Genomic DNA, 72,089 nt, shown 5'->3' with positions numbered 1-72,089 from the left:
AAACATGATTTCACTAAAAACGTTTATAGTTTAAACATGCCTGTTGTACATGTGTGCAAACACTCAGAGCCTTGAGATAGGGGTTTCACCAATGTGTTTTTTGGTGAGAAACCTTCTATTTCAAGGTTCTGTGCGTTTTCAGACAAGTACAATATGTATGTATAGTGTTTCTGATGAAATCCCTCCTTTTAATGCATTTTCTCACAGAAAACGAGTCTCTCGCCATGGGAACATGGCTTTTTTGAAAAAGCATATTCTGCTCGAGAAATCGTGTTTTAAACAATAAAAACGACTCCCGGCCTTATTTAGTTCACATTTTTACTTTTGGTAACCTAGCACGTATTCATAACGCACTAAACCTTTTTATCGCGTTAAACGCCTTTTCTCGACAAGAAAAGCACAATTTCATCAAAAACAAACAAAACAAGAAAAATGAATCTATTCAACAAGTCTGCAACACATCCTTAAGAGTTACATGATTTCACCCAATGTCAATGTGTAATTTCTCCAGTTCTGATCATTTTTTAGGTTGTTGGTAGCTTGGTCAATGCCAAAACACAGTGAAATCTTTTTATGGCTTTAAACGCGTTTTCTCCTCGAGAGAAACATGATTTCACTAAAAACGTTATAGTTAAAACATGCCTGTTGTACATGTGTGCAAACACTCAGAGCCTTGAGATAGGGGTTTCACCAATGTGTTTTTTGGTGAGAAACCTTCTATTTCAACGTTCTGTGCGTTTTCTGACACGTACAATATGTATTTTAAGTGTTTCTGAGGAAATCCCTCCTTTTAAAGCATTTTGTCACAGAAAAAGATTTTCTCGCCATGGGAAAATGGCTTTTTTGAAAAAGCATATTCTGGTCGAGAAATCGTGTTTTAAACAATAAAAACGACTCCCGGCCTTATTTAGTTCACATTTTTACTTTTGGTAACCTAGCACGTATTCATAACGCACTAAACCTTTTTATCGCGTTAAACGCCTTTTCTCGACAAGAAAAGCACAATTTCATCAAAAACAAACAAAACAAGAAAAATGAATCTATTCAACAAGTCTGCAACACATCCTTAAGAGTTACATGATTTCACCCAATGTCAATGTGTAATTTCTCCAGTTCTGATCATTTTTTAGGTTGTTGGTAGCTTGGTCAATGCCAAAACACAGTGAAATCTTTTTATGGCTTTAAACGCGTTTTCTCCTCGAGAGAAACATGATTTCACTAAAAACGTTTATAGTTTAAACATGCCTGTTGTACATGTGTGCAAACACTCAGAGCCTTGAGATAGGGGTTTCACCAATGTGTTTTTTGGTGAGAAACCTTCTATTTCAAGGTTCTGTGCGTTTTCAGACAAGTACAATATGTATGTATAGTGTTTCTGATGAAATCCCTCCTTTTAATGCATTTTCTCACAGAAAACGAGTCTCTCGCCATGGGAACATGGCTTTTTTGAAAAAGCATATTCTGCTCGAGAAATCGTGTTTTAAACAATAAAAACGACTCCCGGCCTTATTTAGTTCACATTTTTACTTTTGGTAACCTAGCACGTATTCATAACGCACTAAACCTTTTTATCGCGTTAAACGCCTTTTCTCGACAAGAAAAGCACAATTTCATCAAAAACAAACAAAACAAGAAAAATGAATCTATTCAACAAGTCTGCAACACATCCTTAAGAGTTACATGATTTCACCCAATGTCAATGTGTAATTTCTCCAGTTCTGATCATTTTTTAGGTTGTTGGTAGCTTGGTCAATGCCAAAACACAGTGAAATCTTTTTATGGCTTTAAACGCGTTTTCTCCTCGAGAGAAACATGATTTCACTAAAAACGTTATAGTTAAAACATGCCTGTTGTACATGTGTGCAAACACTCAGAGCCTTGAGAGAGGGGTTTCACCAATGTGTTTTTTGGTGAGAAACCTTCTATTTCAACGTTCTGTGCGTTTTCTGACACGTACAATATGTATTTTAAGTGTTTCTGAGGAAATCCCTCCTTTTAAAGCATTTTGTCACAGAAAATGATTTTCTCGCCATGGGAAAATGGCTTTTTTGAAAAAGCATATTCTGGTCGAGAAATCGTGTTTTAAACAATAAAAACGACTCCCGGCCTTATTTAGTTCACATTTTTACTTTTGGTAACCTAGCACGTATTCATAACGCACTAAACCTTTTTATCGCGTTAAACGCCTTTTCTCGACAAGAAAAGCACAATTTCATCAAAAACAAACAAAACAAGAAAAATGAATCTATTCAACAAGTCTGCAACACATCCTTAAGAGTTACATGATTTCACCCAATGTCAATGTGTAATTTCTCCAGTTCTGATCATTGTTTAGGTTCTTGGTAGCTTGGTCCAATTCCAAACACAGTGAATCCTTTTTATGGCTTTAAACGCATTTTCTCCTCGAGAGAAACATGATTTCACTAAAAACGTTATAGTTAAAACATGCCTGTTGTACAAGTCTGCAAACATTCAGAGCCTTAAAATAGGGGTTTCACCAATGTGTTTTTTGGTGAGAAACCTTCTATTTCAAGGTTCTGTGCGTTTTCAAACACGTACAATATGTATTTTAAGTGTTTCTGATGAAATCCCTCCTTTTAAAGCATTTTGTCACAGAAAATGATTTTCTCGCCATGGGAAAATGGCTTTTTTGAAAAAGCATATTCTGGTCGAGAAATCGTGTTTTAAACAATAAAAACGACTCCCGGCCTTATTTAGTTCACATGTTTAGTTTTGGTAACCTAGCACGTATTCATAACGCACTAAACCTTTTTATCGCGTTAAACGCCTTTTCTCGACAAGAAAAGCACAATTTCCTCAAAAACAAACAAAACAAGAAAAATTAATCTATTCAACAAGTCTGCAACACATCCTTAAGAGTTACATGATTTCACCCAATGTCAATGTGTAATTTCTCCAGTTCTGATCATTTTTTAGGTTGTTGGTAGCTTGGTCAATGCCAAAACACAGTGAAATCTTTTTATGGCTTTAAACGCGTTTTCTCCTCGAGAGAAACATGATTTCACTAAAAACGTTTATAGTTTAAACATGCCTGTTGTACATGTGTGCAAACACTCAGAGCCTTGAGATAGGGGTTTCACCAATGTGTTTTTTGGTGAGAAACCTTCTATTTCAAGGTTCTGTGCGTTTTCAGACAAGTACAATATGTATGTATAGTGTTTCTGATGAAATCCCTCCTTTTAATGCATTTTCTCACAGAAAACGAGTCTCTCGCCATGGGAACATGGCTTTTTTGAAAAAGCATATTCTGCTCGAGAAATCGTGTTTTAAACAATAAAAACGACTCCCGGCCTTATTTAGTTCACATTTTTACTTTTGGTAACCTAGCACGTATTCATAACGCACTAAACCTTTTTATCGCGTTAAACGCCTTTTCTCGACAAGAAAAGCACAATTTCATCAAAAACAAACAAAACAAGAAAAATGAATCTATTCAACAAGTCTGCAACACATCCTTAAGAGTTACATGATTTCACCCAATGTCAATGTGTAATTTCTCCAGTTCTGATCATTTTTTAGGTTGTTGGTAGCTTGGTCAATGCCAAAACACAGTGAAATCTTTTTATGGCTTTAAACGCGTTTTCTCCTCGAGAGAAACATGATTTCACTAAAAACGTTTATAGTTTAAACATGCCTGTTGTACATGTGTGCAAACACTCAGAGCCTTGAGATAGGGGTTTCACCAATGTGTTTTTTGGTGAGAAACCTTCTATTTCAAGGTTCTGTGCGTTTTCAGACAAGTACAATATGTATGTATAGTGTTTCTGATGAAATCCCTCCTTTTAATGCATTTTCTCACAGAAAACGAGTCTCTCGCCATGGGAACATGGCTTTTTTGAAAAAGCATATTCTGCTCGAGAAATCGTGTTTTAAACAATAAAAACGACTCCCGGCCTTATTTAGTTCACATTTTTACTTTTGGTAACCTAGCACGTATTCATAACGCACTAAACCTTTTTATCGCGTTAAACGCCTTTTCTCGACAAGAAAAGCACAATTTCATCAAAAACAAACAAAACAAGAAAAATGAATCTATTCAACAAGTCTGCAACACATCCTTAAGAGTTACATGATTTCACCCAATGTCAATGTGTAATTTCTCCAGTTCTGATCATTTTTTAGGTTGTTGGTAGCTTGGTCAATGCCAAAACACAGTGAAATCTTTTTATGGCTTTAAACGCGTTTTCTCCTCGAGAGAAACATGATTTCACTAAAAACGTTATAGTTAAAACATGCCTGTTGTACATGTGTGCAAACACTCAGAGCCTTGAGATAGGGGTTTCACCAATGTGTTTTTTGGTGAGAAACCTTCTATTTCAACGTTCTGTGCGTTTTCTGACACGTACAATATGTATTTTAAGTGTTTCTGAGGAAATCCCTCCTTTTAAAGCATTTTGTCACAGAAAAAGATTTTCTCGCCATGGGAAAATGGCTTTTTTGAAAAAGCATATTCTGGTCGAGAAATCGTGTTTTAAACAATAAAAACGACTCCCGGCCTTATTTAGTTCACATTTTTACTTTTGGTAACCTAGCACGTATTCATAACGCACTAAACCTTTTTATCGCGTTAAACGCCTTTTCTCGACAAGAAAAGCACAATTTCATCAAAAACAAACAAAACAAGAAAAATGAATCTATTCAACAAGTCTGCAACACATCCTTAAGAGTTACATGATTTCACCCAATGTCAATGTGTAATTTCTCCAGTTCTGATCATTTTTTAGGTTGTTGGTAGCTTGGTCAATGCCAAAACACAGTGAAATCTTTTTATGGCTTTAAACGCGTTTTCTCCTCGAGAGAAACATGATTTCACTAAAAACGTTTATAGTTTAAACATGCCTGTTGTACATGTGTGCAAACACTCAGAGCCTTGAGATAGGGGTTTCACCAATGTGTTTTTTGGTGAGAAACCTTCTATTTCAAGGTTCTGTGCGTTTTCAGACAAGTACAATATGTATGTATAGTGTTTCTGATGAAATCCCTCCTTTTAATGCATTTTCTCACAGAAAACGAGTCTCTCGCCATGGGAACATGGCTTTTTTGAAAAAGCATATTCTGCTCGAGAAATCGTGTTTTAAACAATAAAAACGACTCCCGGCCTTATTTAGTTCACATTTTTACTTTTGGTAACCTAGCACGTATTCATAACGCACTAAACCTTTTTATCGCGTTAAACGCCTTTTCTCGACAAGAAAAGCACAATTTCATCAAAAACAAACAAAACAAGAAAAATGAATCTATTCAACAAGTCTGCAACACATCCTTAAGAGTTACATGATTTCACCCAATGTCAATGTGTAATTTCTCCAGTTCTGATCATTTTTTAGGTTGTTGGTAGCTTGGTCAATGCCAAAACACAGTGAAATCTTTTTATGGCTTTAAACGCGTTTTCTCCTCGAGAGAAACATGATTTCACTAAAAACGTTATAGTTAAAACATGCCTGTTGTACATGTGTGCAAACACTCAGAGCCTTGAGAGAGGGGTTTCACCAATGTGTTTTTTGGTGAGAAACCTTCTATTTCAACGTTCTGTGCGTTTTCTGACACGTACAATATGTATTTTAAGTGTTTCTGAGGAAATCCCTCCTTTTAAAGCATTTTGTCACAGAAAATGATTTTCTCGCCATGGGAAAATGGCTTTTTTGAAAAAGCATATTCTGGTCGAGAAATCGTGTTTTAAACAATAAAAACGACTCCCGGCCTTATTTAGTTCACATTTTTACTTTTGGTAACCTAGCACGTATTCATAACGCACTAAACCTTTTTATCGCGTTAAACGCCTTTTCTCGACAAGAAAAGCACAATTTCATCAAAAACAAACAAAACAAGAAAAATGAATCTATTCAACAAGTCTGCAACACATCCTTAAGAGTTACATGATTTCACCCAATGTCAATGTGTAATTTCTCCAGTTCTGATCATTGTTTAGGTTCTTGGTAGCTTGGTCCAATTCCAAACACAGTGAATCCTTTTTATGGCTTTAAACGCATTTTCTCCTCGAGAGAAACATGATTTCACTAAAAACGTTATAGTTAAAACATGCCTGTTGTACAAGTCTGCAAACATTCAGAGCCTTAAAATAGGGGTTTCACCAATGTGTTTTTTGGTGAGAAACCTTCTATTTCAAGGTTCTGTGCGTTTTCAAACACGTACAATATGTATTTTAAGTGTTTCTGATGAAATCCCTCCTTTTAAAGCATTTTGTCACAGAAAATGATTTTCTCGCCATGGGAAAATGGCTTTTTTGAAAAAGCATATTCTGGTCGAGAAATCGTGTTTTAAACAATAAAAACGACTCCCGGCCTTATTTAGTTCACATGTTTAGTTTTGGTAACCTAGCACGTATTCATAACGCACTAAACCTTTTTATCGCGTTAAACGCCTTTTCTCGACAAGAAAAGCACAATTTCCTCTAAAACAAACAAAACAAGAAAAATTAATCTATTCAACAAGTCTGCAACACATCCTTAAGAGTTACATGATTTCACCCAATGTCAATGTGTAATTTCTCCAGTTCTGATCATTTTTTAGGTTGTTGGTAGCTTGGTCAATGCCAAAACACAGTGAAATCTTTTTATGGCTTTAAACGCGTTTTCTCCTCGAGAGAAACATGATTTCACTAAAAACGTTTATAGTTTAAACATGCCTGTTGTACATGTGTGCAAACACTCAGAGCCTTGAGATAGGGGTTTCACCAATGTGTTTTTTGGTGAGAAACCTTCTATTTCAAGGTTCTGTGCGTTTTCAGACAAGTACAATATGTATGTATAGTGTTTCTGATGAAATCCCTCCTTTTAATGCATTTTCTCACAGAAAACGAGTCTCTCGCCATGGGAACATGGCTTTTTTGAAAAAGCATATTCTGCTCGAGAAATCGTGTTTTAAACAATAAAAACGACTCCCGGCCTTATTTAGTTCACATTTTTACTTTTGGTAACCTAGCACGTATTCATAACGCACTAAACCTTTTTATCGCGTTAAACGCCTTTTCTCGACAAGAAAAGCACAATTTCATCAAAAACAAACAAAACAAGAAAAATGAATCTATTCAACAAGTCTGCAACACATCCTTAAGAGTTACATGATTTCACCCAATGTCAATGTGTAATTTCTCCAGTTCTGATCATTGTTTAGGTTCTTGGTAGCTTGGTCCAATTCCAAACACAGTGAATCCTTTTTATGGCTTTAAACGCATTTTCTCCTCGAGAGAAACATGATTTCACTAAAAACGTTATAGTTAAAACATGCCTGTTGTACAAGTCTGCAAACATTCAGAGCCTTAAAATAGGGGTTTCACCAATGTGTTTTTTGGTGAGAAACCTTCTCTTTCAACGTTCTGTGCGTTTTCTGACACGTACAATATGTATTTTAAGTGTTTCTGAGGAAATCCTTCCTTTTAAAGCATTTTGTCACAGAAAAAGATTTTCTCGCCATGGGAAAATGGCTTTTTTGAAAAAGCATATTCTGGTCGAGAAATCGTGTTTTAAACAATAAAAACGACTCCCGGCCTTATTTAGTTCACATTTTTACTTTTGGTAACCTAGCACGTATTCATAACGCACTAAACCTTTTTATCGCGTTAAACGCCTTTTCTCGACAAGAAAAGCACAATTTCATCAAAAACAAACAAAACAAGAAAAATGAATCTATTCAACAAGTCTGCAACACATCCTTAAGAGTTACATGATTTCACCCAATGTCAATGTGTAATTTCTCCAGTTCTGATCATTGTTTAGGTTGTTGGTAGCTTGGTCCAATTCCAAACACAGTGAATCCTTTTTATGGCTTTAAACGCATTTTCTCCTCGAGAGAAACATGATTTCACTAAAAACGTTATAGTTAAAACATGCCTGTTGTACAAGTCTGCAAACATTCAGAGCCTTAAAATAGGGGTTTCACCAATGTGTTTTTTGGTGAGAAACCTTCTATTTCAAGGTTCTCTGCGTTTTCAGACACGTACAATATGTATTTTAAGTGTTTCTGATGAAATCCCTCCTTTTAAAGCATTTTGTCACAGAAAATGATTTTCTCGCCATGGGAAAATGGCTTTTTTGAAAAAGCATATTCTGGTCGAGAAATCGTGTTTTAAACAATAAAAACGACTCCCGGCCTTATTTAGTTCACATTTTTAGTTTTGGTAACCTAGCACGCATTCATAACGCACTAAACCTTTTTATCGCGTTAAACGCCCTTTCTCGACAAGAAAAGCACAATTTCATCAAAAACAAACAAAACAAGAAAAATGAATCTATTCAACAAGTCTGCAACACGTCCTTAAGAGTTACATGATTTCACCCAATGTCAATGTGTAATTTCTCCAGTTCTGATCATTTTTTAGGTTGTTGGTAGCTTGGTCAATGCCAAAACACAGTGAAATCTTTTTATGGCTTTAAACGCGTTTTCTCCTCGAGAGAAACATGATTTCACTAAAAACGTTATAGTTAAAACATGCCTGTTGTACATGTGTGCAAACACTCAGAGCCTTGAGATAGGGGTTTCACCAATGTGTTTTTTGGTGAGAAACCTTCTATTTCAAGGTTCTGTGCGTTTTCAGACAAGTAAAATATGTATGTATAGTGTTTCTGATGAAATCCCTCCTTTTAATGCATTTTCTCACAGAAAACGAGTCTCTCGCCATGGGAACATGGCTTTTTTGAAAAAGCATATTCTGCTCGAGAAATCGTGTTTTAAACAATAAAAACGACTCCCGGCCTTATTTAGTTCACATTTTTACTTTTGGTAACCTAGCACGTATTCATAACGCACTAAACCTTTTTATCGCGTTAAACGCCTTTTCTCGACAAGAAAAGCACAATTTCATCAAAAACAAACAAAACAAGAAAAATGAATCTATTCAACAAGTCTGCAACACATCCTTAAGAGTTACATGATTTCACCCAATGTCAATGTGTAATTTCTCCAGTTCTGATCATTGTTTAGGTTGTTGGTAGCTTGGTCCAATTCCAAACACAGTGAATCCTTTTTATGGCTTTAAACGCATTTTCTCCTCGAGAGAAACATGATTTCACTAAAAACGTTATAGTTAAAACATGCCTGTTGTACAAGTCTGCAAACATTCAGAGCCTTAAAATAGGGGTTTCACCAATGTGTTTTTTGCTGAGAAACCTTCTATTTCAAGGTTCTCTGCGTTTTCAGACACGTACAATATGTATTTTAAGTGTTTCTGATGAAATCCCTCCTTTTAAAGCATTTTGTCACAGAAAATGATTTTCTCGCCATGGGAAAATGGCTTTTTTGAAAAAGCATATTCTGGTCGAGAAATCGTGTTTTAAACAATAAAAACGACTCCCGGCCTTATTTAGTTCACATTTTTAGTTTTGGTAACCTAGCACGCATTCATAACGCACTAAACCTTTTTATCGCGTTAAACGCCCTTTCTCGACAAGAAAAGCACAATTTCATCAAAAACAAACAAAACAAGAAAAATGAATCTATTCAACAAGTCTGCAACACGTCCTTAAGAGTTACATGATTTCACCCAATGTCAATGTGTAATTTCTCCAGTTCTGATCATTTTTTAGGTTGTTGGTAGCTTGGTCAATGCCAAAACACAGTGAAATCTTTTTATGGCTTTAAACGCGTTTTCTCCTCGAGAGAAACATGATTTCACTAAAAACGTTATAGTTAAAACATGCCTGTTGTACATGTGTGCAAACACTCAGAGCCTTGAGATAGGGGTTTCACCAATGTGTTTTTTGGTGAGAAACCTTCTATTTCAAGGTTCTGTGCGTTTTCAGACACGTACAATATGTATTTTAAGTGTTTCTGATGAAATCCCTCCTTTTAAAGCATTTTGTCACAGAAAAAGATTTTCTCGCCATGGGAAAATGGCTTTTTTGAAAAAGCATATTCTGCTCGAGAAATCGTGTTTTAAACAATAAAAACGACTCCCGGCCTTATTTAGTTCACATTTTTACTTTTGGTAACCTAGCACGTATTCATAACGCACTAAACCTTTTTATCGCGTTAAACGCCTTTTCTCGACAAGAAAAGCACAATTTCCTCAAAAACAAACAAAACAAGAAAAATGAATCTATTCAACAAGTCTGCAACACATCCTTAAGAGTTACATGATTTCACCCAATGTCAATGTGTAATTTCTCCAGTTCTGATCATTTTTTAGGTTGTTGGTAGCTTGGTCAATGCCAAAACACAGTGAAATCTTTTTATGGCTTTAAACGCGTTTTCTCCTCGAGAGAAACATGATTTCACTAAAAACGTTATAGTTAAAACATGCCTGTTGTACATGTGTGCAAACACTCAGAGCCTTGAGATAGGGGTTTCACCAATGTGTTTTTTGGTGAGAAACCTTCTATTTCAACGTTCTGTGCGTTTTCTGACACGTACAATATGTATTTTAAGTGTTTCTGAGGAAATCCCTCCTTTTAAAGCATTTTGTCACAGAAAAAGATTGTCTCGCCATGGGAAAATGGCTTTTTTGAAAAAGCATATTCTGGTCGAGAAATCGTGTTTTAAACAATAAAAACGACTCCCGGCCTTATTTAGTTCACATTTTTACTTTTGGTAACCTAGCACGTATTCATAACGCACTAAACCTTTTTATCGCGTTAAACGCCTTTTCTCGACAAGAAAAGCACAATTTCATCAAAAACAAACAAAACAAGAAAAATGAATCTATTCAACAAGTCTGCAACACATCCTTAAGAGTTACATGATTTCACCCAATGTCAATGTGTAATTTCTCCAGTTCTGATCATTGTTTAGGTTGTTGGTAGCTTGGTCCAATTCCAAACACAGTGAATCCTTTTTATGGCTTTAAACGCATTTTCTCCTCGAGAGAAACATGATTTCACTAAAAACGTTATAGTTAAAACATGCCTGTTGTACAAGTCTGCAAACATTCAGAGCCTTAAAATAGGGGTTTCACCAATGTGTTTTTTGGTGAGAAACCTTCTATTTCAAGGTTCTCTGCGTTTTCAGACACGTACAATATGTCTTTTAAGTGTTTCTGATGAAATCCCTCCTTTTAAAGCATTTTGTCACAGAAAATGATTTTCTCGCCATGGGAAAATGGCTTTTTTGAAAAAGCATATTCTGGTCGAGAAATCGTGTTTTAAACAATAAAAACGACTCCCGGCCTTATTTAGTTCACATTTTTTCTTTTCGTAACATAGCCCGTATTCATAACGCACTAAACCTTTTTATCGCGTTAAACGCCCTTTCTCGACAAGAAAAGCACAATTTCATCAAAAACAAACAAAACAAGAAAAATGAATCTATTCAACAAGTCTGCAACACGTCCTTAAGAGTTACATGATTTCACCCAATGTCAATGTGTAATTTCTCCAGTTCTGATCATTTTTTAGGTTGTTGGTAGCTTGGTCAATGCCAAAACACAGTGAAATCTTTTTATGGCTTTAAACGCGTTTTCTCCTCGAGAGAAACATGATTTCACTAAAAACGTTTATAGTTTAAACATGCCTGTTGTACATGTGTGCAAACACTCAGAGCCTTGAGATAGGGGTTTCACCAATGTGTTTTTTGGTGAGAAACCTTCTATTTCAAGGTTCTGTGCGTTTTCAGACAAGTACAATATGTATGTATAGTGTTTCTGATGAAATCCCTCCTTTTAATGTATTTTCTCACAGAAAACGAGTCTCTCGCCATGGGAACATGGCTTTTTTGAAAAAGCATATTCTGCTCGAGAAATCGTGTTTTAAACAATAAAAACGACTCCCGGCCTTATTTAGTTCACATTTTTACTTTTGGTAACCTAGCACGTATTCATAACGCACTAAACCTTTTTATCGCGTTAAACGCCTTTTCTCGACAAGAAAAGCACAATTTCATCAAAAACAAACAAAACAAGAAAAATGAATCTATTCAACAAGTCTGCAACACATCCTTAAGAGTTACATGATTTCACCCAATGTCAATGTGTAATTTCTCCAGTTCTGATCATTTTTTAGGTTGTTGGTAGCTTGGTCAATGCCAAAACACAGTGAAATCTTTTTATGGCTTTAAACGCGTTTTCTCCTCGAGAGAAACATGATTTCACTAAAAACGTTATAGTTAAAACATGCCTGTTGTACATGTGTGCAAACACTCAGAGCCTTGAGATAGGGGTTTCACCAATGTGTTTTTTGGTGAGAAACCTTCTATTTCAACGTTCTGTGCGTTTTCTGACACGTACAATATGTATTTTAAGTGTTTCTGAGGAAATCCCTCCTTTTAAAGCATTTTGTCACAGAAAAAGATTTTCTCGCCATGGGAAAATGGCTTTTTTGAAAAAGCATATTCTGGTCGAGAAATCGTGTTTTAAACAATAAAAACGACTCCCGGCCTTATTTAGTTCACATTTTTACTTTTGGTAACCTAGCACGTATTCATAACGCACTAAACCTTTTTATCGCGTTAAACGCCTTTTCTCGACAAGAAAAGCACAATTTCATCAAAAACAAACAAAACAAGAAAAATGAATCTATTCAACAAGTCTGCAACACATCCTTAAGAGTTACATGATTTCACCCAATGTCAATGTGTAATTTCTCCAGTTCTGATCATTGTTTAGGTTGTTGGTAGCTTGGTCCAATTCCAAACACAGTGAATCCTTTTTATGGCTTTAAACGCATTTTCTCCTCGAGAGAAACATGATTTCACTAAAAACGTTATAGTTAAAACATGCCTGTTGTACAAGTCTGCAAACATTCAGAGCCTTAAAATAGGGGTTTCACCAATGTGTTTTTTGGTGAGAAACCTTCTATTTCAAGGTTCTCTGCGTTTTCAGACACGTACAATATGTATTTTAAGTGTTTCTGATGAAATCCCTCCTTTTAAAGCATTTTGTCACAGAAAATGATTTTCTCGCCATGGGAAAGTGGCTTTTTTGAAAAAGCATATTCTGGTCGAGAAATCGTGTTTTAAACAATAAAAACGACTCCCGGCCTTATTTAGTTCACATTTTTAGTTTTGGTAACCTAGCACGCATTCATAACGCACTAAACCTTTTTATCGCGTTAAACGCCCTTTCTCGACAAGAAAAGCACAATTTCATCAAAAACAAACAAAACAAGAAAAATGAATCTATTCAACAAGTCTGCAACACGTCCTTAAGAGTTACATGATTTCACCCAATGTCAATGTGTAATTTCTCCAGTTCTGATCATTTTTTAGGTTGTTGGTAGCTTGGTCAATGCCAAAACACAGTGAAATCTTTTTATGGCTTTAAACGCGTTTTCTCCTCGAGAGAAACATGATTTCACTAAAAACGTTATAGTTAAAACATGCCTGTTGTACATGTGTGCAAACACTCAGAGCCTTGAGATAGGGGTTTCACCAATGTGTTTTTTGGTGAGAAACCTTCTATTTCAAGGTTCTGTGCGTTTTCAGACACGTACAATATGTATTTTAAGTGTTTCTGATGAAATCCCTCCTTTTAAAGCATTTTGTCACAGAAAATGATTTTCTCGCCATGGGAAAATGGCTTTTTTGAAAAAGCATATTCTGGTCGAGAAATCGTGTTTTAAACAATAAAAACGACTCCCGGCCTTATTTAGTTCACATTTTTAGTTTTGGTAACCTAGCACGTATTCATAACGCACTAAACCTTTTTATCGCGTTAAACGCCCTTTCTCGACAAGAAAAGCACAATTTCATCAAAAACAAACAAAACAAGAAAAATGAATCTATTCAACAAGTCTGCAACACGTCCTTAAGAGTTACATGATTTCACCCAATGTCAATGTGTAATTTCTCCAGTTCTGATCATTTTTTAGGTTGTTGGTAGCTTGGTCAATGCCAAAACACAGTGAAATCTTTTTATGGCTTTAAACGCGTTTTCTCCTCGAGAGAAACATGATTTCACTAAAAACGTTTATAGTTTAAACATGCCTGTTGTACATGTGTGCAAACACTCAGAGCCTTGAGATAGGGGTTTCACCAATGTGTTTTTTGGTGAGAAACCTTCTATTTCAAGGTTCTGTGCGTTTTCAGACAAGTACAATATGTATGTATAGTGTTTCTGATGAAATCCCTCCTTTTAATGCATTTTCTCACAGAAAACGAGTCTCTCGCCATGGGAACATGGCTTTTTTGAAAAAGCATATTCTGCTCGAGAAATCGTGTTTTAAACAATAAAAACGACTCCCGGCCTTATTTAGTTCACATTTTTACTTTTGGTAACCTAGCACGTATTCATAACGCACTAAACCTTTTTATCGCGTTAAACGCCTTTTCTCGACAAGAAAAGCACAATTTCATCAAAAACAAACAAAACAAGAAAAATGAATCTATTCAACAAGTCTGCAACACATCCTTAAGAGTTACATGATTTCACCCAATGTCAATGTGTAATTTCTCCAGTTCTGATCATTTTTTAGGTTGTTGGTAGCTTGGTCAATGCCAAAACACAGTGAAATCTTTTTATGGCTTTAAACGCGTTTTCTCCTCGAGAGAAACATGATTTCACTAAAAACGTTATAGTTAAAACATGCCTGTTGTACATGTGTGCAAACACTCAGAGCCTTGAGATAGGGGTTTCACCAATGTGTTTTTTGGTGAGAAACCTTCTATTTCAACGTTCTGTGCGTTTTCTGACACGTACAATATGTATTTTAAGTGTTTCTGAGGAAATCCCTCCTTTTAAAGCATTTTGTCACAGAAAATGATTTTCTCGCCATGGGAAAATGGCTTTTTTGAAAAAGCATATTCTGGTCGAGAAATCGTGTTTTAAACAATAAAAACGACTCCCGGCCTTATTTAGTTCACATTTTTACTTTTGGTAACCTAGCACGTATTCATAACGCACTAAACCTTTTTATCGCGTTAAACGCCTTTTCTCGACAAGAAAAGCACAATTTCATCAAAAACAAACAAAACAAGAAAAATGAATCTATTCAACAAGTCTGCAACACATCCTTAAGAGTTACATGATTTCACCCAATGTCAATGTGTAATTTCTCCAGTTCTGATCATTGTTTAGGTTGTTGGTAGCTTGGTCCAATTCCAAACACAGTGAATCCTTTTTATGGCTTTAAACGCATTTTCTCCTCGAGAGAAACATGATTTCACTAAAAACGTTATAGTTAAAACATGCCTGTTGTACAAGTCTGCAAACATTCAGAGCCTTAAAATAGGGGTTTCACCAATGTGTTTTTTGGTGAGAAACCTTCTATTTCAAGGTTCTCTGCGTTTTCAGACACGTACAATATGTATTTTAAGTGTTTCTGATGAAATCCCTCCTTTTAAAGCATTTTGTCACAGAAAATGATTTTCTCGCCATGGGAAAATGGCTTTTTTGAAAAAGCATATTCTGGTCGAGAAATCGTGTTTTACAACAATAAAAACGACTCCCGGCCTTATTTAGTTCACATTTTTAGTTTTGGTAACCTAGCACGCATTCATAACGCACTAAACCTTTTTATCGCGTTAAACGCCCTTTCTCGACAAGAAAAGCACAATTTCATCAAAAACAAACAAAACAAGAAAAATGAATCTATTCAACAAGTCTGCAACACGTCCTTAAGAGTTACATGATTTCACCCAATGTCAATGTGTAATTTCTCCAGTTCTGATCATTTTTTAGGTTGTTGGTAGCTTGGTCAATGCCAAAACACAGTGAAATCTTTTTATGGCTTTAAACGCGTTTTCTCCTCGAGAGAAACATGATTTCACTAAAAACGTTATAGTTAAAACATGCCTGTTGTACATGTGTGCAAACACTCAGAGCCTTGAGATAGGGGTTTCACCAATGTGTTTTTTGGTGAGAAACCTTCTATTTCAAGGTTCTGTGCGTTTTCAGACACGTACAATATGTATTTTAAGTGTTTCTGATGAAATCCCTCCTTTTAAAGCATTTTGTCACAGAAAATGATTTTCTCGCCATGGGAAAATGGCTTTTTTGAAAAAGCATATTCTGGTCGAGAAATCGTGTTTTAAACAATAAAAACGACTCCCGGCCTTATTTAGTTCACATTTTTAGTTTTGGTAACCTAGCACGTATTCATAACGCACTAAACCTTTTTATCGCGTTAAACGCCCTTTCTCGACAAGAAAAGCACAATTTCATCAAAAACAAACAAAACAAGAAAAATGAATCTATTCAACAAGTCTGCAACACGTCCTTAAGAGTTACATGATTTCACCCAATGTCAATGTGTAATTTCTCCAGTTCTGATCATTTTTTAGGTTGTTGGTAGCTTGGTCAATGCCAAAACACAGTGAAATCTTTTTATGGCTTTAAACGCGTTTTCTCCTCGAGAGAAACATGATTTCACTAAAAACGTTTATAGTTTAAACATGCCTGTTGTACATGTGTGCAAACACTCAGAGCCTTGAGATAGGGGTTTCACCAATGTGTTTTTTGGTGAGAAACCTTCTATTTCAAGGTTCTGTGCGTTTTCAGACAAGTACAATATGTATGTATAGTGTTTCTGATGAAATCCCTCCTTTTAATGCATTTTCTCACAGAAAACGAGTCTCTCGCCATGGGAACATGGCTTTTTTGAAAAAGCATATTCTGCTCGAGAAATCGTGTTTTAAACAATAAAAACGACTCCCGGCCTTATTTAGTTCACATTTTTACTTTTGGTAACCTAGCACGTATTCATAACGCACTAAACCTTTTTATCGCGTTAAACGCCTTTTCTCGACAAGAAAAGCACAATTTCATCAAAAACAAACAAAACAAGAAAAATGAATCTATTCAACAAGTCTGCAACACATCCTTAAGAGTTACATGATTTCACCCAATGTCAATGTGTAATTTCTCCAGTTCTGATCATTTTTTAGGTTGTTGGTAGCTTGGTCAATGCCAAAACACAGTGAAATCTTTTTATGGCTTTAAACGCGTTTTCTCCTCGAGAGAAACATGATTTCACTAAAAACGTTTATAGTTTAAACATGCCTGTTGTACATGTGTGCAAACACTCAGAGCCTTGAGATAGGGGTTTCACCAATGTGTTTTTTGGTGAGAAACCTTCTATTTCAAGGTTCTGTGCGTTTTCAGACAAGTACAATATGTATGTATAGTGTTTCTGATGAAATCCCTCCTTTTAATGCATTTTCTCACAGAAAACGAGTCTCTCGCCATGGGAACATGGCTTTTTTGAAAAAGCATATTCTGCTCGAGAAATCGTGTTTTAAACAATAAAAACGACTCCCGGCCTTATTTAGTTCACATTTTTACTTTTGGTAACCTAGCATGTATTCATAACGCACTAAACCTTTTTATCGCGTTAAACGCCTTTTCTCGACAAGAAAAGCACAATTTCATCAAAAACAAACAAAACAAGAAAAATGAATCTATTCAACAAGTCTGCAACACATCCTTAAGAGTTACATGATTTCACCCAATGTCAATGTGTAATTTCTCCAGTTCTGATCATTTTTTAGGTTGTTGGTAGCTTGGTCAATGCCAAAACACAGTGAAATCTTTTTATGGCTTTAAACGCGTTTTCTCCTCGAGAGAAACATGATTTCACTAAAAACGTTATAGTTAAAACATGCCTGTTGTACATGTGTGCAAACACTCAGAGCCTTGAGAGAGGGGTTTCACCAATGTGTTTTTTGGTGAGAAACCTTCTATTTCAACGTTCTGTGCGTTTTCTGACACGTACAATATGTATTTTAAGTGTTTCTGAGGAAATCCCTCCTTTTAAAGCATTTTGTCACAGAAAATGATTTTCTCGCCATGGGAAAATGGCTTTTTTGAAAAAGCATATTCTGGTCGAGAAATCGTGTTTTAAACAATAAAAACGACTCCCGGCCTTATTTAGTTCACATTTTTACTTTTGGTAACCTAGCACGTATTCATAACGCACTAAACCTTTTTATCGCGTTAAACGCCTTTTCTCGACAAGAAAAGCACAATTTCATCAAAAACAAACAAAACAAGAAAAATGAATCTATTCAACAAGTCTGCAACACATCCTTAAGAGTTACATGATTTCACCCAATGTCAATGTGTAATTTCTCCAGTTCTGATCATTGTTTAGGTTCTTGGTAGCTTGGTCCAATTCCAAACACAGTGAATCCTTTTTATGGCTTTAAACGCATTTTCTCCTCGAGAGAAACATGATTTCACTAAAAACGTTATAGTTAAAACATGCCTGTTGTACAAGTCTGCAAACATTCAGAGCCTTAAAATAGGGGTTTCACCAATGTGTTTTTTGGTGAGAAACCTTCTATTTCAAGGTTCTGTGCGTTTTCAAACACGTACAATATGTATTTTAAGTGTTTCTGATGAAATCCCTCCTTTTAAAGCATTTTGTCACAGAAAATGATTTTCTCGCCATGGGAAAATGGCTTTTTTGAAAAAGCATATTCTGGTCGAGAAATCGTGTTTTAAACAATAAAAACGACTCCCGGCCTTATTTAGTTCACATGTTTAGTTTTGGTAACCTAGCACGTATTCATAACGCACTAAACCTTTTTATCGCGTTAAACGCCTTTTCTCGACAAGAAAAGCACAATTTCCTCAAAAACAAACAAAACAAGAAAAATTAATCTATTCAACAAGTCTGCAACACATCCTTAAGAGTTACATGATTTCACCCAATGTCAATGTGTAATTTCTCCAGTTCTGATCATTTTTTAGGTTGTTGGTAGCTTGGTCAATGCCAAAACACAGTGAAATCTTTTTATGGCTTTAAACGCGTTTTCTCCTCGAGAGAAACATGATTTCACTAAAAACGTTTATAGTTTAAACATGCCTGTTGTACATGTGTGCAAACACTCAGAGCCTTGAGATAGGGGTTTCACCAATGTGTTTTTTGGTGAGAAACCTTCTATTTCAAGGTTCTGTGCGTTTTCAGACAAGTACAATATGTATGTATAGTGTTTCTGATGAAATCCCTCCTTTTAATGCATTTTCTCACAGAAAACGAGTCTCTCGCCATGGGAACATGGCTTTTTTGAAAAAGCATATTCTGCTCGAGAAATCGTGTTTTAAACAATAAAAACGACTCCCGGCCTTATTTAGTTCACATTTTTACTTTTGGTAACCTAGCACGTATTCATAACGCACTAAACCTTTTTATCGCGTTAAACGCCTTTTCTCGACAAGAAAAGCACAATTTCATCAAAAACAAACAAAACAAGAAAAATGAATCTATTCAACAAGTCTGCAACACATCCTTAAGAGTTACATGATTTCACCCAATGTCAATGTGTAATTTCTCCAGTTCTGATCATTTTTTAGGTTGTTGGTAGCTTGGTCAATGCCAAAACACAGTGAAATCTTTTTATGGCTTTAAACGCGTTTTCTCCTCGAGAGAAACATGATTTCACTAAAAACGTTTATAGTTTAAACATGCCTGTTGTACATGTGTGCAAACACTCAGAGCCTTGAGATAGGGGTTTCACCAATGTGTTTTTTGGTGAGAAACCTTCTATTTCAAGGTTCTGTGCGTTTTCAGACAAGTACAATATGTATGTATAGTGTTTCTGATGAAATCCCTCCTTTTAATGCATTTTCTCACAGAAAACGAGTCTCTCGCCATGGGAACATGGCTTTTTTGAAAAAGCATATTCTGCTCGAGAAATCGTGTTTTAAACAATAAAAACGACTCCCGGCCTTATTTAGTTCACATTTTTACTTTTGGTAACCTAGCACGTATTCATAACGCACTAAACCTTTTTATCGCGTTAAACGCCTTTTCTCGACAAGAAAAGCACAATTTCATCAAAAACAAACAAAACAAGAAAAATGAATCTATTCAACAAGTCTGCAACACATCCTTAAGAGTTACATGATTTCACCCAATGTCAATGTGTAATTTCTCCAGTTCTGATCATTTTTTAGGTTGTTGGTAGCTTGGTCAATGCCAAAACACAGTGAAATCTTTTTATGGCTTTAAACGCGTTTTCTCCTCGAGAGAAACATGATTTCACTAAAAACGTTATAGTTAAAACATGCCTGTTGTACATGTGTGCAAACACTCAGAGCCTTGAGATAGGGGTTTCACCAATGTGTTTTTTGGTGAGAAACCTTCTATTTCAACGTTCTGTGCGTTTTCTGACACGTACAATATGTATTTTAAGTGTTTCTGAGGAAATCCCTCCTTTTAAAGCATTTTGTCACAGAAAATGATTTTCTCGCCATGGGAAAATGGCTTTTTTGAAAAAGCATATTCTGGTCGAGAAATCGTGTTTTAAACAATAAAAACGACTCCCGGCCTTATTTAGTTCACATTTTTACTTTTGGTAACCTAGCACGCATTCATAACGCACTAAACCTTTTTATCGCGTTAAACGCCCTTTCTCGACAAGAAAAGCACAATTTCATCAAAAACAAACAAAACAAGAAAAATGAATCTATTCAACAAGTCTGCAACACGTCCTTAAGAGTTACATGATTTCACCCAATGTCAATGTGTAATTTCTCCAGTTCTGATCATTTTTTAGGTTGTTGGTAGCTTGGTCAATGCCAAAACACAGTGAAATCTTTTTATGGCTTTAAACGCGTTTTCTCCTCGAGAGAAACATGATTTCACTAAAAACGTTATAGTTAAAACATGCCTGTTGTACATGTGTGCAAACACTCAGAGCCTTGAGATAGGGGTTTCACCAATGTGTTTTTTGGTGAGAAACCTTCTATTTCAAGGTTCTGTGCGTTTTCAGACACGTACAATATGTATTTTAAGTGTTTCTGATGAAATCCCTCCTTTTAAAGCATTTTGTCACAGAAAATGATTTTCTCGCCATGGGAAAATGGCTTTTTTGAAAAAGCATATTCTGGTCGAGAAATCGTGTTTTAAACAATAAAAACGACTCCCGGCCTTATTTAGTTCACATTTTTAGTTTTGGTAACCTAGCACGTATTCATAACGCACTAAACCTTTTTATCGCGTTAAACGCCCTTTCTCGACAAGAAAAGCACAATTTCATCAAAAACAAACAAAACAAGAAAAATGAATCTATTCAACAAGTCTGCAACACGTCCTTAAGAGTTACATGATTTCACCCAATGTCAATGTGTAATTTCTCCAGTTCTGATCATTTTTTAGGTTGTTGGTAGCTTGGTCAATGCCAAAACACAGTGAAATCTTTTTATGGCTTTAAACGCGTTTTCTCCTCGAGAGAAACATGATTTCACTAAAAACGTTTATAGTATAAACATGCCTGTTGTACATGTGTGCAAACACTCAGAGCCTTGAGATAGGGGTTTCACCAATGTGTTTTTTGGTGAGAAACCTTCTATTTCAAGGTTCTGTGCGTTTTCAGACAAGTACAATATGTATGTATAGTGTTTCTGATGAAATCCCTCCTTTTAATGCATTTTCTCACAGAAAACGAGTCTCTCGCCATGGGAACATGGCTTTTTTGAAAAAGCATATTCTGCTCGAGAAATCGTGTTTTAAACAATAAAAACGACTCCCGGCCTTATTTAGTTCACATTTTTACTTTTGGTAACCTAGCACGTATTCATAACGCACTAAACCTTTTTATCGCGTTAAACGCCTTTTCTCGACAAGAAAAGCACAATTTCATCAAAAACAAACAAAACAAGAAAAATGAATCTATTCAACAAGTCTGCAACACATCCTTAAGAGTTACATGATTTCACCCAATGTCAATGTGTAATTTCTCCAGTTCTGATCATTTTTTAGGTTGTTGGTAGCTTGGTCAATGCCAAAACACAGTGAAATCTTTTTATGGCTTTAAACGCGTTTTCTCCTCGAGAGAAACATGATTTCACTAAAAACGTTTATAGTTTAAACATGCCTGTTGTACATGTGTGCAAACACTCAGAGCCTTGAGATAGGGGTTTCACCAATGTGTTTTTTGGTGAGAAACCTTCTATTTCAAGGTTCTGTGCGTTTTCAGACAAGTACAATATGTATGTATAGTGTTTCTGATGAAATCCCTCCTTTTAATGCATTTTCTCACAGAAAACGAGTCTCTCGCCATGGGAACATGGCTTTTTTGAAAAAGCATATTCTGCTCGAGAAATCGTGTTTTAAACAATAAAAACAACTCCCGGCCTTATTTAGTTCACATTTTTACTTTTGGTAACCTAGCACGTATTCATAACGCACTAAACCTTTTTATCGCGTTAAACGCCTTTTCTCGACAAGAAAAGCACAATTTCATCAAAAACAAACAAAACAAGAAAAATGAATCTATTCAACAAGTCTGCAACACATCCTTAAGAGTTACATGATTTCACCCAATGTCAATGTGTAATTTCTCCAGTTCTGATCATTTTTTAGGTTGTTGGTAGCTTGGTCAATGCCAAAACACAGTGAAATCTTTTTATGGCTTTAAACGCGTTTTCTCCTCGAGAGAAACATGATTTCACTAAAAACGTTATAGTTAAAACATGCCTGTTGTACATGTGTGCAAACACTCAGAGCCTTGAGATAGGGGTTTCACCAATGTGTTTTTTGGTGAGAAACCTTCTATTTCAACGTTCTGTGCGTTTTCTGACACGTACAATATGTATTTTAAGTGTTTCTGAGGAAATCCCTCCTTTTAAAGCATTTTGTCACAGAAAATGATTTTCTCGCCATGGGAAAATGGCTTTTTTGAAAAAGCATATTCTGGTCGAAAAATCGTGTTTTAAACAATAAAAACGACTCCCGGCCTTATTTAGTTCACATTTTTACTTTTGGTAACCTAGCACGTATTCATAACGCACTAAACCTTTTTATCGCGTTAAACGCCTTTTCTCGACAAGAAAAGCACAATTTCATCAAAAACAAACAAAACAAGAAAAATGAATCTATTCAACAAGTCTGCAACACATCCTTAAGAGTTACATGATTTCACCCAATGTCAATGTGTAATTTCTCCAGTTCTGATCATTTTTTAGGTTGTTGGTAGCTTGGTCAATGCCAAAACACAGTGAAATCTTTTTATGGCTTTAAACGCGTTTTCTCCTCGAGAGAAACATGATTTCACTAAAAACGTTTATAGTTTAAACATGCCTGTTGTACATGTGTGCAAACACTCAGAGCCTTGAGATAGGGGTTTCACCAATGTGTTTTTTGGTGAGAAACCTTCTATTTCAAGGTTCTGTGCGTTTTCAGACAAGTACAATATGTATGTATAGTGTTTCTGATGAAATCCCTCCTTTTAATGCATTTTCTCACAGAAAACGAGTCTCTCGCCATGGGAACATGGCTTTTTTGAAAAAGCATATTCTGCTCCAGAAATCGTGTTTTAAACAATAAAAACGACTCCCGGCCTTATTTAGTTCACATTTTTACTTTTGGTAACCTAGCACGTATTCATAACGCACTAAACCTTTTTATCGCGTTAAACGCCTTTTCTCGACAAGAAAAGCACAATTTCATCAAAAACAAACAAAACAAGAAAAATGAATCTATTCAACAAGTCTGCAACACATCCTTAAGAGTTACATGATTTCACCCAATGTCAATGTGTAATTTCTCCAGTTCTGATCATTTTTTAGGTTGTTGGTAGCTTGGTCAATGCCAAAACACAGTGAAATCTTTTTATGGCTTTAAACGCGTTTTCTCCTCGAGAGAAACATGATTTCACTAAAAACGTTATAGTTAAAACATGCCTGTTGTACATGTGTGCAAACACTCAGAGCCTTGAGAGAGGGGTTTCACCAATGTGTTTTTTGGTGAGAAACCTTCTATTTCAACGTTCTGTGCGTTTTCTGACACGTACAATATGTATTTTAAGTGTTTCTGAGGAAATCCCTCCTTTTAAAGCATTTTGTCACAGAAAATGATTTTCTCGCCATGGGAAAATGGCTTTTTTGAAAAAGCATATTCTGGTCGAGAAATCGTGTTTTAAACAATAAAAACGACTCCCGGCCTTATTTAGTTCACATTTTTACTTTTGGTAACCTAGCACGTATTCATAACGCACTAAACCTTTTTATCGCGTTAAACGCCTTTTCTCGACAAGAAAAGCACAATTTCATCAAAAACAAACAAAACAAGAAAAATGAATCTATTCAACAAGTCTGCAACACATCCTTAAGAGTTACATGATTTCACCCAATGTCAATGTGTAATTTCTCCAGTTCTGATCATTGTTTAGGTTCTTGGTAGCTTGGTCCAATTCCAAACACAGTGAATCCTTTTTATGGCTTTAAACGCATTTTCTCCTCGAGAGAAACATGATTTCACTAAAAACGTTATAGTTAAAACATGCCTGTTGTACATGTGTGCAAACACTCAGAGCCTTGAGATAGGGGTTTCACCAATGTGTTTTTTGGTGAGAAACCTTCTATTTCAAGGTTCTGTGCGTTTTCAGACAAGTACAATATGTATGTATAGTGTTTCTGATGAAATCCCTCCTTTTAATGCATTTTCTCACAGAAAACGAGTCTCTCGCCATGGGAACATGGCTTTTTTGAAAAAGCATATTCTGCTCGAGAAATCGTGTTTTAAACAATAAAAACGACTCCCGGCCTTATTTAGTTCACATTTTTACTTTTGGTAACCTAGCATGTATTCATAACGCACTAAACCTTTTTATCGCGTTAAACGCCTTTTCTCGACAAGAAAAGCACAATTTCATCAAAAACAAACAAAACAAGAAAAATGAATCTATTCAACAAGTCTGCAACACATCCTTAAGAGTTACATGATTTCACCCAATGTCAATGTGTAATTTCTCCAGTTCTGATCATTTTTTAGGTTGTTGGTAGCTTGGTCAATGCCAAAACACAGTGAAATCTTTTTATGGCTTTAAACGCGTTTTCTCCTCGAGAGAAACATGATTTCACTAAAAACGTTATAGTTAAAACATGCCTGTTGTACATGTGTGCAAACACTCAGAGCCTTGAGATAGGGGTTTCACCAATGTGTTTTTTGGTGAGAAACCTTCTATTTCAAGGTTCTGTGCGTTTTCAGACACGTACAATATGTATTTTAAGTGTTTCTGATGAAATCCCTCCTTTTAAAGCATTTTGTCACAGAAAATGATTTTCTCGCCATGGGAAAATGGCTTTTTTGAAAAAGCATATTCTGGTCGAGAAATCGTGTTTTAAACAATAAAAACGACTCCCGGCCTTATTTAGTTCACATTTTTAGTTTTGGTAACCTAGCACGTATTCATAACGCACTAAACCTTTTTATCGCGTTAAACGCCCTTTCTCGACAAGAAAAGCACAATTTCATCAAAAACAAACAAAACAAGAAAAATGAATCTATTCAACAAGTCTGCAACACGTCCTTAAGAGTTACATGATTTCACCCAATGTCAATGTGTAATTTCTCCAGTTCTGATCATTTTTTAGGTTGTTGGTAGCTTGGTCAATGCCAAAACACAGTGAAATCTTTTTATGGCTTTAAACGCGTTTTCTCCTCGAGAGAAACATGATTTCACTAAAAACGTTTATAGTTTAAACATGCCTGTTGTACATGTGTGCAAACACTCAGAGCCTTGAGATAGGGGTTTCACCAATGTGTTTTTTGGTGAGAAACCTTCTATTTCAAGGTTCTGTGCGTTTTCAGACAAGTACAATATGTATGTATAGTGTTTCTGATGAAATCCCTCCTTTTAATGCATTTTCTCACAGAAAACGAGTCTCTCGCCATGGGAACATGGCTTTTTTGAAAAAGCATATTCTGCTCGAGAAATCGTGTTTTAAACAATAAAAACGACTCCCGGCCTTATTTAGTTCACATTTTTACTTTTGGTAACCTAGCACGTATTCATAACGCACTAAACCTTTTTATCGCGTTAAACGCCTTTTCTCGACAAGAAAAGCACAATTTCATCAAAAACAAACAAAACAAGAAAAATGAATCTATTCAACAAGTCTGCAACACATCCTTAAGAGTTACATGATTTCACCCAATGTCAATGTGTAATTTCTCCAGTTCTGATCATTTTTTAGGTTGTTGGTAGCTTGGTCAATGCCAAAACACAGTGAAATCTTTTTATGGCTTTAAACGCGTTTTCTCCTCGAGAGAAACATGATTTCACTAAAAACGTTTATAGTTTAAACATGCCTGTTGTACATGTGTGCAAACACTCAGAGCCTTGAGATAGGGGTTTCACCAATGTGTTTTTTGGTGAGAAACCTTCTATTTCAAGGTTCTGTGCGTTTTCAGACAAGTACAATATGTATGTATAGTGTTTCTGATGAAATCCCTCCTTTTAATGCATTTTCTCACAGAAAACGAGTCTCTCGCCATGGGAACATGGCTTTTTTGAAAAAGCATATTCTGCTCGAGAAATCGTGTTTTAAACAATAAAAACGACTCCCGGCCTTATTTAGTTCACATTTTTACTTTTGGTAACCTAGCATGTATTCATAACGCACTAAACCTTTTTATCGCGTTAAACGCCTTTTCTCGACAAGAAAAGCACAATTTCATCAAAAACAAACAAAACAAGAAAAATGAATCTATTCAACAAGTCTGCAACACATCCTTAAGAGTTACATGATTTCACCCAATGTCAATGTGTAATTTCTCCAGTTCTGATCATTTTTTAGGTTGTTGGTAGCTTGGTCAATGCCAAAACACAGTGAAATCTTTTTATGGCTTTAAACGCGTTTTCTCCTCGAGAGAAACATGATTTCACTAAAAACGTTATAGTTAAAACATGCCTGTTGTACATGTGTGCAAACACTCAGAGCCTTGAGAGAGGGGTTTCACCAATGTGTTTTTTGGTGAGAAACCTTCTATTTCAACGTTCTGTGCGTTTTCTGACACGTACAATATGTATTTTAAGTGTTTCTGAGGAAATCCCTCCTTTTAAAGCATTTTGTCACAGAAAATGATTTTCTCGCCATGGGAAAATGGCTTTTTTGAAAAAGCATATTCTGGTCGAGAAATCGTGTTTTAAACAATAAAAACGACTCCCGGCCTTATTTAGTTCACATTTTTACTTTTGGTAACCTAGCACGTATTCATAACGCACTAAACCTTTTTATCGCGTTAAACGCCTTTTCTCGACAAGAAAAGCACAATTTCATCAAAAACAAACAAAACAAGAAAAATGAATCTATTCAACAAGTCTGCAACACATCCTTAAGAGTTACATGATTTCACCCAATGTCAATGTGTAATTTCTCCAGTTCTGATCATTGTTTAGGTTCTTGGTAGCTTGGTCCAATTCCAAACACAGTGAATCCTTTTTATGGCTTTAAACGCATTTTCTCCTCGAGAGAAACATGATTTCACTAAAAACGTTATAGCTAAAACATGCCTGTTGTACAAGTCTGCAAACATTCAGAGCCTTAAAATAGGGGTTTCACCAATGTGTTTTTTGGTGAGAAACCTTCTATTTCAAGGTTCTGTGCGTTTTCAAACACGTACAATATGTATTTTAAGTGTTTCTGATGAAATCCCTCCTTTTAAAGCATTTTGTCACAGAAAATGATTTTCTCGCCATGGGAAAATGGCTTTTTTGAAAAAGCATATTCTGGTCGAGAAATCGTGTTTTAAACAATAAAAACGACTCCCGGCCTTATTTAGTTCACATGTTTAGTTTTGGTAACCTAGCACGTATTCATAACGCACTAAACCTTTTTATCGCGTTAAACGCCTTTTCTCGACAAGAAAAGCACAATTTCCTCAAAAACAAACAAAACAAGAAAAATTAATCTATTCAACAAGTCTGCAACACATCCTTAAGAGTTACATGATTTCACCCAATGTCAATGTGTAATTTCTCCAGTTCTGATCATTTTTTAGGTTGTTGGTAGCTTGGTCAATGCCAAAACACAGTGAAATCTTTTTATGGCTTTAAACGCGTTTTCTCCTCGAGAGAAACATGATTTCACTAAAAACGTTTATAGTTTAAACATGCCTGTTGTACATGTGTGCAAACACTCAGAGCCTTGAGATAGGGGTTTCACCAATGTGTTTTTTGGTGAGAAACCTTCTATTTCAAGGTTCTGTGCGTTTTCAGACAAGTACAATATGTATGTATAGTGTTTCTGATGAAATCCCTCCTTTTAATGCATTTTCTCACAGAAAACGAGTCTCTCGCCATGGGAACATGGCTTTTTTGAAAAAGCATATTCTGCTCGAGAAATCGTGTTTTAAACAATAAAAACGACTCCCGGCCTTATTTAGTTCACATTTTTACTTTTGGTAACCTAGCACGTATTCATAACGCACTAAACCTTTTTATCGCGTTAAACGCCTTTTCTCGACAAGAAAAGCACAATTTCATCAAAAACAAACAAAACAAGAAAAATGAATCTATTCAACAAGTCTGCAACACATCCTTAAGAGTTACATGATTTCACCCAATGTCAATGTGTAATTTCTCCAGTTCTGATCATTTTTTAGGTTGTTGGTAGCTTGGTCAATGCCAAAACACAGTGAAATCTTTTTATGGCTTTAAACGCGTTTTCTCCTCGAGAGAAACATGATTTCACTAAAAACGTTTATAGTTTAAACATGCCTGTTGTACATGTGTGCAAACACTCAGAGCCTTGAGATAGGGGTTTCACCAATGTGTTTTTTGGTGAGAAACCTTCTATTTCAAGGTTCTGTGCGTTTTCAGACAAGTACAATATGTATGTATAGTGTTTCTGATGAAATCCCTCCTTTTAATGCATTTTCTCACAGAAAACGAGTCTCTCGCCATGGGAACATGGCTTTTTTGAAAAAGCATATTCTGCTCGAGAAATCGTGTTTTAAACAATAAAAACGACTCCCGGCCTTATTTAGTTCACATTTTTACTTTTGGTAACCTAGCACGTATTCATAACGCACTAAACCTTTTTATCGCGTTAAACGCCTTTTCTCGACAAGAAAAGCACAATTTCATCAAAAACAAACAAAACAAGAAAAATGAATCTATTCAACAAGTCTGCAACACATCCTTAAGAGTTACATGATTTCACCCAATGTCAATGTGTAATTTCTCCAGTTCTGATCATTTTTTAGGTTGTTGGTAGCTTGGTCAATGCCAAAACACAGTGAAATCTTTTTATGGCTTTAAACGCGTTTTCTCCTCGAGAGAAACATGATTTCACTAAAAACGTTATAGTTAAAACATGCCTGTTGTACATGTGTGCAAACACTCAGAGCCTTGAGATAGGGGTTTCACCAATGTGTTTTTTGGTGAGAAACCTTCTATTTCAACGTTCTGTGCGTTTTCTGACACGTACAATATGTATTTTAAGTGTTTCTGAGGAAATCCCTCCTTTTAAAGCATTTTGTCACAGAAAATGATTTTCTCGCCATGGGAAAATGGCTTTTTTGAAAAAGCATATTCTGGTCGAGAAATCGTGTTTTAAACAATAAAAACGACTCCCGGCCTTATTTAGTTCACATTTTTACTTTTGGTAACCTAGCACGCATTCATAACGCACTAAACCTTTTTATCGCGTTAAACGCCCTTTCTCGACAAGAAAAGCACAATTTCATCAAAAACAAACAAAACAAGAAAAATGAATCTATTCAACAAGTCTGCAACACGTCCTTAAGAGTTACATGATTTCACCCAATGTCAATGTGTAATTTCTCCAGTTCTGATCATTTTTTAGGTTGTTGGTAGCTTGGTCAATGCCAAAACACAGTGAAATCTTTTTATGGCTTTAAACGCGTTTTCTCCTCGAGAGAAACATGATTTCACTAAAAACGTTATAGTTAAAACATGCCTGTTGTACATGTGTGCAAACACTCAGAGCCTTGAGATAGGGGTTTCACCAATGTGTTTTTTGGTGAGAAACCTTCTATTTCAAGGTTCTGTGCGTTTTCAGACACGTACAATATGTATTTTAAGTGTTTCTGATGAAATCCCTCCTTTTAAAGCATTTTGTCACAGAAAATGATTTTCTCGCCATGGGAAAATGGCTTTTTTGAAAAAGCATATTCTGGTCGAGAAATCGTGTTTTAAACAATAAAAACGACTCCCGGCCTTATTTAGTTCACATTTTTAGTTTTGGTAACCTAGCACGTATTCATAACGCACTAAACCTTTTTATCGCGTTAAACGCCCTTTCTCGACAAGAAAAGCACAATTTCATCAAAAACAAACAAAACAAGAAAAATGAATCTATTCAACAAGTCTGCAACACGTCCTTAAGAGTTACATGATTTCACCCAATGTCAATGTGTAATTTCTCCAGTTCTGATCATTTTTTAGGTTGTTGGTAGCTTGGTCAATGCCAAAACACAGTGAAATCTTTTTATGGCTTTAAACGCGTTTTCTCCTCGAGAGAAACATGATTTCACTAAAAACGTTTATAGTTTAAACATGCCTGTTGTACATGTGTGCAAACACTCAGAGCCTTGAGATAGGGGTTTCACCAATGTGTTTTTTGGTGAGAAACCTTCTATTTCAAGGTTCTGTGCGTTTTCAGACAAGTACAATATGTATGTATAGTGTTTCTGATGAAATCCCTCCTTTTAATGCATTTTCTCACAGAAAACGAGTCTCTCGCCATGGGAACATGGCTTTTTTGAAAAAGCATATTCTGCTCGAGAAATCGTGTTTTAAACAATAAAAACGACTCCCGGCCTTATTTAGTTCACATTTTTACTTTTGGTAACCTAGCACGTATTCATAACGCACTAAACCTTTTTATCGCGTTAAACGCCTTTTCTCGACAAGAAAAGCACAATTTCATCAAAAACAAACAAAACAAGAAAAATGAATCTATTCAACAAGTCTGCAACACATCCTTAAGAGTTACATGATTTCACCCAATGTCAATGTGTAATTTCTCCAGTTCTGATCATTTTTTAGGTTGTTGGTAGCTTGGTCAATGCCAAAACACAGTGAAATCTTTTTATGGCTTTAAACGCGTTTTCTCCTCGAGAGAAACATGATTTCACTAAAAACGTTTATAGTTTAAACATGCCTGTTGTACATGTGTGCAAACACTCAGAGCCTTGAGATAGGGGTTTCACCAATGTGTTTTTTGGTGAGAAACCTTCTATTTCAAGGTTCTGTGCGTTTTCAGACAAGTACAATATGTATGTATAGTGTTTCTGATGAAATCCCTCCTTTTAATGCATTTTCTCACAGAAAACGAGTCTCTCGCCATGGGAACATGGCTTTTTTGAAAAAGCATATTCTGCTCGAGAAATCGTGTTTTAAACAATAAAAACAACTCCCGGCCTTATTTAGTTCACATTTTTACTTTTGGTAACCTAGCACGTATTCATAACGCACTAAACCTTTTTATCGCGTTAAACGCCTTTTCTCGACAAGAAAAGCACAATTTCATCAAAAACAAACAAAACAAGAAAAATGAATCTATTCAACAAGTCTGCAACACATCCTTAAGAGTTACATGATTTCACCCAATGTCAATGTGTAATTTCTCCAGTTCTGATCATTTTTTAGGTTGTTGGTAGCTTGGTCAATGCCAAAACACAGTGAAATCTTTTTATGGCTTTAAACGCGTTTTCTCCTCGAGAGAAACATGATTTCACTAAAAACGTTATAGTTAAAACATGCCTGTTGTACATGTGTGCAAACACTCAGAGCCTTGAGATAGGGGTTTCACCAATGTGTTTTTTGGTGAGAAACCTTCTATTTCAACGTTCTGTGCGTTTTCTGACACGTACAATATGTATTTTAAGTGTTTCTGAGGAAATCCCTCCTTTTAAAGCATTTTGTCACAGAAAATGATTTTCTCGCCATGGGAAAATGGCTTTTTTGAAAAAGCATATTCTGGTCGAAAAATCGTGTTTTAAACAATAAAAACGACTCCCGGCCTTATTTAGTTCACATTTTTACTTTTGGTAACCTAGCACGTATTCATAACGCACTAAACCTTTTTATCGCGTTAAACGCCTTTTCTCGACAAGAAAAGCACAATTTCATCAAAAACAAACAAAACAAGAAAAATGAATCTATTCAACAAGTCTGCAACACATCCTTAAGAGTTACATGATTTCACCCAATGTCAATGTGTAATTTCTCCAGTTCTGATCATTTTTTAGGTTGTTGGTAGCTTGGTCAATGCCAAAACACAGTGAAATCTTTTTATGGCTTTAAACGCGTTTTCTCCTCGAGAGAAACATGATTTCACTAAAAACGTTTATAGTTTAAACATGCCTGTTGTACATGTGTGCAAACACTCAGAGCCTTGAGATAGGGGTTTCACCAATGTGTTTTTTGGTGAGAAACCTTCTATTTCAAGGTTCTGTGCGTTTTCAGACAAGTACAATATGTATGTATAGTGTTTCTGATGAAATCCCTCCTTTTAATGCATTTTCTCACAGAAAACGAGTCTCTCGCCATGGGAACATGGCTTTTTTGAAAAAGCATATTCTGCTCCAGAAATCGTGTTTTAAACAATAAAAACGACTCCCGGCCTTATTTAGTTCACATTTTTACTTTTGGTAACCTAGCACGTATTCATAACGCACTAAACCTTTTTATCGCGTTAAACGCCTTTTCTCGACAAGAAAAGCACAATTTCATCAAAAACAAACAAAACAAGAAAAATGAATCTATTCAACAAGTCTGCAACACATCCTTAAGAGTTACATGATTTCACCCAATGTCAATGTGTAATTTCTCCAGTTCTGATCATTTTTTAGGTTGTTGGTAGCTTGGTCAATGCCAAAACACAGTGAAATCTTTTTATGGCTTTAAACGCGTTTTCTCCTCGAGAGAAACATGATTTCACTAAAAACGTTATAGTTAAAACATGCCTGTTGTACATGTGTGCAAACACTCAGAGCCTTGAGAGAGGGGTTTCACCAATGTGTTTTTTGGTGAGAAACCTTCTATTTCAACGTTCTGTGCGTTTTCTGACACGTACAATATGTATTTTAAGTGTTTCTGAGGAAATCCCTCCTTTTAAAGCATTTTGTCACAGAAAATGATTTTCTCGCCATGGGAAAATGGCTTTTTTGAAAAAGCATATTCTGGTCGAGAAATCGTGTTTTAAACAATAAAAACGACTCCCGGCCTTATTTAGTTCACATTTTTACTTTTGGTAACCTAGCACGTATTCATAACGCACTAAACCTTTTTATCGCGTTAAACGCCTTTTCTCGACAAGAAAAGCACAATTTCATCAAAAACAAACAAAACAAGAAAAATGAATCTATTCAACAAGTCTGCAACACATCCTTAAGAGTTACATGATTTCACCCAATGTCAATGTGTAATTTCTCCAGTTCTGATCATTGTTTAGGTTCTTGGTAGCTTGGTCCAATTCCAAACACAGTGAATCCTTTTTATGGCTTTAAACGCATTTTCTCCTCGAGAGAAACATGATTTCACTAAAAACGTTATAGTTAAAACATGCCTGTTGTACATGTGTGCAAACACTCAGAGCCTTGAGATAGGGGTTTCACCAATGTGTTTTTTGGTGAGAAACCTTCTATTTCAAGGTTCTGTGCGTTTTCAGACAAGTACAATATGTATGTATAGTGTTTCTGATGAAATCCCTCCTTTTAATGCATTTTCTCACAGAAAACGAGTCTCTCGCCATGGGAACATGGCTTTTTTGAAAAAGCATATTCTGCTCGAGAAATCGTGTTTTAAACAATAAAAACGACTCCCGGCCTTATTTAGTTCACATTTTTACTTTTGGTAACCTAGCACGTATTCATAACGCACTAAACCTTTTTATCGCGTTAAACGCCTTTTCTCGACAAGAAAAGCACAATTTCATCAAAAACAAACAAAACAAGAAAAATGAATCTATTCAACAAGTCTGCAACACATCCTTAAGAGTTACATGATTTCACCCAATGTCAATGTGTAATTTCTCCAGTTCTGATCATTTTTTAGGTTGTTGGTAGCTTGGTCAATGCCAAAACACAGTGAAATCTTTTTATGGCTTTAAACGCGTTTTCTCCTCGAGAGAAACATGATTTCACTAAAAACGTTATAGTTAAAACATGCCTGTTGTACATGTGTGCAAACACTCAGAGCCTTGAGAGAGGGGTTTCACCAATGTGTTTTTTGGTGAGAAACCTTCTATTTCAACGTTCTGTGCGTTTTCTGACACGTACAATATGTATTTTAAGTGTTTCTGAGGAAATCCCTCCTTTTAAAGCATTTTGTCACAGAAAATGATTTTCTCGCCATGGGAAAATGGCTTTTTTGAAAAAGCATATTCTGGTCGAGAAATCGTGTTTTAAACAATAAAAACGACTCCCGGCCTTATTTAGTTCACATTTTTACTTTTGGTAACCTAGCACGTATTCATAACGCACTAAACCTTTTTATCGCGTTAAACGCCTTTTCTCGACAAGAAAAGCACAATTTCATCAAAAACAAACAAAACAAGAAAAATGAATCTATTCAACAAGTCTGCAACACATCCTTAAGAGTTACATGATTTCACCCAATGTCAATGTGTAATTTCTCCAGTTCTGATCATTGTTTAGGTTCTTGGTAGCTTGGTCCAATTCCAAATACAGTGAATCCTTTTTATGGCTTTAAACGCATTTTCTCCTCGAGAGAAACATGATTTCACTAAAAACGTTATAGTTAAAACATGCCTGTTGTACAAGTCTGCAAACATTCAGAGCCTTAAAATAGGGGTTTCACCAATGTGTTTTTTGGTGAGAAACCTTCTATTTCAAGGTTCTGTGCGTTTTCAAACACGTACAATATGTATTTTAAGTGTTTCTGATGAAATCCCTCCTTTTAAAGCATTTTGTCACAGAAAATGATTTTCTCGCCATGGGAAAATGGCTTTTTTGAAAAAGCATATTCTGGTCGAGAAATCGTGTTTTAAACAATAAAAACGACTCCCGGCCTTATTTAGTTCACATGTTTAGTTTTGGTAACCTAGCACGTATTCATAACGCACTAAACCTTTTTATCGCGTTAAACGCCTTTTCTCGACAAGAAAAGCACAATTTCCTCAAAAACAAACAAAACAAGAAAAATTAATCTATTCAACAAGTCTGCAACACATCCTTAAGAGTTACATGATTTCACCCAATGTCAATGTGTAATTTCTCCAGTTCTGATCATTTTTTAGGTTGTTGGTAGCTTGGTCAATGCCAAAACACAGTGAAATCTTTTTATGGCTTTAAACGCGTTTTCTCCTCGAGAGAAACATGATTTCACTAAAAACGTTTATAGTTTAAACATGCCTGTTGTACATGTGTGCAAACACTCAGAGCCTTGAGATAGGGGTTTCACCAATGTGTTTTTTGGTGAGAAACCTTCTATTTCAAGGTTCTGTGCGTTTTCAGACAAGTACAATATGTATGTATAGTGTTTCTGATGAAATCCCTCCTTTTAATGCATTTTCTCACAGAAAACGAGTCTCTCGCCATGGGAACATGGCTTTTTTGAAAAAGCATATTCTGCTCCAGAAATCGTGTTTTAAACAATAAAAACGACTCCCGGCCTTATTTAGTTCACATTTTTACTTTTGGTAACCTAGCACGTATTCATAACGCACTAAACCTTTTTATCGCGTTAAACGCCTTTTCTCGACAAGAAAAGCACAATTTCATCAAAAACAAACAAAACAAGAAAAATGAATCTATTCAACAAGTCTGCAACACATCCTTAAGAGTTACATGATTTCACCCAATGTCAATGTGTAATTTCTCCAGTTCTGATCATTTTTTAGGTTGTTGGTAGCTTGGTCAATGCCAAAACACAGTGAAATCTTTTTATGGCTTTAAACGCGTTTTCTCCTCGAGAGAAACATGATTTCACTAAAAACGTTTATAGTTTAAACATGCCTGTTGTACATGTGTGCAAACACTCAGAGCCTTGAGATAGGGGTTTCACCAATGTGTTTTTTGGTGAGAAACCTTCTATTTCAAGGTTCTGTGCGTTTTCAGACAAGTACAATATGTATGTATAGTGTTTCTGATGAAATCCCTCCTTTTAATGCATTTTCTCACAGAAAACGAGTCTCTCGCCATGGGAACATGGCTTTTTTGAAAAAGCATATTCTGCTCGAGAAATCGTGTTTTAAACAATAAAAACGACTCCCGGCCTTATTTAGTTCACATTTTTACTTTTGGTAACCTAGCACGTATTCATAACGCACTAAACCTTTTTATCGCGTTAAACGCCTTTTCTCGACAAGAAAAGCACAATTTCATCAAAAACAAACAAAACAAGAAAAATGAATCTATTCAACAAGTCTGCAACACATCCTTAAGAGTTACATGATTTCACCCAATGTCAATGTGTAATTTCTCCAGTTCTGATCATTTTTTAGGTTGTTGGTAGCTTGGTCAATGCCAAAACACAGTGAAATCTTTTTATGGCTTTAAACGCGTTTTCTCCTCGAGAGAAACATGATTTCACTAAAAACGTTATAGTTAAAACATGCCTGTTGTACATGTGTGCAAACACTCAGAGCCTTGAGATAGGGGTTTCACCAATGTGTTTTTTGGTGAGAAACCTTCTATTTCAACGTTCTGTGCGTTTTCTGACACGTACAATATGTATTTTAAGTGTTTCTGAGGAAATCCCTCCTTTTAAAGCATTTTGTCACAGAAAATGATTTTCTCGCCATGGGAAAATGGCTTTTTTGAAAAAGCATATTCTGGTCGAGAAATCGTGTTTTAAACAATAAAAACGACTCCCGGCCTTATTTAGTTCACATTTTTACTTTTGGTAACCTAGCACGTATTCATAACGCACTAAACCTTTTTATCGCGTTAAACGCCTTTTCTCGACAAGAAAAGCACAATTTCATCAAAAACAAACAAAACAAGAAAAATGAATCTATTCAACAAGTCTGCAACACATCCTTAAGAGTTACATGATTTCACCCAATGTCAATGTGTAATTTCTCCAGTTCTGATCATTGTTTAGGTTCTTGGTAGCTTGGTCCAATTCCAAACACAGTGAATCCTTTTTATGGCTTTAAACGCATTTTCTCCTCGAGAGAAACATGATTTCACTAAAAACGTTATAGTTAAAACATGCCTGTTGTACAAGTCTGCAAACATTCAGAGCCTTAAAATAGGGGTTTCACCAATGTGTTTTTTGGTGAGAAACCTTCTATTTCAAGGTTCTGTGCGTTTTCAAACACGTACAATATGTATTTTAAGTGTTTCTGATGAAATCCCTCCTTTTAAAGCATTTTGTCACAGAAAATGATTTTCTCGCCATGGGAAAATGGCTTTTTTGAAAAAGCATATTCTGGTCGAGAAATCGTGTTTTAAACAATAAAAACGACTCCCGGCCTTATTTAGTTCACATGTTTAGTTTTGGTAACCTAGCACGTATTCATAACGCACTAAACCTTTTTATCGCGTTAAACGCCTTTTCTCGACAAGAAAAGCACAATTTCCTCAAAAACAAACAAAACAAGAAAAATTAATCTATTCAACAAGTCTGCAACACATCCTTAAGAGTTACATGATTTCACCCAATGTCAATGTGTAATTTCTCCAGTTCTGATCATTTTTTAGGTTGTTGGTAGCTTGGTCAATGCCAAAACACAGTGAAATCTTTTTATGGCTTTAAACGCGTTTTCTCCTCGAGAGAAACATGATTTCACTAAAAACGTTTATAGTTTAAACATGCCTGTTGTACATGTGTGCAAACACTCAGAGCCTTGAGATAGGGGTTTCACCAATGTGTTTTTTGGTGAGAAACCTTCTATTTCAAGGTTCTGTGCGTTTTCAGACAAGTACAATATGTATGTATAGTGTTTCTGATGAAATCCCTCCTTTTAATGCATTTTCTCACAGAAAACGAGTCTCTCGCCATGGGAACATGGCTTTTTTGAAAAAGCATATTCTGCTCGAGAAATCGTGTTTTAAACAATAAAAACGACTCCCGGCCTTATTTAGTTCACATTTTTACTTTTGGTAACCTAGCACGTATTCATAACGCACTAAACCTTTTTATCGCGTTAAACGCCTTTTCTCGACAAGAAAAGCACAATTTCATCAAAAACAAACAAAACAAGAAAAATGAATCTATTCAACAAGTCTGCAACACATCCTTAAGAGTTACATGATTTCACCCAATGTCAATGTGTAATTTCTCCAGTTCTGATCATTTTTTAGGTTGTTGGTAGCTTGGTCAATGCCAAAACACAGTGAAATCTTTTTATGGCTTTAAACGCGTTTTCTCCTCGAGAGAAACATGATTTCACTAAAAACGTTTATAGTTTAAACATGCCTGTTGTACATGTGTGCAAACACTCAGAGCCTTGAGATAGGGGTTTCACCAATGTGTTTTTTGGTGAGAAACCTTCTATTTCAAGGTTCTGTGCGTTTTCAGACAAGTACAATATGTATGTATAGTGTTTCTGATGAAATCCCTCCTTTTAATGCATTTTCTCACAGAAAACGAGTCTCTCGCCATGGGAACATGGCTTTTTTGAAAAAGCATATTCTGCTCGAGAAATCGTGTTTTAAACAATAAAAACGACTCCCGGCCTTATTTAGTTCACATTTTTACTTTTGGTAACCTAGCACGTATTCATAACGCACTAAACCTTTTTATCGCGTTAAACGCCTTTTCTCGACAAGAAAAGCACAATTTCATCAAAAACAAACAAAACAAGAAAAATGAATCTATTCAACAAGTCTGCAACACATCCTTAAGAGTTACATGATTTCACCCAATGTCAATGTGTAATTTCTCCAGTTCTGATCATTTTTTAGGTTGTTGGTAGCTTGGTCAATGCCAAAACACAGTGAAATCTTTTTATGGCTTTAAACGCGTTTTCTCCTCGAGAGAAACATGATTTCACTAAAAACGTTTATAGTTTAAACATGCCTGTTGTACATGTGTGCAAACACTCAGAGCCTTGAGATAGGGGTTTCACCAATGTGTTTTTTGGTGAGAAACCTTCTATTTCAAGGTTCTGTGCGTTTTCAGACAAGTACAATATGTATGTATAGTGTTTCTGATGAAATCCCTCCTTTTAATGCATTTTCTCACAGAAAACGAGTCTCTCGCCATGGGAACATGGCTTTTTTGAAAAAGCATATTCTGCTCGAGAAATCGTGTTTTAAACAATAAAAACGACTCCCGGCCTTATTTAGTTCACATTTTTACTTTTGGTAACCTAGCACGTATTCATAACGCACTAAACCTTTTTATCGCGTTAAACGCCTTTTCTCGACAAGAAAAGCACAATTTCATCAAAAACAAACAAAACAAGAAAAATGAATCTATTCAACAAGTCTGCAACACATCCTTAAGAGTTACATGATTTCACCCAATGTCAATGTGTAATTTCTCCAGTTCTGATCATTTTTTAGGTTGTTGGTAGCTTGGTCAATGCCAAAACACAGTGAAATCTTTTTATGGCTTTAAACGCGTTTTCTCCTCGAGAGAAACATGATTTCACTAAAAACGTTATAGTTAAAACATGCCTGTTGTACATGTGTGCAAACACTCAGAGCCTTGAGATAGGGGTTTCACCAATGTGTTTTTTGGTGAGAAACCTTCTATTTCAACGTTCTGTGCGTTTTCTGACACGTACAATATGTATTTTAAGTGTTTCTGAGGAAATCCCTCCTTTTAAAGCATTTTGTCACAGAAAAAGATTTTCTCGCCATGGGAAAATGGCTTTTTTGAAAAAGCATATTCTGGTCGAGAAATCGTGTTTTAAACAATAAAAACGACTCCCGGCCTTATTTAGTTCACATTTTTACTTTTGGTAACCTAGCACGTATTCATAACGCACTAAACCTTTTTATCGCGTTAAACGCCTTTTCTCGACAAGAAAAGCACAATTTCATCAAAAACAAACAAAACAAGAAAAATGAATCTATTCAACAAGTCTGCAACACATCCTTAAGAGTTACATGATTTCACCCAATGTCAATGTGTAATTTCTCCAGTTCTGATCATTTTTTAGGTTGTTGGTAGCTTGGTCAATGCCAAAACACAGTGAAATCTTTTTATGGCTTTAAACGCGTTTTCTCCTCGAGAGAAACATGATTTCACTAAAAACGTTTATAGTTTAAACATGCCTGTTGTACATGTGTGCAAACACTCAGAGCCTTGAGATAGGGGTTTCACCAATGTGTTTTTTGGTGAGAAACCTTCTATTTCAAGGTTCTGTGCGTTTTCAGACAAGTACAATATGTATGTATAGTGTTTCTGATGAAATCCCTCCTTTTAATGCATTTTCTCACAGAAAACGAGTCTCTCGCCATGGGAACATGGCTTTTTTGAAAAAGCATATTCTGCTCGAGAAATCGTGTTTTAAACAATAAAAACGACTCCCGGCCTTATTTAGTTCACATTTTTACTTTTGGTAACCTAGCACGTATTCATAACGCACTAAACCTTTTTATCGCGTTAAACGCCTTTTCTCGACAAGAAAAGCACAATTTCATCAAAAACAAACAAAACAAGAAAAATGAATCTATTCAACAAGTCTGCAACACATCCTTAAGAGTTACATGATTTCACCCAATGTCAATGTGTAATTTCTCCAGTTCTGATCATTTTTTAGGTTGTTGGTAGCTTGGTCAATGCCAAAACACAGTGAAATCTTTTTATGGCTTTAAACGCGTTTTCTCCTCGAGAGAAACATGATTTCACTAAAAACGTTATAGTTAAAACATGCCTGTTGTACATGTGTGCAAACACTCAGAGCCTTGAGATAGGGGTTTCACCAATGTGTTTTTTGGTGAGAAACCTTCTATTTCAACGTTCTGTGCGTTTTCTGACACGTACAATATGTATTTTAAGTGTTTCTGAGGAAATCCCTCCTTTTAAAGCATTTTGTCACAGAAAAAGATTTTCTCGCCATGGGAAAATGGCTTTTTTGAAAAAGCATATTCTGGTCGAGAAATCGTGTTTTAAACAATAAAAACGACTCCCGGCCTTATTTAGTTCACATTTTTACTTTTGGTAACCTAGCACGTATTCATAACGCACTAAACCTTTTTATCGCGTTAAACGCCTTTTCTCGACAAGAAAAGCACAATTTCATCAAAAACAAACAAAACAAGAAAAATGAATCTATTCAACAAGTCTGCAACACATCCTTAAGAGTTACATGATTTCACCCAATGTCAATGTGTAATTTCTCCAGTTCTGATCATTTTTTAGGTTGTTGGTAGCTTGGTCAATGCCAAAACACAGTGAAATCTTTTTATGGCTTTAAACGCGTTTTCTCCTCGAGAGAAACATGATTTCACTAAAAACGTTTATAGTTTAAACATGCCTGTTGTACATGTGTGCAAACACTCAGAGCCTTGAGATAGGGGTTTCACCAATGTGTTTTTTGGTGAGAAACCTTCTATTTCAAGGTTCTGTGCGTTTTCAGACAAGTACAATATGTATGTATAGTGTTTCTGATGAAATCCCTCCTTTTAATGCATTTTCTCACAGAAAACGAGTCTCTCGCCATGGGAACATGGCTTTTTTGAAAAAGCATATTCTGCTCGAGAAATCGTGTTTTAAACAATAAAAACGACTCCCGGCCTTATTTAGTTCACATTTTTACTTTTGGTAACCTAGCACGTATTCATAACGCACTAAACCTTTTTATCGCGTTAAACGCCTTTTCTCGACAAGAAAAGCACAATTTCATCAAAAACAAACAAAACAAGAAAAATGAATCTATTCAACAAGTCTGCAACACATCCTTAAGAGTTACATGATTTCACCCAATGTCAATGTGTAATTTCTCCAGTTCTGATCATTTTTTAGGTTGTTGGTAGCTTGGTCAATGCCAAAACACAGTGAAATCTTTTTATGGCTTTAAACGCGTTTTCTCCTCGAGAGAAACATGATTTCACTAAAAACGTTATAGTTAAAACATGCCTGTTGTACATGTGTGCAAACACTCAGAGCCTTGAGAGAGGGGTTTCACCAATGTGTTTTTTGGTGAGAAACCTTCTATTTCAACGTTCTGTGCGTTTTCTGACACGTACAATATGTATTTTAAGTGTTTCTGAGGAAATCCCTCCTTTTAAAGCATTTTGTCACAGAAAATGATTTTCTCGCCATGGGAAAATGGCTTTTTTGAAAAAGCATATTCTGGTCGAGAAATCGTGTTTTAAACAATAAAAACGACTCCCGGCCTTATTTAGTTCACATTTTTACTTTTGGTAACCTAGCACGTATTCATAACGCACTAAACCTTTTTATCGCGTTAAACGCCTTTTCTCGACAAGAAAAGCACAATTTCATCAAAAACAAACAAAACAAGAAAAATGAATCTATTCAACAAGTCTGCAACACATCCTTAAGAGTTACATGATTTCACCCAATGTCAATGTGTAATTTCTCCAGTTCTGATCATTGTTTAGGTTCTTGGTAGCTTGGTCCAATTCCAAACACAGTGAATCCTTTTTATGGCTTTAAACGCATTTTCTCCTCGAGAGAAACATGATTTCACTAAAAACGTTATAGTTAAAACATGCCTGTTGTACAAGTCTGCAAACATTCAGAGCCTTAAAATAGGGGTTTCACCAATGTGTTTTTTGGTGAGAAACCTTCTATTTCAAGGTTCTGTGCGTTTTCAAACACGTACAATATGTATTTTAAGTGTTTCTGATGAAATCCCTCCTTTTAAAGCATTTTGTCACAGAAAATGATTTTCTCGCCATGGGAAAATGGCTTTTTTGAAAAAGCATATTCTGGTCGAGAAATCGTGTTTTAAACAATAAAAACGACTCCCGGCCTTATTTAGTTCACATGTTTAGTTTTGGTAACCTAGCACGTATTCATAACGCACTAAACCTTTTTATCGCGTTAAACGCCTTTTCTCGACAAGAAAAGCACAATTTCCTCAAAAACAAACAAAACAAGAAAAATTAATCTATTCAACAAGTCTGCAACACATCCTTAAGAGTTACATGATTTCACCCAATGTCAATGTGTAATTTCTCCAGTTCTGATCATTTTTTAGGTTGTTGGTAGCTTGGTCAATGCCAAAACACAGTGAAATCTTTTTATGGCTTTAAACGCGTTTTCTCCTCGAGAGAAACATGATTTCACTAAAAACGTTTATAGTTTAAACATGCCTGTTGTACATGTGTGCAAACACTCAGAGCCTTGAGATAGGGGTTTCACCAATGTGTTTTTTGGTGAGAAACCTTCTATTTCAAGGTTCTGTGCGTTTTCAGACAAGTACAATATGTATGTATAGTGTTTCTGATGAAATCCCTCCTTTTAATGCATTTTCTCACAGAAAACGAGTCTCTCGCCATGGGAACATGGCTTTTTTGAAAAAGCATATTCTGCTCGAGAAATCGTGTTTTAAACAATAAAAACGACTCCCGGCCTTATTTAGTTCACATTTTTACTTTTGGTAACCTAGCACGTATTCATAACGCACTAAACCTTTTTATCGCGTTAAACGCCTTTTCTCGACAAGAAAAGCACAATTTCATCAAAAACAAACAAAACAAGAAAAATGAATCTATTCAACAAGTCTGCAACACATCCTTAAGAGTTACATGATTTCACCCAATGTCAATGTGTAATTTCTCCAGTTCTGATCATTGTTTAGGTTCTTGGTAGCTTGGTCCAATTCCAAACACAGTGAATCCTTTTTATGGCTTTAAACGCATTTTCTCCTCGAGAGAAACATGATTTCACTAAAAACGTTATAGTTAAAACATGCCTGTTGTACAAGTCTGCAAACATTCAGAGCCTTAAAATAGGGGTTTCACCAATGTGTTTTTTGGTGAGAAACCTTCTCTTTCAACGTTCTGTGCGTTTTCTGACACGTACAATATGTATTTTAAGTGTTTCTGAGGAAATCCTTCCTTTTAAAGCATTTTGTCACAGAAAAAGATTTTCTCGCCATGGGAAAATGGCTTTTTTGAAAAAGCATATTCTGGTCGAGAAATCGTGTTTTAAACAATAAAAACGACTCCCGGCCTTATTTAGTTCACATTTTTACTTTTGGTAACCTAGCACGTATTCATAACGCACTAAACCTTTTTATCGCGTTAAACGCCTTTTCTCGACAAGAAAAGCACAATTTCATCAAAAACAAACAAAACAAGAAAAATGAATCTATTCAACAAGTCTGCAACACATCCTTAAGAGTTACATGATTTCACCCAATGTCAATGTGTAATTTCTCCAGTTCTGATCATTTTTTAGGTTGTTGGTAGCTTGGTCAATGCCAAAACACAGTGAAATCTTTTTATGGCTTTAAACGCGTTTTCTCCTCGAGAGAAACATGATTTCACTAAAAACGTTATAGTTAAAACATGCCTGTTGTACATGTGTGCAAACACTCAGAGCCTTGAGATAGGGGTTTCACCAATGTGTTTTTTGGTGAGAAACCTTCTATTTCAACGTTCTGTGCGTTTTCTGACACGTACAATATGTATTTTAAGTGTTTCTGAGGAAATCCCTCCTTTTAAAGCATTTTGTCACAGAAAAAGATTTTCTCGCCATGGGAAAATGGCTTTTTTGAAAAAGCATATTCTGCTCGAGAAATCGTGTTTTAAACAATAAAAACGACTCCCGGCCTTATTTAGTTCACATTTTTACTTTTGGTAACCTAGCACGTATTCATAACGCACTAAACCTTTTTATCGCGTTAAACGCCTTTTCTCGACAAGAAAAGCACAATTTCATCAAAAACAAACAAAACAAGAAAAATGAATCTATTCAACAAGTCTGCAACACATCCTTAAGAGTTACATGATTTCACCCAATGTCAATGTGTAATTTCTCCAGTTCTGATCATTTTTTAGGTTGTTGGTAGCTTGGTCCAATTCCAAACACAGTGAATCCTTTTTATGGCTTTAAACGCATTTTCTCCTCGAGAGAAACATGATTTCACTAAAAACGTTATAGTTAAAACATGCCTGTTGTACAAGTCTGCAAACATTCAGAGCCTTAAAATAGGGGTTTCACCAATGTGTTTTTTGGTGAGAAACCTTCTCTTTCAACGTTCTGTGCGTTTTCTGACACGTACAATATGTATTTTAAGTGTTTCTGAGGAAATCCTTCCTTTTAAAGCATTTTGTCACAGAAAAAGATTTTCTCGCCATGGGAAAATGGCTTTTTTGAAAAAGCATATTCTGGTCGAGAAATCGTGTTTTAAACAATAAAAACGACTCCCGGCCTTATTTAGTTCACATTTTTACTTTTGGTAACCTAGCACGTATTCATAACGCACTAAACCTTTTTATCGCGTTAAACGCCTTTTCTCGACAAGAAAAGCACAATTTCATCAAAAACAAACAAAACAAGAAAAATGAATCTATTCAACAAGTCTGCAACACATCCTTAAGAGTTACATGATTTCACCCAATGTCAATGTGTAATTTCTCCAGTTCTGATCATTTTTTAGGTTGTTGGTAGCTTGGTCAATGCCAAAACACAGTGAAATCTTTTTATGGCTTTAAACGCGTTTTCTCCTCGAGAGAAACATGATTTCACTAAAAACGTTATAGTTAAAACATGCCTGTTGTACATGTGTGCAAACACTCAGAGCCTTGAGATAGGGGTTTCACCAATGTGTTTTTTGGTGAGAAACCTTCTATTTCAACGTTCTGTGCGTTTTCTGACACGTACAATATGTATTTTAAGTGTTTCTGAGGAAATCCCTCCTTTTAAAGCATTTTGTCACAGAAAAAGATTTTCTCGCCATGGGAAAATGGCTTTTTTGAAAAAGCATATTCTGCTCGAGAAATCGTGTTTTAAACAATAAAAACGACTCCCGGCCTTATTTAGTTCACATTTTTACTTTTGGTAACCTAGCACGTATTCATAACGCACTAAACCTTTTTATCGCGTTAAACGCCTTTTCTCGACAAGAAAAGCACAATTTCATCAAAAACAAACAAAACAAGAAAAATGAATCTATTCAACAAGTCTGCAACACATCCTTAAGAGTTACATGATTTCACCCAATGTCAATGTGTAATTTCTCCAGTTCTGATCATTTTTTAGGTTGTTGGTAGCTTGGTCAATGCCAAAACACAGTGAAATCTTTTTATGGCTTTAAACGCGTTTTCTCCTCGAGAGAAACATGATTTCACTAAAAACGTTTATAGTTTAAACATGCCTGTTGTACATGTGTGCAAACACTCAGAGCCTTGAGATAGGGGTTTCACCAATGTGTTTTTTGGTGAGAAACCTTCTATTTCAAGGTTCTGTGCGTTTTCAGACAAGTACAATATGTATGTATAGTGTTTCTGATGAAATCCCTCCTTTTAATGCATTTTCTCACAGAAAACGAGTCTCTCGCCATGGGAACATGGCTTTTTTGAAAAAGCATATTCTGCTCGAGAAATCGTGTTTTAAACAATAAAAACGACTCCCGGCCTTATTTAGTTCACATTTTTACTTTTGGTAACCTAGCACGTATTCATAACGCACTAAACCTTTTTATCGCGTTAAACGCCTTTTCTCGACAAGAAAAGCACAATTTCATCAAAAACAAACAAAACAAGAAAAATGAATCTATTCAACAAGTCTGCAACACATCCTTAAGAGTTACATGATTTCACCCAATGTCAATGTGTAATTTCTCCAGTTCTGATCATTGTTTAGGTTCTTGGTAGCTTGGTCCAATTCCAAACACAGTGAATCCTTTTTATGGCTTTAAACGCATTTTCTCCTCGAGAGAAACATGATTTCACTAAAAACGTTATAGTTAAAACATGCCTGTTGTACAAGTCTGCAAACATTCAGAGCCTTAAAATAGGGGTTTCACCAATGTGTTTTTTGGTGAGAAACCTTCTCTTTCAACGTTCTGTGCGTTTTCTGACACGTACAATATGTATTTTAAGTGTTTCTGAGGAAATCCTTCCTTTTAAAGCATTTTGTCACAGAAAAAGATTTTCTCGCCATGGGAAAATGGCTTTTTTGAAAAAGCATATTCTGGTCGAGAAATCGTGTTTTAAACAATAAAAACGACTCCCGGCCTTATTTAGTTCACATTTTTACTTTTGGTAACCTAGCACGTATTCATAACGCACTAAACCTTTTTATCGCGTTAAACGCCTTTTCTCGACAAGAAAAGCACAATTTCATCAAAAACAAACAAAACAAGAAAAATGAATCTATTCAACAAGTCTGCAACACATCCTTAAGAGTTACATGATTTCACCCAATGTCAATGTGTAATTTCTCCAGTTCTGATCATTTTTTAGGTTGTTGGTAGCTTGGTCAATGCCAAAACACAGTGAAATCTTTTTATGGCTTTAAACGCGTTTTCTCCTCGAGAGAAACATGATTTCACTAAAAACGTTATAGTTAAAACATGCCTGTTGTACATGTGTGCAAACACTCAGAGCCTTGAGATAGGGGTTTCACCAATGTGTTTTTTGGTGAGAAACCTTCTATTTCAACGTTCTGTGCGTTTTCTGACACGTACAATATGTATTTTAAGTGTTTCTGAGGAAATCCCTCCTTTTAAAGCATTTTGTCACAGAAAAAGATTTTCTCGCTATGGGAAAATGGCTTTTTTGAAAAAGCATATTCTGGTCGAGAAATCGTGTTTTAAACAATAAAAACGACTCCCGGCCTTATTTAGTTCACATTTTTACTTTTGGTAACCTAGCACGTATTCATAACGCACTAAACCTTTTTATCGCGTTAAACGCCTTTTCTCGACAAGAAAAGCACAATTTCATCAAAAACAAACAAAACAAGAAAAATGAATCTATTCAACAAGTCTGCAACACATCCTTAAGAGTTACATGATTTCACCCAATGTCAATGTGTAATTTCTCCAGTTCTGATCATTTTTTAGGTTGTTGGTAGCTTGGTCAATGCCAAAACACAGTGAAATCTTTTTATGGCTTTAAACGCGTTTTCTCCTCGAGAGAAACATGATTTCACTAAAAACGTTTATAGTTTAAACATGCCTGTTGTACATGTGTGCAAACACTCAGAGCCTTGAGATAGGGGTTTCACCAATGTGTTTTTTGGTGAGAAACCTTCTATTTCAAGGTTCTGTGCGTTTTCAGACAAGTACAATATGTATGTATAGTGTTTCTGATGAAATCCCTCCTTTTAATGCATTTTCTCACAGAAAACGAGTCTCTCGCCATGGGAACATGGCTTTTTTGAAAAAGCATATTCTGCTCGAGAAATCGTGTTTTAAACAATAAAAACGACTCCCGGCCTTATTTAGTTCACATTTTTACTTTTGGTAACCTAGCACGTATTCATAACGCACTAAACCTTTTTATCGCGTTAAACGCCTTTTCTCGACAAGAAAAGCACAATTTCATCAAAAACAAACAAAACAAGAAAAATGAATCTATTCAACAAGTCTGCAACACATCCTTAAGAGTTACATGATTTCACCCAATGTCAATGTGTAATTTCTCCAGTTCTGATCATTTTTTAGGTTGTTGGTAGCTTGGTCAATGCCAAAACACAGTGAAATCTTTTTATGGCTTTAAACGCGTTTTCTCCTCGAGAGAAACATGATTTCACTAAAAACGTTATAGTTAAAACATGCCTGTTGTACATGTGTGCAAACACTCAGAGCCTTGAGAGAGGGGTTTCACCAATGTGTTTTTTGGTGAGAAACCTTCTATTTCAACGTTCTGTGCGTTTTCTGACACGTACAATATGTATTTTAAGTGTTTCTGAGGAAATCCCTCCTTTTAAAGCATTTTGTCACAGAAAATGATTTTCTCGCCATGGGAAAATGGCTTTTTTGAAAAAGCATATTCTGGTCGAGAAATCGTGTTTTAAACAATAAAAACGACTCCCGGCCTTATTTAGTTCACATTTTTACTTTTGGTAACCTAGCACGTATTCATAACGCACTTAACCTTTTTATCGCGTTAAACGCCTTTTCTCGACAAGAAAAGCACAATTTCATCAAAAACAAACAAAACAAGAAAAATGAATCTATTCAACAAGTCTGCAACACATCCTTAAGAGTTACATGATTTCACCCAATGTCAATGTGTAATTTCTCCAGTTCTGATCATTGTTTAGGTTCTTGGTAGCTTGGTCCAATTCCAAACACAGTGAATCCTTTTTATGGCTTTAAACGCATTTTCTCCTCGAGAGAAACATGATTTCACTAAAAACGTTATAGTTAAAACATGCCTGTTGTACAAGTCTGCAAACATTCAGAGCCTTAAAATAGGGGTTTCACCAATGTGTTTTTTGGTGAGAAACCTTCTATTTCAAGGTTCTGTGCGTTTTCAAACACGTACAATATGTATTTTAAGTGTTTCTGATGAAATCCCTCCTTTTAAAGCATTTTGTCACAGAAAATGATTTTCTCGCCATGGGAAAATGGCTTTTTTGAAAAAGCATATTCTGGTCGAGAAATCGTGTTTTAAACAATAAAAACGACTCCCGGCCTTATTTAGTTCACATGTTTAGTTTTGGTAACCTAGCACGTATTCATAACGCACTAAACCTTTTTATCGCGTTAAACGCCCTTTCTCGACAAGAAAAGCACAATTTCCTCAAAAACAAACAAAACAAGAAAAATTAATCTATTCAAAAAGTCTGCAACACATCCTTAAGAGTTACATGATTTCACCCAATGTCAATGTGTAATTTCTCCAGTTCTGATCATTTTTTAGGTTGTTGGTAGCTTGGTCAATGCCAAAACACAGTGAAATCTTTTTATGGCTTTAAACGCGTTTTCTCCTCGAGAGAAACATGATTTCACTAAAAACGTTTATAGTTTAAACATGCCTGTTGTACATGTGTGCAAACACTCAGAGCCTTGAGATAGGGGTTTCACCAATGTGTTTTTTGGTGAGAAACCTTCTATTTCAAGGTTCTGTGCGTTTTCAGACAAGTACAATATGTATGTATAGTGTTTCTGATGAAATCCCTCCTTTTAATGCATTTTCTCACAGAAAACGAGTCTCTCGCCATGGGAACATGGCTTTTTTGAAAAAGCATATTCTGCTCGAGAAATCGTGTTTTAAACAATAAAAACGACTCCCGGCCTTATTTAGTTCACATTTTTACTTTTGGTAACCTAGCACGTATTCATAACGCACTAAACCTTTTTATCGCGTTAAACGCCTTTTCTCGACAAGAAAAGCACAATTTCATCAAAAACAAACAAAACAAGAAAAATGAATCTATTCAACAAGTCTGCAACACATCCTTAAGAGTTACATGATTTCACCCAATGTCAATGTGTAATTTCTCCAGTTCTGATCATTGTTTAGGTTCTTGGTAGCTTGGTCCAATTCCAAACACAGTGAATCCTTTTTATGGCTTTAAACGCATTTTCTCCTCGAGAGAAACATGATTTCACTAAAAACGTTATAGTTAAAACATGCCTGTTGTACAAGTCTGCAAACATTCAGAGCCTTAAAATAGGGGTTTCACCAATGTGTTTTTTGGTGAGAAACCTTCTCTTTCAACGTTCTGTGCGTTTTCTGACACGTACAATATGTATTTTAAGTGTTTCTGAGGAAATCCTTCCTTTTAAAGCATTTTCTCACAGAAAACGAGTCTCTCGCCATGGGAACATGGCTTTTTTGAAAAAGCATATTCTGCTCGAGAAATCGTGTTTTAAACAATAAAAACGACTCCCGGCCTTATTTAGTTCACATTTTTACTTTTGGTAACCTAGCACGTATTCATAACGCACTAAACCTTTTTATCGCGTTAAACGCCTTTTCTCGACAAGAAAAGCACAATTTCATCAAAAACAAACAAAACAAGAAAAATGAATCTATTCAACAAGTCTGCAACACATCCTTAAGAGTTACATGATTTCACCCAATGTCAATGTGTAATTTCTCCAGTTCTGATCATTGTTTAGGTTGTTGGTAGCTTGGTCCAATTCCAAACACAGTGAATCCTTTTTATGGCTTTAAACGCATTTTCTCCTCGAGAGAAACATGATTTCACTAAAAACGTTATAGTTAAAACATGCCTGTTGTACAAGTCTGCAAACATTCAGAGCCTTAAAATAGGGGTTTCACCAATGTGTTTTTTGGTGAGAAACCTTCTATTTCAAGGTTCTCTGCGTTTTCAGACACGTACAATATGTATTTTAAGTGTTTCTGATGAAATCCCTCCTTTTAAAGCATTTTGTCACAGAAAATGATTTTCTCGCCATGGGAAAATGGCTTTTTTGAAAAAGCATATTCTGGTCGAGAAATCGTGTTTTAAACAATAAAAACGACTCCCGGCCTTATTTAGTTCACATTTTTAGTTTTGGTAACCTAGCACGCATTCATAACGCACTAAACCTTTTTATCGCGTTAAACGCCCTTTCTCGACAAGAAAAGCAAAATTTCATCAAAAACAAACAAAACAAGAAAAATGAATCTATTCAACAAGTCTGCAACACGTCCTTAAGAGTTACATGATTTCACCCAATGTCAATGTGTAATTTCTCCAGTTCTGATCATTTTTTAGGTTGTTGGTAGCTTGGTCAATGCCAAAACACAGTGAAATCTTTTTATGGCTTTAAACGCGTTTTCTCCTCGAGAGAAACATGATTTCACTAAAAACGTTATAGTTAAAACATGCCTGTTGTACATGTGTGCAAACACTCAGAGCCTTGAGATAGGGGTTTCACCAATGTGTTTTTTGGTGAGAAACCTTCTATTTCAAGGTTCTGTGCGTTTTCAGACACGTACAATATGTATTTTAAGTGTTTCTGATGAAATCCCTCCTTTTAAAGCATTTTGTCACAGAAAATGATTTTCTCGCCATGGGAAAATGGCTTTTTTGAAAAAGCATATTCTGGTCGAGAAATCGTGTTTTAAACAATAAAAACGACTCCCGGCCTTATTTAGTTCACATTTTTAGTTTTGGTAACCTAGCACGTATTCATAACGCACTAAACCTTTTTATCGCGTTAAACGCCCTTTCTCGACAAGAAAAGCACAATTTCATCAAAAACAAACAAAACAAGAAAAATGAATCTATTCAACAAGTCTGCAACACGTCCTTAAGAGTTACATGATTTCACCCAATGTCAATGTGTAATTTCTCCAGTTCTGATCATTTTTTAGGTTGTTGGTAGCTTGGTCAATGCCAAAACACAGTGAAATCTTTTTATGGCTTTAAACGCGTTTTCTCCTCGAGAGAAACATGATTTCACTAAAAACGTTTATAGTTTAAACATGCCTGTTGTACATGTGTGCAAACACTCAGAGCCTTGAGATAGGGGTTTCACCAATGTGTTTTTTGGTGAGAAACCTTCTATTTCAAGGTTCTGTGCGTTTTCAGACAAGTAAAATATGTATGTATAGTGTTTCTGATGAAATCCCTCCTTTTAATGCATTTTCTCACAGAAAACGAGTCTCTCGCCATGGGAACATGGCTTTTTTGAAAAAGCATATTCTGCTCGAGAAATCGTGTTTTAAACAATAAAAACGACTCCCGGCCTTATTTAGTTCACATTTTTACTTTTGGTAACCTAGCACGTATTCATAACGCACTAAACCTTTTTATCGCGTTAAACGCCTTTTCTCGACAAGAAAAGCACAATTTCATCAAAAACAAACAAAACAAGAAAAATGAATCTATTCAACAAGTCTGCAACACATCCTTAAGAGTTACATGATTTCACCCAATGTCAATGTGTAATTTCTCCAGTTCTGATCATTGTTTAGGTTGTTGGTAGCTTGGTCCAATTCCAAACACAGTGAATCCTTTTTATGGCTTTAAACGCATTTTCTCCTCGAGAGAAACATGATTTCACTAAAAACGTTATAGTTAAAACATGCCTGTTGTACAAGTCTGCAAACATTCAGAGCCTTAAAATAGGGGTTTCACCAATGTGTTTTTTGGTGAGAAACCTTCTATTTCAAGGTTCTCTGCGTTTTCAGACACGTACAATATGTATTTTAAGTGTTTCTGATGAAATCCCTCCTTTTAAAGCATTTTGTCACAGAAAATGATTTTCTCGCCATGGGAAAATGGCTTTTTTGAAAAAGCATATTCTGCTCGAGAAATCGTGTTTTAAACAATAAAAACGACTCCCGGCCTTATTTAGTTCACATTTTTAGTTTTGGTAACCTAGCACGCATTCATAACGCACTAAACCTTTTTATCGCGTTAAACGCCCTTTCTCGACAAGAAAAGCACAATTTCATCAAAAACAAACAAAACAAGAAAAATGAATCTATTCAACAAGTCTGCAACACGTCCTTAAGAGTTACATGATTTCACCCAATGTCAATGTGTAATTTCTCCAGTTCTGATCATTTTTTAGGTTGTTGGTAGCTTGGTCAATGCCAAAACACAGTGAAATCTTTTTATGGCTTTAAACGCGTTTTCTCCTCGAGAGAAACATGATTTCACTAAAAACGTTATAGTTAAAACATGCCTGTTGTACATGTGTGCAAACACTCAGAGCCTTGAGATAGGGGTTTCACCAATGTGTTTTTTGGTGAGAAACCTTCTATTTCAAGGTTCTGTGCGTTTTCAGACACGTACAATATGTATTTTAAGTGTTTCTGATGAAATCCCTCCTTTTAAAGCATTTTGTCACAGAAAATGATTTTCTCGCCATGGGAAAATGGCTTTTTTGAAAAAGCATATTCTGCTCGAGAAATCGTGTTTTAAACAATAAAAACGACTCCCGGCCTTATTTAGTTCACATTTTTACTTTTGGTAACCTAGCACGTATTCATAACGCACTAAACCTTTTTATCGCGTTAAACGCCTTTTCTCGACAAGAAAAGCACAATTTCATCAAAAACAAACAAAACAAGAAAAATGAATCTATTCAACAAGTCTGCAACACATCCTTAAGAGTTACATGATTTCACCCAATGTCAATGTGTAATTTCTCCAGTTCTGATCATTTTTTAGGTTGTTGGTAGCTTGGTCAATGCCAAAACACAGTGAAATCTTTTTATGGCTTTAAACGCGTTTTCTCCTCGAGAGAAACATGATTTCACTAAAAACGTTATAGTTAAAACATGCCTGTTGTACATGTGTGCAAACACTCAGAGCCTTGAGATAGGGGTTTCACCAATGTGTTTTTTGGTGAGAAACCTTCTATTTCAACGTTCTGTGCGTTTTCTGACACGTACAATATGTATTTTAAGTGTTTCTGAGGAAATCCCTCCTTTTAAAGCATTTTGTCACAGAAAAAGATTTTCTCGCCATGGGAAAATGGCTTTTTTGAAAAAGCATATTCTGGTCGAGAAATCGTGTTTTAAACAATAAAAACGACTCCCGGCCTTATTTAGTTCACATTTTTACTTTTGGTAACCTAGCACGTATTCATAACGCACTAAACCTTTTTATCGCGTTAAACGCCTTTTCTCGACAAGAAAAGCACAATTTCATCAAAAACAAACAAAACAAGAAAAATGAATCTATTCAACAAGTCTGCAACACATCCTTAAGAGTTACATGATTTCACCCAATGTCAATGTGTAATTTCTCCAGTTCTGATCATTGTTTAGGTTGTTGGTAGCTTGGTCCAATTCCAAACACAGTGAATCCTTTTTATGGCTTTAAACGCATTTTCTCCTCGAGAGAAACATGATTTCACTAAAAACGTTATAGTTAAAACATGCCTGTTGTACAAGTCTGCAAACATTCAGAGCCTTAAAATAGGGGTTTCACCAATGTGTTTTTTGGTGAGAAACCTTCTATTTCAAGGTTCTCTGCGTTTTCAGACAAGTACAATATGTATGTATAGTGTTTCTGATGAAATCCCTCCTTTTAAAGCATTTTGTCACAGAAAATGATTTTCTCGCCATGGGAAAATGGCTTTTTTGAAAAAGCATATTCTGGTCGAGAAATCGTGTTTTAAACAATAAAAACGACTCCCGGCCTTATTTAGTTCACATTTTTAGTTTTGGTAACCTAGCACGCATTCATAACGCACTAAACCTTTTTATCGCGTTAAACGCCCTTTCTCGACAAGAAAAGCACAATTTCATCAAAAACAAACAAAACAAGAAAAATGAATCTATTCAACAAGTCTGCAACACGTCCTTAAGAGTTACATGATTTCACCCAATGTCAATGTGTAATTTCTCCAGTTCTGATCATTTTTTAGGTTGTTGGTAGCTTGGTCAATGCCAAAACACAGTGAAATCTTTTTATGGCTTTAAACGCGTTTTCTCCTCGAGAGAAACATGATTTCACTAAAAACGTTATAGTTAAAACATGCCTGTTGTACATGTGTGCAAACACTCAGAGCCTTGAGATAGGGGTTTCACCAATGTGTTTTTTGGTGAGAAACCTTCTATTTCAAGGTTCTGTGCGTTTTCAGACACGTACAATATGTATTTTAAGTGTTTCTGATGAAATCCCTCCTTTTAAAGCATTTTGTCACAGAAAATGATTTTCTCGCCATGGGAAAATGGCTTTTTTGAAAAAGCATATTCTGGTCGAGAAATCGTGTTTTAAACAATAAAAACGACTCCCGGCCTTATTTAGTTCACATTTTTAGTTTTGGTAACCTAGCACGTATTCATAACGCACTAAACCTTTTTATCGCGTTAAACGCCCTTTCTCGACAAGAAAAGCACAATTTCATCAAAAACAAACAAAACAAGAAAAATGAATCTATTCAACAAGTCTGCAACACGTCCTTAAGAGTTACATGATTTCACCCAATGTCAATGTGTAATTTCTCCAGTTCTGATCATTTTTTAGGTTGTTGGTAGCTTGGTCAATGCCAAAACACAGTGAAATCTTTTTATGGCTTTAAACGCGTTTTCTCCTCGAGAGAAACATGATTTCACTAAAAACGTTTATAGTTTAAACGTGCCTGTTGTACATGTGTGCAAACACTCAGAGCCTTGAGATAGGGGTTTCACCAATGTGTTTTTTGGTGAGAAACCTTCTATTTCAAGGTTCTGTTTGTTTTCAGACAAGTACAATATGTATGTATAGTGTTTCTGATGAAATCCCTCCTTTTAATGCATTTTCTCACAGAAAACGAGTCTCTCGCCATGGGAACATGGCTTTTTTGAAAAAGCATATTCTGCTCGAGAAATCGTGTTTTAAACAATAAAAACGACTCCCGGCCTTATTTAGTTCACATTTTTACTTTTGGTAACCTAGCACGTATTCATAACGCACTAAACCTTTTTATCGCGTTAAACGCCCTTTCTCGACAAGAAAAGCACAATTTCATCAAAAACAAACAAAACAAGAAAAATGAATCTATTCAACAAGTCTGCAACACATCCTTAAGAGTTACATGATTTCACCCAATGTCAATGTGTAATTTCTCCAGTTCTGATCATTTTTTAGGTTGTTGGTAGCTTGGTCAATGCCAAAACACAGTGAAATCTTTTTATGGCTTTAAACGCGTTTTCTCCTCGAGAGAAACATGATTTCACTAAAAACGTTTATAGTTTAAACATGCCTGTTGTACATGTGTGCAAACACTCAGAGCCTTGAGATAGGGGTTTCACCAATGTGTTTTTTGGTGAGAAACCTTCTATTTCAAGGTTCTGTGCGTTTTCAGACAAGTACAATATGTATGTATAGTGTTTCTGATGAAATCCCTCCTTTTAATGTATTTTCTCACAGAAAACGAGTCTCTCGCCATGGGAACATGGCTTTTTTGAAAAAGCATATTCTGCTCGAGAAATCGTGTTTTAAACAATAAAAACGACTCCCGGCCTTATTTAGTTCACATTTTTACTTTTGGTAACCTAGCACGTATTCATAACGCACTAAACCTTTTTATCGCGTTAAACGCCTTTTCTCGACAAGAAAAGCACAATTTCATCAAAAACAAACAAAACAAGAAAAATGAATCTATTCAACAAGTCTGCAACACATCCTTAAGAGTTACATGATTTCACCCAATGTCAATGTGTAATTTCTCCAGTTCTGATCATTTTTTAGGTTGTTGGTAGCTTGGTCAATGCCAAAACACAGTGAAATCTTTTTATGGCTTTAAACGCGTTTTCTCCTCGAGAGAAACATGATTTCACTAAAAACGTTATAGTTAAAACATGCCTGTTGTACATGTGTGCAAACACTCAGAGCCTTGAGATAGGGGTTTCACCAATGTGTTTTTTGGTGAGAAACCTTCTATTTCAACGTTCTGTGCGTTTTCTGACACGTACAATATGTATTTTAAGTGTTTCTGAGGAAATCCCTCCTTTTAAAGCATTTTGTCACAGAAAATGATTTTCTCGCCATGGGAAAATGGCTTTTTTGAAAAAGCATATTCTGGTCGAGAAATCGTGTTTTAAACAATAAAAACGACTCCCGGCCTTATTTAGTTCACATTTTTACTTTTGGTAACCTAGCACGTATTCATAACGCACTAAACCTTTTTATCGCGTTAAACGCCTTTTCTCGACAAGAAAAGCACAATTTCATCAAAAACAAACAAAACAAGAAAAATGAATCTATTCAACAAGTCTGCAACACATCCTTAAGAGTTACATGATTTCACCCAATGTCAATGTGTAATTTCTCCAGTTCTGATCATTGTTTAGGTTGTTGGTAGCTTGGTCCAATTCCAAACACAGTGAATCCTTTTTATGGCTTTAAACGCATTTTCTCCTCGAGAGAAACATGATTTCACTAAAAACGTTATAGTTAAAACATGCCTGTTGTACAAGTCTGCAAACATTCAGAGCCTTAAAATAGGGGTTTCACCAATGTGTTTTTTGGTGAGAAACCTTCTATTTCAAGGTTCTCTGCGTTTTCAGACACGTACAATATGTATTTTAAGTGTTTCTGATGAAATCCCTCCTTTTAAAGCATTTTCTCACAGAAAATGATTTTCTCGCCATGGGAAAGTGGCTTTTTTGAAAAAGCATATTCTGGTCGAGAAATCGTGTTTTAAACAATAAAAACGACTCCCGGCCTTATTTAGTTCACATTTTTAGTTTTGGTAACCTAGCACGCATTCATAACGCACTAAACCTTTTTATCGCGTTAAACGCCCTTTCTCGACAAGAAAAGCACAATTTCATCAAAAACAAACAAAACAAGAAAAATGAATCTATTCAACAAGTCTGCAACACGTCCTTAAGAGTTACATGATTTCACCCAATGTCAATGTGTAATTTCTCCAGTTCTGATCATTTTTTAGGTTGTTGGTAGCTTGGTCAATGCCAAAACACAGTGAAATCTTTTTATGGCTTTAAACGCGTTTTCTCCTCGAGAGAAACATGATTTCACTAAAAACGTTATAGTTAAAACATGCCTGTTGTACATGTGTGCAAACACTCAGAGCCTTGAGATAGGGGTTTCACCAATGTGTTTTTTGGTGAGAAACCTTCTATTTCAAGGTTCTGTGCGTTTTCAGACACGTACAATATGTATTTTAAGTGTTTCTGATGAAATCCCTCCTTTTAAAGCATTTTGTCACAGAAAATGATTTTCTCGCCATGGGAAAATGGCTTTTTTGAAAAAGCATATTCTGGTCGAGAAATCGTGTTTTAAACAATAAAAACGACTCCCGGCCTTATTTAGTTCACATTTTTAGTTTTGGTAACCTAGCACGTATTCATAACGCACTAAACCTTTTTATCGCGTTAAACGCCCTTTCTCGACAAGAAAAGCACAATTTCATCAAAAACAAACAAAACAAGAAAAATGAATCTATTCAACAAGTCTGCAACACGTCCTTAAGAGTTACATGATTTCACCCAATGTCAATGTGTAATTTCTCCAGTTCTGATCATTTTTTAGGTTGTTGGTAGCTTGGTCAATGCCAAAACACAGTGAAATCTTTTTATGGCTTTAAACGCGTTTTCTCCTCGAGAGAAACATGATTTCACTAAAAACGTTTATAGTTTAAACATGCCTGTTGTACATGTGTGCAAACACTCAGAGCCTTGAGATAGGGGTTTCACCAATGTGTTTTTTGGTGAGAAACCTTCTATTTCAAGGTTCTGTGCGTTTTCAGACAAGTACAATATGTATGTATAGTGTTTCTGATGAAATCCCTCCTTTTAATGCATTTTCTCACAGAAAACGAGTCTCTCGCCATGGGAACATGGCTTTTTTGAAAAAGCATATTCTGCTCGAGAAATCGTGTTTTAAACAATAAAAACGACTCCCGGCCTTATTTAGTTCACATTTTTACTTTTGGTAACCTAGCACGTATTCATAACGCACTAAACCTTTTTATCGCGTTAAATGCCTTTTCTCGACAAGAAAAGCACAATTTCATCAAAAACAAACAAAACAAGAAAAATGAATCTATTCAACAAGTCTGCAACACATCCTTAAGAGTTACATGATTTCACCCAATGTCAATGTGTAATTTCTCCAGTTCTGATCATTTTTTAGGTTGTTGGTAGCTTGGTCAATGCCAAAACACAGTGAAATCTTTTTATGGCTTTAAACGCGTTTTCTCCTCGAGAGAAACATGATTTCACTAAAAACGTTATAGTTAAAACATGCCTGTTGTACATGTGTGCAAACACTCAGAGCCTTGAGATAGGGGTTTCACCAATGTGTTTTTTGGTGAGAAACCTTCTATTTCAACGTTCTGTGCGTTTTCTGACACGTACAATATGTATTTTAAGTGTTTCTGAGGAAATCCCTCCTTTTAAAGCATTTTGTCACAGAAAAAGATTTTCTCGCCATGGGAAAATGGCTTTTTTGAAAAAGCATATTCTGGTCGAGAAATCGTGTTTTAAACAATAAAAACGACTCCCGGCCTTATTTAGTTCACATTTTTACTTTTGGTAACCTAGCACGTATTCATAACGCACTAAACCTTTTTATCGCGTTAAACGCCTTTTCTCGACAAGAAAAGCACAATTTCATCAAAAACAAACAAAACAAGAAAAATGAATCTATTCAACAAGTCTGCAACACATCCTTAAGAGTTACATGATTTCACCCAATGTCAATGTGTAATTTCTCCAGTTCTGATCATTGTTTAGGTTGTTGGTAGCTTGGTCCAATTCCAAACACAGTGAATCCTTTTTATGGCTTTAAACGCATTTTCTCCTCGAGAGAAACATGATTTCACTAAAAACGTTATAGTTAAAACATGCCTGTTGTACAAGTCTGCAAACATTCAGAGCCTTAAAATAGGGGTTTCACCAATGTGTTTTTTGGTGAGAAACCTTCTATTTCAAGGTTCTCTGCGTTTTCAGACACGTACAATATGTATTTTAAGTGTTTCTGATGAAATCCCTCCTTTTAAAGCATTTTGTCACAGAAAATGATTTTCTCGCCATGGGAAAGTGGCTTTTTTGAAAAAGCATATTCTGGTCGAGAAATCGTGTTTTAAACAATAAAAACGACTCCCGGCCTTATTTAGTTCACATTTTTAGTTTTGGTAACCTAGCACGCATTCATAACGCACTAAACCTTTTTATCGCGTTAAACGCCCTTTCTCGACAAGAAAAGCACAATTTCATCAAAAACAAACAAAACAAGAAAAATGAATCTATTCAACAAGTCTGCAACACGTCCTTAAGAGTTACATGATTTCACCCAATGTCAATGTGTAATTTCTCCAGTTCTGATCATTTTTTAGGTTGTTGGTAGCTTGGTCAATGCCAAAACACAGTGAAATCTTTTTATGGCTTTAAACGCGTTTTCTCCTCGAGAGAAACATGATTTCACTAAAAACGTTATAGTTAAAACATGCCTGTTGTACATGTGTGCAAACACTCAGAGCCTTGAGATAGGGGTTTCACCAATGTGTTTTTTGGTGAGAAACCTTCTATTTCAAGGTTCTGTGCGTTTTCAGACACGTACAATATGTATTTTAAGTGTTTCTGATGAAATCCCTCCTTTTAAAGCATTTTGTCACAGAAAATGATTTTCTCGCCATGGGAAAATGGCTTTTTTGAAAAAGCATATTCTGGTCGAGAAATCGTGTTTTAAACAATAAAAACGACTCCCGGCCTTATTTAGTTCACATTTTTAGTTTTGGTAACCTAGCACGTATTCATAACGCACTAAACCTTTTTATCGCGTTAAACGCCCTTTCTCGACAAGAAAAGCACAATTTCATCAAAAACAAACAAAACAAGAAAAATGAATCTATTCAACAAGTCTGCAACACGTCCTTAAGAGTTACATGATTTCACCCAATGTCAATGTGTAATTTCTCCAGTTCTGATCATTTTTTAGGTTGTTGGTAGCTTGGTCAATGCCAAAACACAGTGAAATCTTTTTATGGCTTTAAACGCGTTTTCTCCTCGAGAGAAACATGATTTCACTAAAAACGTTTATAGTTTAAACATGCCTGTTGTACATGTGTGCAAACACTCAGAGCCTTGAGATAGGGGTTTCACCAATGTGTTTTTTGGTGAGAAACCTTCTATTTCAAGGTTCTGTGCGTTTTCAGACAAGTACAATATGTATGTATAGTGTTTCTGATGAAATCCCTCCTTTTAATGCATTTTCTCACAGAAAACGAGTCTCTCGCCATGGGAACATGGCTTTTTTGAAAAAGCATATTCTGCTCGAGAAATCGTGTTTTAAACAATAAAAACGACTCCCGGCCTTATTTAGTTCACATTTTTACTTTTGGTAACCTAGCACGTATTCATAACGCACTAAACCTTTTTATCGCGTTAAATGCCTTTTCTCGACAAGAAAAGCACAATTTCATCAAAAACAAACAAAACAAGAAAAATGAATCTATTCAACAAGTCTGCAACACATCCTTAAGAGTTACATGATTTCACCCAATGTCAATGTGTAATTTCTCCAGTTCTGATCATTTTTTAGGTTGTTGGTAGCTTGGTCAATGCCAAAACACAGTGAAATCTTTTTATGGCTTTAAACGCGTTTTCTCCTCGAGAGAAACATGATTTCACTAAAAACGTTATAGTTAAAACATGCCTGTTGTACATGTGTGCAAACACTCAGAGCCTTGAGATAGGGGTTTCACCAATGTGTTTTTTGGTGAGAAACCTTCTATTTCAACGTTCTGTGCGTTTTCTGACACGTACAATATGTATTTTAAGTGTTTCTGAGGAAATCCCTCCTTTTAAAGCATTTTGTCACAGAAAAAGATTTTCTCGCCATGGGAAAATGGCTTTTTTGAAAAAGCATATTCTGCTCGAGAAATCGTGTTTTAAACAATAAAAACGACTCCCGGCCTTATTTAGTTCACATTTTTACTTTTGGTAACCTAGCACGTATTCATAACGCACTAAACCTTTTTATCGCGTTAAACGCCTTTTCTCGACAAGAAAAGCACAATTTCATCAAAAACAAACAAAACAAGAAAAATGAATCTATTCAACAAGTCTGCAACACATCCTTAAGAGTTACATGATTTCACCCAATGTCAATGTGTAATTTCTCCAGTTCTGATCATTGTTTAGGTTGTTGGTAGCTTGGTCCAATTCCAAACACAGTGAATCCTTTTTATGGCTTTAAACGCATTTTCTCCTCGAGAGAAACATGATTTCACTAAAAACGTTATAGTTAAAACATGCCTGTTGTACAAGTCTGCAAACATTCAGAGCCTTAAAATAGGGGTTTCACCAATGTGTTTTTTGGTGAGAAACCTTCTATTTCAAGGTTCTCTGCGTTTTCAGACACGTACAATATGTATTTTAAGTGTTTCTGATGAAATCCCTCCTTTTAAAGCATTTTGTCACAGAAAATGATTTTCTCGCCATGGGAAAGTGGCTTTTTTGAAAAAGCATATTCTGGTCGAGAAATCGTGTTTTAAACAATAAAAACGACTCCCGGCCTTATTTAGTTCACATTTTTAGTTTTGGTAACCTAGCACGCATTCATAACGCACTAAACCTTTTTATCGCGTTAAACGCCCTTTCTCGACAAGAAAAGCACAATTTCATCAAAAACAAACAAAACAAGAAAAATGAATCTATTCAACAAGTCTGCAACACGTCCTTAAGAGTTACATGATTTCACCCAATGTCAATGTGTAATTTCTCCAGTTCTGATCATTTTTTAGGTTGTTGGTAGCTTGGTCAATGCCAAAACACAGTGAAATCTTTTTATGGCTTTAAACGCGTTTTCTCCTCGAGAGAAACATGATTTCACTAAAAACGTTATAGTTAAAACATGCCTGTTGTACATGTGTGCAAACACTCAGAGCCTTGAGATAGGGGTTTCACCAATGTGTTTTTTGGTGAGAAACCTTCTATTTCAAGGTTCTGTGCGTTTTCAGACACGTACAATATGTATTTTAAGTGTTTCTGATGAAATCCCTCCTTTTAAAGCATTTTGTCACAGAAAATGATTTTCTCGCCATGGGAAAATGGCTTTTTTGAAAAAGCATATTCTGGTCGAGAAATCGTGTTTTAAACAATAAAAACGACTCCCGGCCTTATTTAGTTCACATTTTTAGTTTTGGTAACCTAGCACGCATTCATAACGCACTAAACCTTTTTATCGCGTTAAACGCCCTTTCTCGACAAGAAAAGCACAATTTCATCAAAAACAAACAAAACAAGAAAAATGAATCTATTCAACAAGTCTGCAACACGTCCTTAAGAGTTACATGATTTCACCCAATGTCAATGTGTAATTTCTCCAGTTCTGATCATTTTTTAGGTTGTTGGTAGCTTGGTCAATGCCAAAACACAGTGAAATCTTTTTATGGCTTTAAACGCGTTTTCTCCTCGAGAGAAACATGATTTCACTAAAAACGTTATAGTTAAAACATGCCTGTTGTACATGTGTGCAAACACTCAGAGCCTTGAGATAGGGGTTTCACCAATGTGTTTTTTGGTGAGAAACCTTCTATTTCAAGGTTCTGTGCGTTTTCAGACACGTACAATATGTATTTTAAGTGTTTCTGATGAAATCCCTCCTTTTAAAGCATTTTGTCACAGAAAATGATTTTCTCGCCATGGGAAAATGGCTTTTTTGAAAAAGCATATTCTGGTCGAGAAATCGTGTTTTAAACAATAAAAACGACTCCCGGCCTTATTTAGTTCACATTTTTAGTTTTGGTAACCTAGCACGTATTCATAACGCACTAAACCTTTTTATCGCGTTAAACGCCCTTTCTCGACAAGAAAAGCACAATTTCATCAAAAACAAACAAAACAAGAAAAATGAATCTATTCAACAAGTCTGCAACACGTCCTTAAGAGTTACATGATTTCACCCAATGTCAATGTGTAATTTCTCCAGTTCTGATCATTTTTTAGGTTGTTGGTAGCTTGGTCAATGCCAAAACACAGTGAAATCTTTTTATGGCTTTAAACGCGTTTTCTCCTCGAGAGAAACATGATTTCACTAAAAACGTTTATAGTTTAAACATGCCTGTTGTACATGTGTGCAAACACTCAGAGCCTTGAGATAGGGGTTTCACCAATGTGTTTTTTGGTGAGAAACCTTCTATTTCAAGGTTCTGTGCGTTTTCAGACAAGTACAATATGTATGTATAGTGTTTCTGATGAAATCCCTCCTTTTAATGCATTTTCTCACAGAAAACGAGTCTCTCGCCATGGGAACATGGCTTTTTTGAAAAAGCATATTCTGCTCGAGAAATCGTGTTTTAAACAATAAAAACGACTCCCGGCCTTATTTAGTTCACATTTTTACTTTTGGTAACCTAGCACGTATTCATAACGCACTAAACCTTTTTATCGCGTTAAATGCCTTTTCTCGACAAGAAAAGCACAATTTCATCAAAAACAAACAAAACAAGAAAAATGAATCTATTCAACAAGTCTGCAACACATCCTTAAGAGTTACATGATTTCACCCAATGTCAATGTGTAATTTCTCCAGTTCTGATCATTTTTTAGGTTGTTGGTAGCTTGGTCAATGCCAAAACACAGTGAAATCTTTTTATGGCTTTAAACGCGTTTTCTCCTCGAGAGAAACATGATTTCACTAAAAACGTTATAGTTAAAACATGCCTGTTGTACATGTGTGCAAACACTCAGAGCCTTGAGATAGGGGTTTCACCAATGTGTTTTTTGGTGAGAAACCTTCTATTTCAACGTTCTGTGCGTTTTCTGACACGTACAATATGTATTTTAAGTGTTTCTGAGGAAATCCCTCCTTTTAAAGCATTTTGTCACAGAAAAAGATTTTCTCGCCATGGGAAAATGGCTTTTTTGAAAAAGCATATTCTGGTCGAGAAATCGTGTTTTAAACAATAAAAACGACTCCCGGCCTTATTTAGTTCACATTTTTACTTTTGGTAACCTAGCACGTATTCATAACGCACTAAACCTTTTTATCGCGTTAAACGCCTTTTCTCGACAAGAAAAGCACAATTTCATCAAAAACAAACAAAACAAGAAAAATGAATCTATTCAACAAGTCTGCAACACATCCTTAAGAGTTACATGATTTCACCCAATGTCAATGTGTAATTTCTCCAGTTCTGATCATTGTTTAGGTTCTTGGTAGCTTGGTCCAATTCCAAACACAGTGAATCCTTTTTATGGCTTTAAACGCATTTTCTCCTCGAGAGAAACATGATTTCACTAAAAACGTTATAGTTAAAACATGCCTGTTGTACAAGTCTGCAAACATTCAGAGCCTTAAAATAGGGGTTTCACCAATGTGTTTTTTGGTGAGAAACCTTCTATTTCAAGGTTCTCTGCGTTTTCAGACACGTACAATATGTATTTTAAGTGTTTCTGATGAAATCCCTCCTTTTAAAGCATTTTGTCACAGAAAATGATTTTCTCGCCATGGGAAAGTGGCTTTTTTGAAAAAGCATATTCTGGTCGAGAAATCGTGTTTTAAACAATAAAAACGACTCCCGGCCTTATTTAGTTCACATTTTTAGTTTTGGTAACCTAGCACGCATTCATAACGCACTAAACCTTTTTATCGCGTTAAACGCCCTTTCTCGACAAGAAAAGCACAATTTCATCAAAAACAAACAAAACAAGAAAAATGAATCTATTCAACAAGTCTGCAACACGTCCTTAAGAGTTACATGATTTCACCCAATGTCAATGTGTAATTTCTCCAGTTCTGATCATTTTTTAGGTTGTTGGTAGCTTGGTCAATGCCAAAACACAGTGAAATCTTTTTATGGCTTTAAACGCGTTTTCTCCTCGAGAGAAACATGATTTCACTAAAAACGTTATAGTTAAAACATGCCTGTTGTACATGTGTGCAAACACTCAGAGCCTTGAGATAGGGGTTTCACCAATGTGTTTTTTGGTGAGAAACCTTCTATTTCAAGGTTCTGTGCGTTTTCAGACACGTACAATATGTATTTTAAGTGTTTCTGATGAAATCCCTCCTTTTAAAGCATTTTGTCACAGAAAATGATTTTCTCGCCATGGGAAAATGGCTTTTTTGAAAAAGCATATTCTGGTCGAGAAATCGTGTTTTAAACAATAAAAACGACTCCCGGCCTTATTTAGTTCACATTTTTAGTTTTGGTAACCTAGCACGTATTCATAACGCACTAAACCTTTTTATCGCGTTAAACGCCCTTTCTCGACAAGAAAAGCACAATTTCATCAAAAACAAACAAAACAAGAAAAATGAATCTATTCAACAAGTCTGCAACACGTCCTTAAGAGTTACATGATTTCACCCAATGTCAATGTGTAATTTCTCCAGTTCTGATCATTTTTTAGGTTGTTGGTAGCTTGGTCAATGCCAAAACACAGTGAAATCTTTTTATGGCTTTAAACGCGTTTTCTCCTCGAGAGAAACATGATTTCACTAAAAACGTTTATAGTTTAAACATGCCTGTTGTACATGTGTGCAAACACTCAGAGCCTTGAGATAGGGGTTTCACCAATGTGTTTTTTGGTGAGAAACCTTCTATTTCAAGGTTCTGTGCGTTTTCAGACAAGTACAATATGTATGTATAGTGTTTCTGATGAAATCCCTCCTTTTAATGCATTTTCTCACAGAAAACGAGTCTCTCGCCATGGGAACATGGCTTTTTTGAAAAAGCATATTCTGCTCGAGAAATCGTGTTTTAAACAATAAAAACGACTCCCGGCCTTATTTAGTTCACATTTTTACTTTTGGTAACCTAGCACGTATTCATAACGCACTAAACCTTTTTATCGCGTTAAACGCCTTTTCTCGACAAGAAAAGCACAATTTCATCAAAAACAAACAAAACAAGAAAAATGAATCTATTCAACAAGTCTGCAACACATCCTTAAGAGTTACATGATTTCACCCAATGTCAATGTGTAATTTCTCCAGTTCTGATCATTTTTTAGGTTGTTGGTAGCTTGGTCAATGCCAAAACACAGTGAAATCTTTTTATGGCTTTAAACGCGTTTTCTCCTCGAGAGAAACATGATTTCACTAAAAACGTTATAGTTAAAACATGCCTGTTGTACATGTGTGCAAACACTCAGAGCCTTGAGATAGGGGTTTCACCAATGTGTTTTTTGGTGAGAAACCTTCTATTTCAACGTTCTGTGCGTTTTCTGACACGTACAATATGTATTTTAAGTGTTTCTGAGGAAATCCCTCCTTTTAAAGCATTTTGTCACAGAAAATGATTTTCTCGCCATGGGAAAATGGCTTTTTTGAAAAAGCATATTCTGGTCGAGAAATCGTGTTTTAAACAATAAAAACGACTCCCGGCCTTATTTAGTTCACATTTTTACTTTTGGTAACCTAGCACGTATTCATAACGCACTAAACCTTTTTATCGCGTTAAACGCCTTTTCTCGACAAGAAAAGCACAATTTCATCAAAAACAAACAAAACAAGAAAAATGAATCTATTCAACAAGTCTGCAACACATCCTTAAGAGTTACATGATTTCACCCAATGTCAATGTGTAATTTCTCCAGTTCTGATCATTGTTTAGGTTGTTGGTAGCTTGGTCCAATTCCAAACACAGTGAATCCTTTTTATGGCTTTAAACGCATTTTCTCCTCGAGAGAAACATGATTTCACTAAAAACGTTATAGTTAAAACATGCCTGTTGTACAAGTCTGCAAACATTCAGAGCCTTAAAATAGGGGTTTCACCAATGTGTTTTTTGGTGAGAAACCTTCTATTTCAAGGTTCTCTGCGTTTTCAGACACGTACAATATGTATTTTAAGTGTTTCTGATGAAATCCCTCCTTTTAAAGCATTTTGTCACAGAAAATGATTTTCTCGCCATGGGAAAATGGCTTTTTTGAAAAAGCATATTCTGGTCGAGAAATCGTGTTTTACAACAATAAAAACGACTCCCGGCCTTATTTAGTTCACATTTTTAGTTTTGGTAACCTAGCACGCATTCATAACGCACTAAACCTTTTTATCGCGTTAAACGCCCTTTCTCGACAAGAAAAGCACAATTTCATCAAAAACAAACAAAACAAGAAAAATTAATCTATTCAACAAGTCTGCAACACGTCCTTAAGAGTTACATGATTTCACCCAATGTCAATGTGTAATTTCTCCAGTTCTGATCATTTTTTAGGTTGTTGGTAGCTTGGTCAATGCCAAAACACAGTGAAATCTTTTTATGGCTTTAAACGCGTTTTCTCCTCGAGAGAAACATGATTTCACTAAAAACGTTATAGTTAAAACATGCCTGTTGTACATGTGTGCAAACACTCAGAGCCTTGAGATAGGGGTTTCACCAATGTGTTTTTTGGTGAGAAACCTTCTATTTCAAGGTTCTGTGCGTTTTCAGACACGTACAATATGTATTTTAAGTGTTTCTGATGAAATCCCTCCTTTTAAAGCATTTTGTCACAGAAAATGATTTTCTCGCCATGGGAAAATGGCTTTTTTGAAAAAGCATATTCTGGTCGAGAAATCGTGTTTTAAACAATAAAAACGACTCCCGGCCTTATTTAGTTCACATTTTTAGTTTTGGTAACCTAGCACGTATTCATAACGCACTAAACCTTTTTATCGCGTTAAACGCCCTTTCTCGACAAGAAAAGCACAATTTCATCAAAAACAAACAAAACAAGAAAAATGAATCTATTCAACAAGTCTGCAACACGTCCTTAAGAGTTACATGATTTCACCCAATGTCAATGTGTAATTTCTCCAGTTCTGATCATTTTTTAGGTTGTTGGTAGCTTGGTCAATGCCAAAACACAGTGAAATCTTTTTATGGCTTTAAACGCGTTTTCTCCTCGAGAGAAACATGATTTCACTAACAACGTTTATAGTTTAAACATGCCTGTTGTACATGTGTGCAAACACTCAGAGCCTTGAGATAGGGGTTTCACCAATGTGTTTTTTGGTGAGAAACCTTCTATTTCAAGGTTCTGTGCGTTTTCAGACAAGTACAATATGTATGTATAGTGTTTCTGATGAAATCCCTCCTTTTAATGCATTTTCTCACAGAAAACGAGTCTCTCGCCATGGGAACATGGCTTTTTTGAAAAAGCATATTCTGCTCGAGAAATCGTGTTTTAAACAATAAAAACGACTCCCGGCCTTATTTAGTTCACATTTTTACTTTTGGTAACCTAGCACGTATTCATAACGCACTAAACCTTTTTATCGCGTTAAACGCCTTTTCTCGACAAGAAAAGCACAATTTCATCAAAAACAAACAAAACAAGAAAAATGAATCTATTCAACAAGTCTGCAACACATCCTTAAGAGTTACATGATTTCACCCAATGTCAATGTGTAATTTCTCCAGTTCTGATCATTTTTTAGGTTGTTGGTAGCTTGGTCAATGCCAAAACACAGTGAAATCTTTTTATGGCTTTAAACGCGTTTTCTCCTCGAGAGAAACATGATTTCACTAAAAACGTTTATAGTTTAAACATGCCTGTTGTACATGTGTGCAAACACTCAGAGCCTTGAGATAGGGGTTTCACCAATGTGTTTTTTGGTGAGAAACCTTCTATTTCAAGGTTCTGTGCGTTTTCAGACAAGTACAATATGTATGTATAGTGTTTCTGATGAAATCCCTCCTTTTAATGCATTTTCTCACAGAAAACGAGTCTCTCGCCATGGGAACATGGCTTTTTTGAAAAAGCATATTCTGCTCGAGAAATCGTGTTTTAAACAATAAAAACGACTCCCGGCCTTATTTAGTTCACATTTTTACTTTTGGTAACCTAGCACGTATTCATAACGCACTAAACCTTTTTATCGCGTTAAACGCCTTTTCTCGACAAGAAAAGCACAATTTCATCAAAAACAAACAAAACAAGAAAAATGAATCTATTCAACAAGTCTGCAACACATCCTTAAGAGTTACATGATTTCACCCAATGTCAATGTGTAATTTCTCCAGTTCTGATCATTTTTTAGGTTGTTGGTAGCTTGGTCAATGCCAAAACACAGTGAAATCTTTTTATGGCTTTAAACGCGTTTTCTCCTCGAGAGAAACATGATTTCACTAAAAACGTTATAGTTAAAACATGCCTGTTGTACATGTGTGCAAACACTCAGAGCCTTGAGATAGGGGTTTCACCAATGTGTTTTTTGGTGAGAAACCTTCTATTTCAACGTTCTGTGCGTTTTCTGACACGTACAATATGTATTTTAAGTGTTTCTGAGGAAATCCCTCCTTTTAAAGCATTTTGTCACAGAAAATGATTTTCTCGCCATGGGAAAATGGCTTTTTTGAAAAAGCATATTCTGGTCGAGAAATCGTGTTTTAAACAATAAAAACGACTCCCGGCCTTATTTAGTTCACATTTTTACTTTTGGTAACCTACCACGTATTCATAACGCACTAAACCTTTTTATCGCGTTAAACGCCTTTTCTCGACAAGAAAAGCACAATTTCATCAAAAACAAACAAAACAAGAAAAATGAATCTATTCAACAAGTCTGCAACACATCCTTAAGAGTTACATGATTTCACCCAATGTCAATGTGTAATTTCTCCAGTTCTGATCATTTTTTAGGTTGTTGGTAGCTTGGTCAATGCCAAAACACAGTGAAATCTTTTTATGGCTTTAAACGCGTTTTCTCCTCGAGAGAAACATGATTTCACTAAAAACGTTATAGTTAAAACATGCCTGTTGTACATGTGTGCAAACACTCAGAGCCTTGAGATAGGGGTTTCACCAATGTGTTTTTTGGTGAGAAACCTTCTATTTCAAGGTTCTGTGCGTTTTCAGACAAGTACAATATGTATGTATAGTGTTTCTGATGAAATCCCTCCTTTTAATGCATTTTCTCACAGAAAACGAGTCTCTCGCCATGGGAAAATGGCTTTTTTGAAAAAGCATATTCTGCTCGAGAAATCGTGTTTTAAACAATAAAAACGACTCCCGGCCTTATTTAGTTCACATTTTTACTTTTGGTAACCTAGCACGTATTCATAACGCACTAAACCTTTTTATCGCGTTAAACGCCTTTTCTCGACAAGAAAAGCACAATTTCATCAAAAACAAACAAAACAAGAAAAATGAATCTATTCAACAAGTCTGCAACACATCCTTAAGAGTTACATGATTTCACCCAATGTCAATGTGTAATTTCTCCAGTTCTGATCATTTTTTAGGTTGTTGGTAGCTTGGTCAATGCCAAAACACAGTGAAATCTTTTTATGGCTTTAAACGCGTTTTCTCCTCGAGAGAAACATGATTTCACTAAAAACGTTATAGTTAAAACATGCCTGTTGTACATGTGTGCAAACACTCAGAGCCTTGAGAGAGGGGTTTCACCAATGTGTTTTTTGGTGAGAAACCTTCTATTTCAACGTTCTGTGCGTTTTCTGACACGTACAATATGTATTTTAAGTGTTTCTGAGGAAATCCCTCCTTTTAAAGCATTTTGTCACAGAAAATGATTTTCTCGCCATGGGAAAATGGCTTTTTTGAAAAAGCATATTCTGGTCGAGAAATCGTGTTTTAAACAATAAAAACGACTCCCGGCCTTATTTAGTTCACATTTTTACTTTTGGTAACCTAGCACGTATTCATAACGCACTAAACCTTTTTATCGCGTTAAACGCCTTTTCTCGACAAGAAAAGCACAATTTCATCAAAAACAAACAAAACAAGAAAAATGAATCTATTCAACAAGTCTGCAACACATCCTTAAGAGTTACATGATTTCACCCAATGTCAATGTGTAATTTCTCCAGTTCTGATCATTGTTTAGGTTCTTGGTAGCTTGGTCCAATTCCAAACACAGTGAATCCTTTTTATGGCTTTAAACGCATTTTCTCCTCGAGAGAAACATGATTTCACTAAAAACGTTATAGTTAAAACATGCCTGTTGTACATGTGTGCAAACACTCAGAGCCTTGAGATAGGGGTTTCACCAATGTGTTTTTTGGTGAGAAACCTTCTATTTCAAGGTTCTGTGCGTTTTCAGACAAGTACAATATGTATGTATAGTGTTTCTGATGAAATCCCTCCTTTTAATGCATTTTCTCACAGAAAACGAGTCTCTCGCCATGGGAACATGGCTTTTTTGAAAAAGCATATTCTGCTCCAGAAATCGTGTTTTAAACAATAAAAACGACTCCCGGCCTTATTTAGTTCACATTTTTACTTTTGGTAACCTAGCACGTATTCATAACGCACTAAACCTTTTTATCGCGTTAAACGCCTTTTCTCGACAAGAAAAGCACAATTTCA

Source organism: Lampris incognitus, chromosome 10, assembly GCF_029633865.1.
Source record: "Lampris incognitus isolate fLamInc1 chromosome 10, fLamInc1.hap2, whole genome shotgun sequence".
NCBI classification, from domain to species: Eukaryota; Metazoa; Chordata; class Actinopteri; order Lampriformes; family Lampridae; genus Lampris; species Lampris incognitus.
The sequence above is the reverse complement of the archived record's forward strand: the minus strand, read 5'-3'. Positions refer to the sequence as shown.